At 42.8% G+C, this 66,045-nt stretch overlaps 1 protein-coding gene across 1 annotated transcript; it reads left to right on the top strand.

Annotated features, from left to right (window-relative positions):
* The first annotated feature begins 870 nt into the window (after window positions 1–870).
* Window positions 871–26,473, top strand: LOC147454879 (uncharacterized). Its single transcript, XM_086517443.1, has 4 exons — window positions 871–1,111; window positions 25,273–25,392; window positions 25,477–25,564; window positions 25,675–26,473. Exons 2-4 carry the CDS (start codon window positions 25,279–25,281, stop codon window positions 25,803–25,805), a joined length of 333 nt encoding a protein of 110 aa, XP_086373569.1. The 5' UTR covers window positions 871–1,111; window positions 25,273–25,278; the 3' UTR covers window positions 25,806–26,473.
* The last annotated feature ends 39,572 nt before the right edge of the window (window positions 26,474–66,045 follow it).

Here is a 66,045-nt window from a genome sequence, read left to right on the forward strand (position 1 = left end):
TAGGTCCTTTATTGCAAATTGTACCTCCAAAATAGGATTCATCATCTTCATAAGCTATTCCCTACCTGTGAGTCAAGGAAGTGCCTAACATATACTGTTGCATTAGAAACATATTGCAAGTATAAGTGGCTACAAGACATATGCCCAAGTGACCTTTTCATATCAATAGATGCATCCAGTGAGAAGCTCAAGTAAAACAACACCATAGCCATATACATCTTTGTCGTCAAATGCCCCGTTAGCGTATACCTTCAAAACACATAGAAGAACATCAGGAAACTCTACAAGAGACTATTGAGATCGAATGATGATAAAACTTATGGCCTTTGCTTTTGTAGCTTGTCAAAAAGTGTAGCACAAAACAACCCATGCAACTTCGACTGCATTGAACACTCACCACCTGCAGGCGGAATTGTGTAGAGAAAACTAGAGAAGTGCACATACATTTGTAGCAGAAAGGGACCTTCAGTCAAAGCTGCTGATGAGGATCTCATTGTGGCCCTGCAGATGTTGCATCCTGCACAGAATTCACGGTTGCAAACAAAAACACAAGCACATCCATGCGAACTTAATCACATTAAACACTCACCATCTGCATGCAAAAATTGTGCAGAGCACCAGTCAACAAAAGGCACATCGCACCTCATCCTCACCCTACAAACGTCGCATTGTGTAGACTTTCCGCGCAATCACAAAGGCCGACTTCAGCCACCATGGACTCTCCACTATCTACGTAGGGCTTAGGTGCGGCCCAAGTGCCAACATTACCCCATGCATTGTATATACATCCATCATTCTAAGGCTATCTATTGCACACTAAGTAATACACTCTCTTGTCGCACGGGCTCAACATTAAGGCACTGCTCATTTTTTAAAAGCGCTCACCAATCAAAATGCAACCCATCACACACCAGCGCGAGGCCATCCGTGGGCGCTGCTGAGCAGGACTCCAGCGCATGCCCATCGAGCACGGGAAGTTGGGCAGCGAGTCTTGGCTGTCCAAGGTTGGCCCATCTACGCAAGCAATCAGCCCTTTGCTCTCCTCAGCGGCTGGCTGTCCTGTGTGTTGCTTCTTCACTCATAACCTCCACCAAAGTGGTCTTTCAACGAGGTAATCTCCTTTGCTGTGTTCTCATCATAATAGAGTTGATATAAATGTTAGTTCGAGCAAAAACAGACCCAAGCATCTCTGATCCTTGTACCGCATGACTCTGGAGAGTGGTCCGAAGCCCTCCCTGAACAAGTAGTGGAAGCGGCCGCGTATCTCGTAGTAGACGGGGGCAGTGGCATGTGTAGTGCAACTCTGTCTCAGGCTCTAGGTCACACAGGGGCAAGTCCTGGTCTCTGCAGGTACTCTGCTGTATCTCCCAGTCTCGATCCTCAGTTCGTGTGAAGATGTGCGTATCTAGCCAATAGCACATCGTATCCCATGAGACAAGTGAGTGTCTATGTATCTGGGTCTCCTCACAAAACCGTCCTCCGTGTGCTGGAGAAGACGCTCTCTGTAGAAAGCCATCTTTGTGCCTAGCTCCTGTGTTGGCTGTATCCATGTCCTCCTGGTGTCTAGCTGAGTCAGGTCCTGGTGGATGAGCATGGTGATCTCGGATTGTGTGAGCGCCAGAGAGGGTGCATCCAGCAAGTACTGGAAGGGGGGCAGTCTGTCTATGTTGAACCCATGTGCCTGAAACCATGATGTCATCTCCCCATACCAGCATGCTATATCTCCCTGCATGGCTAACTGTCGAGAGGACTCAAGTGCAAGGCTGGCATATCTGTTTCTGGGAAGTTCCCACATGTGGTGTATGAAGGAGACAATCTGGTGAGCGCCTCAACCACTAGTGGGGGGGCAGCTAGCTCTGCTCGGATGATGGCACGTGGTACTGAAGCCTTGGCTCTAATGAGCAGTGAGATCATAGAGACTAGTGGCTGCTCCATGTCCCCCCATCCATCAGTGCGACCCGTCCTCCCATGATGGTCCAATGAAGGTCTCCAAATCTTAGCTCCATAGAGCAATGCAGAAGCCACCAGGGTGTCAAAGAGCCAGAGCTTCGCCGAGGGTCCTGAAACTGAACATGTGAGAGAGAGAGTGTATTACTGTTGTGTGTACAATTGTTGAGACTTCAAGGTGGGCCTTTTCATTATTGACCTCAGGTTTCTTTTCGTTGAGAGAGGGAAAGCAATATAAAGAGAGATGCATAAATTTTGTGATTTTCATGGAATAGGGAGATGGACTCCCAAACGCTTGACAAGTACTCCCAGATGTCCGAAGATAATGAATTCACTCCTCTGTTTTCTCAATATACGCAAAGCTCATATTCCCCCCATTTGGTCCATGGGAGCTTTCCTATGTCACCTTTTGGTGGGTCTCCATTTGGCTTTAGGCCAGTCCAGCCATTAAAACCTAAAACCCAGCATGTAGCTCGACGATCAACTCTTCCATCTCAACCACAAGTGGAGGTGACAGCCACACCAACGATGAAGACAGACAAGGCTACCAATATTGGCATGGACTAGCCACAACAAAGGGCGGTGACCAAACTACCAGCCAAGAGGAGGATTCAAGAGGTGGAGACAGACGTGGGAGAAAAAGGTGTAAATGGGAAGAAGAAGATGCAGCCACACAAGACAAGCCAAGAGGAGAACAACAAGGAGAATAAGGGACGGGAGAACTGGAAGGATGCGTGGGTGGTACAGCTTATATACGTTCGTGGTGCCAAGCATGATGAATTTGGGAAGACTCCGAGGACCGAAACAGAGTGTAGACCTTTGGTCTAAAGTTGCCACACACCTTGCATCTTTGTTTCCTGATTGCGACAAGGATGGTCAGGCTTGCAAGAAGAAGTGGGGACATGTCTACGACGCGTACAAGAAAGACTAAGCTCTCAACCCCATTTCAGGGAATGATCGCAAGATAACGTGCGATTGGTATGACATAGTGGATGAATACATGCCCAATAGAGCAAATGTAGTAAGTGAATCCCACGCATCTTCATTTGGAGGCTTTTGGACGAGAAGATGGTTGAGGCCGTTGTGCTTGAAGAGTCTACTGCCACAGAAGATGGGGTAGATGGCACACAACCATCAATAAATAAAGAAAAGTTGCTGGCTACGAATACTACTTGAGACACACGCAATCGAAAAGATCGAAATATTGAAGAGTCTTTGGGTGACATGACAAACATTGCAAAGCTTATGGCAGCTCAACAGAGGGAGTCAAATGCAGATCGCAAGGTTGCGGAAGTTGAACGCATTAAAGTGCTTGGTACCTTCACAAATGCGGTTGCTGGCTTGATGGATGTTGTAAAACATATCATTAACAAGCGAGCATACAGATGTGTAGCTCCCACGAAATCTTGCTGCTCATGAGTGCAGAGCACTCTCTTTGTGGTCTTTGTACACTCAACGATTGATTTCAAGTGCTCTTTGATTGTATCTCCAACTCTTTGGGCTACAATGTTGACGTTTTTGTCTGCATTGCGTTTTTGCCTATAGTGTTTAACATTAAAGAGTGTCCACAGCTCCTCTTTTGCCTATAGTGTTTAACATTAAAGAGTGTCCACAGCTCCAGATTTGAAATCCAAAGGCGGTTCAGTATTGGCTGATGATGCATTGGCATGCTTATGGTGCATTTCAATCTACTGGTTTTGTGGTTTCATTGCATGTCGTTCTGGTGAAGAACTAGGGTTATGTTTTAGTCGCGTTTTTTGGTCTGACGACTCCAATGTTTACGTTTTTTGTCTGCATTGCGGATTTTCCTATAGTGTTTGACATTAAAGAGTGTCCACAACTACTATAATTTTGCATGTATCGATTGGCTGGCTGGGTTTTCCAGATCTGAAATCCACTTATGGCTCAATACTGCTGATGATGCATTGGCATGCTTATGGTGCATTTTAGTCTACTGGTTTTGTGGTTTCATTGCAGGTTGATCTGTTGAAGAACTGGGGCTATGTTTTATTTGCGTTTTTTGGTGTGACGACTCCAATGTTCACGTTTTTGTCTGCATTGCGTTTTTGCCTATAGTGTTTTGACATTAAAGAGTGTCCATAGCTACTATAATTTTGCATGTGACGAGAGTTTCACCCGCAAGAGTCACGGCCAGGCAACCACGAGATGGTTGGGTGTCACAAACGGGAGCGCATAGCAACATAGAATATGCTTGGATAAATAGAATTTATCACTTAATACTGAAGCCAGAGGATATAGAGAGAAATAGATAGAGGGGGAGAGAGAGAGATAGAGTGAGAAGATCGACAGAGTACTGGGGACTAGAAGATGGGCTGGTCCTCCCCCGTAATAGTATCTTTAGTACTGAGGAGAAGTCTATACAAGCACTTAAACCAAACGTATTACCACGTTCGTTCTAGAATAAGACTTGATGGTTCCCGGAAGCTTCGGCTTCCTATTCCTAGGGCAAAACCCTATTCCAAGGAACTTCCGTTCCTTATTCCAAATCCTCGAGAATCAAGGTTCTCGCCTGGATCTCACCTTCTAGACTCAAGGCATGGCATCCGTGCAACTCTTTTCTGACTCTATTTCCAGAGTCCTCTTCTCGCAGAACAACTCTGCTTTCCCAGACGCAAAGTCTTACTTGGGAATCTCAACTTTTGGATCACAACTCGAGAGACTACCCCTCTCTGATCCGTGGATCTACTTCCCAAACTTGGGTACGAAACCCTTGGGCTGATCTGGCTGCCAAGCTTCCTCTAATCCTTCGGAAAAGAACTCTCAAAAAGTGAATCTAAGGGTAAAGCTAACACACCTGCTAAACCTAAGCTAAACCAGATGAAAAAGCTGCACAAGGAAAGTCATTTATTCTAAGGAAGGTCGATGTTATCAATGTCATGTCAAGGGTCATATAAAGAAGACGTGTCCTAAGAATGAATTGAAGGAATCTAAAGAACAGACATCCTCTGTTAATGCCATAAATGAGAATACTAGTGTGTCCCAAGTTTCTCATGATCCTCTCGTTGATGAGTCTCTCATCAAGTGTTATGGTCATGTAAATGGTCAACACATGGTGGTCTTGTTTGTTTTGGGCAATATGCATGATGTGATTGGTGCCTCTCTTGTAGAAAGAGCCCGCTTGGAGGTTAGCCAGACAACTCCTCTGGAGGTGTCGGGCTTCACTCCCGGTATGGTGTTGCTAAATTGACTTTATTTGACAGAAAAATAATTCTAAATGAATTATTGGATTTATAAGTGAGAGGGTTTTCTCTCTTGGAACACCAAGGAAAAATAATTCTAAATGAGTTATTGGAATTTTAAGTGAGAGGGTTTTTCTCACTGGAGACATCCGAGTACAGAGTATTCCTAGTGCGTCATTCAAAGTAATGACGGGAGCACTGTGAACGGGAATATCTGTAAGGCCACCAGGAACGTGTACTTCTGATGCGTCACATCAGATGGGTGATAGGGAGCATCGGAAAGAAGTATCTGACCATCCGGGAACGGACATCTCTGATGCGTCATAGGATGGGTGACATAGAGCATCGTGAAGGAGACTGTATCGTAAGTTCGGTAGGAAAGGACTAGGTGATGGGTATTCCTGATGCGTCACAAGGTGGGTGACGGGTGCATCGGAAAGGGGATATCCATAGTCGAGAGGAAATCCGAACTGGAAAAGAAGAATACGCGTAAAGACGCAAGCACAAGAATAAAGATGGATTCTGAGAAGCTTTTCTTAAAAAGCGGAATATTTTAACGAGTTTTCCGGGAAGAGCAGACACTTTTCCGTGAGGAATCTATGTTTGGATTGCATTTGTGCATGTAGTTGCATCTAGGGACGCTTGGAAAGTGTTGTGAAAAAGCATTGTTTTAAACTTATAAGGTTTTATTGAGTTTTTGGGCAGGTTCAGACCAATTTTAAAATATGCCGACCGCCCACTTAATAAGTGGGTAGCCACTTAGAAAATAAAGCAACAAAACTAGCCAGCGAATTCTCTCTTCCTATTTCGAGTAGAGCAGAAAAAAAAAAAAAAAGCCGCGATCTCTACGCGAGCAACTATTCGTGCCGTGGTCAAGGAGCTATAAAAGCACCGCATGCCCTCACTGAAAAGGGGTTACCAACGCCAGCAAGAGAAGACTCTGCCGCCAAAAGACGCGAAGACTCTGGCCCCAGAAGACGCGAGAGATCGCGAGACTGCAAAGCACGGAAGTCGCTTTTCCCGCGCAAGAGCGACATGTATCTATTGTGGATTCGCCATACAAATTGTTGTCGCGTGTTTGCGTGTGTGTTTGCAGGTACTTCATCGCGAAGGAGAAGCGAGAAGGCTTCGGCCTACGCTTGGGAGTTCCAGAAACGGAATTCGGAAATTGTCTGCGGAGTCTCGAGTCCGAGTACAGACGGAAAAAAAATTAAGAGCTTGTCTCTCGGATCTCCCTTGCGGGAAGGAACGACCATCGAGTCAGAGATTTAGAACGGAGGGGTTTTCTCCGGTTCTTGTGCTTGTAAAAAGATTCTCCCTAATAAAGAATTCTCTTTAAGGGGGGGGGGGACCAGCCCATCTTCTGGTCCCCAGTATTGTGTCGATCTTCTCTCTCTCTCTCTCTCTCTATCCTTTGGTTTTAGTATTAAGTGATAAATCCTATTTATCTGAATGTATTCTATATTGTTATGCGCTCCCGTTTGTGACAGTGGTATCAGAGCATGGTCTCCTCTCTTTCTCTGTAAAGGAGGACGACTCTGGGAAGATACGGAAGAAGCCATGACAAGCCAAGAGAGAAGTAAGTAGGCGGAAACCTAAGTCCTGCAGGAAAAAGCTTGGAGAGTTGGAATTTTTTTCTCCCTGCAAGAAGTCGACACAAGACTTGGGATTCTTTGAGAAGGCAACAAGAGCATGATCCTCAAGAACCTAGAGAATCCAAGGAGCGGAATGCTTGAGATCCTTCAGAATCCAAAAAATATCCATGAACATCAATCCATAACCATAGCCAAGAAATCCCGTCATTCCGGGAAGGATATGAAGAAGGTCTGTAGACCTCAGAACACTCCGGTCAAGTTTGATACTTTTGACGGATGGGAAGATGTCCCAAAAGCTAACGCTTTCATTCGACAGTTTGAAGTTGCCTTTGTAAGCGGCAATTTCTGAAAAGCGTCGAAGGTGAGGCATGTGACCAAACACCTCAAGGGGGATTGCAAGTACTTGGTGGTATACCAAAGCTTTGCAAGGAACTTACAACAAGACTTGGATTCAATTCAAGGCTGAATCTTTGGACAAATTTTTTTCCTCTACGCTTTGAGGAAGGCATCCAAGAAGATTGGGATCGGTTTGCCCAATAGAAACACGTGCGAGTCAAAGCAAGTAGTGGTTCACTCTTGCCAAGGTAGCTCCATTCTTGATCCTCTCTGAGGAAGGAAAGATGAACAAATTTAACGGAGGACTTTTGCCCGAATTTTGTAAACCCATCTGTAAGATACTTTGCAGCAGATGGTGGAGTCAGCAATAAAAGCTGAAAGTGTACACCTTGATGTACATAGAATACAATCCCTGCAGTGGGACGAGAACCATTGAACACAGAAATAACGAATTTTGTTACCTCTCCTTGAAGGATAAGTTGCTATCCGAAGAAAGTTTGGAGTAAGGGAATTCAATCTAACTCCTGAGATTTTGAACAAAAAACCCTCGAACTTTACGTGAGAGGGCAGGTCTTTGATCGAAGTTAAATCTTTGAGGAACTCATAAACTGCGTATTGCTTTTATGCACGAGGTATATAAATGTGTCACCGGGACCGATCACTCTCGAGTGTTTATGAGAGTAGGATTGAGTTGAAATATTGCTTTATGCGATGAATTGGTTTGCTCAACCATCCGGAAGGTCAACTATTGATCTCGTATCCGGTAGTTCACCAACAAATTACCTGCTATTGCGGGTAGGACGGCAGAAAGGAAGGAACCATTCCGAGCTTTCCACCAAGAAAAGCTTTCACTAAGCTTATGAACCAACACCCCCTACCCGGTCAGGGAAGACATGGTAGTGCTTTTCGCACAAGTGAATGAATACTCTCTTCACGAGGGAAGGAACAAGTGACGACTACAGCCTGTGCTCGAGGAATCCAAGGATTGAAATCCTAGTTTATTTGATGAGCGGGTTTTGCTCTAAGATCGAGCCAAGGGATCGTCAGGTTGAGTGTCTTCGCTCTAAGGATCTTACGAAGGGAAGGAAATTTCCCAGGTTCACCGAAACTCTAACACAGCTTAAGAATTATGTACACCTTTGAGTACATGGATAACACACGAAGATGCAGACCTATGCCAAGGAACTGGATGAGAGTTTGTTATACTCTCTTCAGCGCCTTTTTGCGCGCAAGGATATTCCGACGCGAGAATCTCTATTTGAGATGTGTTCGGTAGAAGGAATTTGAGTTTCTCTACGAAGAAGAGGTTTTCTTATGGTCGTTGATCATTGAGTACGCTATGTGCTTTTACCATTACAGTAGCAACTTTTGGTTGCGGTATATGTTTCTCCATGAGCAGGTCAAGTAGCATATACACATTTCTGGAATAAATTCGAACTATTCTGTTCGTAAGAATATAATTCGCCAACCGTTTCAAAATTGTAAGAATTACATATGGGAGAACATCCTTGAGAATCAAAGAGGGTTGGCTCTATCGTGAACCCGGTTTGAACGTACGTTCAGAAAATGCTATGGCTAGAATTCTATCTGCCTGAGATTTTGCAAGGAGTCATTGATGCTCGCAAGGTGAATCATTTTTGATGATTCTGAAAGGGACAGACTCTAATGGGTGTCGGGAAAACACTGTTGGTGGTAATAACTCGTAGGAGGAAAAGATTGGAAGGAAGTGCCGCCGTGCACAAGGAATCTTCGGATTGGGACCGTCCGCCTACGTTGAGTGACGGCCCGAAACAAGAACCTTCTTTAATGTTATCGCAAACTGTGTTTGTGAAAGAAAGACATCGAGCTTAATGCTCTATGACTTGGGCATTCCCTATGTGGGGAGGACACAAGAGGTTCAATACCCTCTGGACTAACAGCGCAGGATTATGTGCAAGGACATAGACCTAGATTGATTTCTAGGATGATTATTCTTCTCGGGATTGAGAAGGTGGAATTGAGTTAACAGACGAGTTCTTACATGGCTCTTAAGTTTAATGAATGGTGAAGGATATCCTCGAGGTACTAGAGGAAGGACATGATCCGGTAAGGTAAGTATTGAATTATTGAATTTTTGTTCAATCTATTTTTTAAGTTCTCTTCTGAGAAAGGACCAGCTAAACTCACCATTGAGCAAGATTTGGAATCTTTCCGGTTTCTCCCCGGCAGTTCAGTTGGACCTCTATAGTTGAGGACAACTGTTTATAAGTGAGAGGGATGTTGCTAAATTGGCTTTATCTGACAGAAAAATAATTCTAAATGAATTATTGGATTTATAAGTGAGAGGGTTTTCTCTCTTGGAACACCAAGGAAAAATAATTCTAAATGAGTTATTGGAATTTTAAGTGAGAGGGTTTTTCTCACTGGAGACATCCGAGTACAGAGTATTCCTAGTGCGTCATTCAAAGTAATGACGAGAGCACTGTGAACGGGAATATCTGTAAGGCCACCAGGAACGGGTACTTCTGATGCGTCACATCTGATGGGTGACAGGAAGCATCGGAAAGAAGTATCCGACCATCCGGGAACGGACATCTCTGATGCGTCATAGGATGGGTGACATAGAGCATCATGAAGGAGATTGTATCGTAAGTTCGGTAGGAAAGGACTAGGTGATGGGTATTCCTGATGCGTCACAAGGTGGGTGACGGGTGCATCGGAAAGGGGATATCCATAGTCGAGAGGAAATCCGAACTGGAAAAGAAGAATACGCATAAAGACGCAAGCACAAGAATAAAGATGGCTTCTGAGAAGCTTTTCTTAAAAAGCGGAATATTTAATGAGTTTTCCGGGAAGAGCAGACGCTATCCCGCGAGGAATCTATGTCTACATTGCATTTGTGCATGTAGTTGCATCCAGGGACACCTGGAAAGTGTTGTGAAAAGGCATTGTTTTAAACTTATAAGGTTTGATTGAGTTTTTGTGCAGGTTCAAACCAATTTTAAAATATGCCGACCGCCCACTTAATAAGTGGGTAGCCACTTAGAAAATAAAGCAACAGAACCAGCCAACGAATTCTCTCTCCCTATTTCGGGTAGAGCAGCAAAAAAAAAAAAGAAAAAAAAAACGGCCGCGATCTCTAGGCGAGCAGCTATTCGTGCCATGGTCAAGGAGCTATAAAAGCACCACATGCCCTCACTGAAAAGGGGTTACCAACGCCAGCAAGAGAAGACTCTGTCGCCAGAAGACGCGAAGACTCTGCAGCCAGAAGACGCGAGAGATCGCGAGACTACGAAGCACGGAAGTCGCTTTTCCCGTGCAAGAGCGACAGGTATCTATTGTGGATTCGCCATACAAATTGTTGTCACTTGTTTGTGTGTGTGTTTGCAGGTACTTCATCATGAAGGAGAAGCGAGAAGGCTTCGGCCTACGCTTGGGAGTTCCGGAAACGGAATTCAGAAATTGTTTGCGGAGTCTCGACTCCGAGTACAGACGGAAAAAGGATTGAGAGCTCGTCTCTCGGATCTCCCTTACGGGAAGGAACGACCATCGAGTCAGAGATTTAGAACGGAGGGGTTTTCTCCGGTTCTTGTGCTTGTAAAAAGATTCTCCCTAATAAAGAATTCTCTTTAAAGAGGGGGACCAGCCCATCTTCTGGTCCCCAGTACTGTGTCGATCTTCTCTCTCTCTCTCTCTGTTTATTTCTCTCTATATTCTTTGGCTTCAGTATTAAGTGATAAATCCTATTTATCCGAACGTATTCTATATTGTTATGCGCTCCCGTTTGTGACATATGGACTCTCTCATTACACTAGAGTGCCTTGGTGTGTTATCCACTGTTCAGCAAGCAACCTTCCGTATAAAATTTGTAGTATCTCCTCTTTCAGGATGTGATATGATTTTAGGCATTAGATGGTTTCGTGAGTATAACCCTCTCATTGATTGGGCCAACAATACGCTAACTCTAAATGCCAAAAGTGACTCTCTCATTATCATTCGTGGTGAGGAGGTTGTTCATTCTTTACCTCTCATTTCTAATGTGCAGGCAAAGCTTGAAAAGAAACAGGAGAAGGAGACTCTCTCAGTCCTATCTTCTTCGAAGCACGACACACATTTTTTGCATGATAGAGATGTGATTGTTCGCAAGGATGATGGTTTGAAAGATGATTTTTTAGTGAAGCTAACCTCATTGCAGATATGATCAATCACGTAGAACCGATATTGGCTCTCGAGTCAATGTCCAAGGAACCTACTCAGGAAGTATTGTTTGTTCGCATGATTAGTCAGCACGCATTGTTCGAGTGTTTTGTTCATGACGGTTTCCTGTATTTTTGTCACCATCTTTACGTGTTCCCTTTTCATAGGCATGCCGTATTGTACGATGCACATGACTCACTCACGGATGAGCACGAATGTATGAGGATCAGTCTCGAAAAGAACAAAAGTTTGCATTCAAGGAATTCACAGCGTTTCCCGATTGTCCATTTTGTCAATCACTTTTACATGTCTCTTCCTTGGCATGCCACAGTCTTAGAAAGAGCACTACAAAGATTGTCCATCAAGCATTGGCATTTCCATTGTGATTTGCCACAGTCGATAGGTTTAGGTCGAGAAGTCAAGATTCGATCTCACTTTTTTTGTGTGTTTGGTGAACGGTTTGGCACTCCGTCACTTAGTTCATCTCAATTGCATGCACAGTCATTTAGAAAGCATAGTATTTTTTGAGTCACTCTACATGGAATGGATATGTTCATGATTTTGTGTTGGAAGTGTTCAGGAATTTTCCTCCTTGGAGATTCTTGAAGAAGGTAGATGCACAACCATAGCCAAAGTTGGAGCATTGAAGCAGCCACAGATCATTTGTCGCTTTCGGGGTAGCCCAAAGAAGCAAGCATTGTAGACCTTCATGAAGTTTAAGTATCGCACGACCCACGCATCAGAGTTGGGCTGCGAAGAGTTTTTCAGAGATTATCCAGAGTTGTTGGCAGACTACAAGGAAGCCATGCCGCTCGGTACCAGTACCTCACTTTGAAAAGGAGGGGATGTCACGTGCACATCTAACCCTATGTGCATGTGGACAAGCTACTTCAGGTCTAGGGTTCAACTTAGGAAGTGTTCTGGCACCTTTGTGAGCCTGTGAGCAAGCCGTGCATGTCCAGGCACTTAGAGTAGTTGCATATCCTCTGGTTGCACACATCATGATAATCAGCAGGACATTCAGTACCCATCATGAGCATTTTACAGTGCACATAATCCGTTTTCACTATTCACTCATCTTTCACTTATTATTTAATAAGTGACTTTCGATGGAAAACTGAGTAGCGCAAATCTGCTGAGTGACTATATAAGGAACCTAGCGCTAGCACTTTCTGGCAAAAGAGGCAACAGACGTTCCAGCAACTTGCAGTGCACCTTCTCAGCAAGACCGGCAGGAGGCCTAGCGTTTGCAGCAGCAGAGCAGATAGCATTTTTGGCTACGGATCAGCCTAGCGTTTTCTGCTACAGATTCAGCCTAGCGTTTTCAGCAGTTAGCAGATCAGCCTTGGCGTTTTTGCTACAGATCAACTGGCGTTTTCAGTTTGCAGCACTTGGCCTAGCATTTGCAGATTCCGGCGTCAGATCAGCCCAAGCACATCAACGTTTTCAGTTTTGAGCACTTAGACACCGTAGATTCAGCCATTAGCCTCGCAGATCTCACCTACCCGCAGCCGATCCTTGCCGTACCATCGAGTCAGCCAGCGTTTTCAGATTCGGTCCGCTGTCCGCAGATTTTAGCATCTACGTTTTCAGCGCATCGTTGTCGCGTCGTCGCCATCGCCGTCCTCGTCGACACAGTGTCAGAATTCAGTAGAAGTCAGCATTTTGCAGATTTCAACCCCCGTCCTCGTCGTCGTCATCATTGTCGTCGCCATCGTCGGCAAGGCCATTGCATCTAGACCATTGTACCAGATTTGTGCAATCAATAGCATAGACCTCTCTCACCATAGAGAGGGGGGCCCTTGGAGGAGGGTTTGAGAACCCTCTGGTGTCGTATTCTTCTCTATCTCTCTCTCTCTCTCTCTCTCTCTCTCTCTCTCAGTCTCAGCACCTTCATTTATTGTAGCATTCACTTTGTTTGTGATCATTGCACTCTCTCACTAAAGGAACGGAAGGCTCTCCCTTTCGTAAGTAAAAGGAACCCTTAACCACAATTCGGAGCAAACATCTTGAGCAAAGTCAACATTCACTTCCGCTGCACCTTACAAGAGAGCTTCCGACAAGCTGTGCAAGATAGACTCTCCTTGTGAGAGCTTCCCACAAGACTTGATGAAGAGGGTAAGTGCTCTTAGCAGAAAGAGAGTGGAAACACTCTCTTAGTCAGTATGCAGATTGAAACACAGAAGAATAGAGGACGGGGGATGCCCCGTTCTTGTGCTTGTAAAGATTCTCCCGTAGTAATAAAGATATTCTCTTATTGGGAGGGGGGGGACTGGCCCATCTTCTTGTCCCCAATGATGTGTCAAGCTACTCTCTCTCCCTCACCAAATTCTCTTGAGTATATGAATTGCAATTTAAAAGTTAGTTTATGCTTTCGTATTTTTGTGACAGTGGTATCAGAGCCAGGTCATCTCTCTCTTTCTTAAGGGATTGACGACTCTTGGCAAACTGCAAAAATGGAAGGACGTGAGATAGAGTTCACTCTCCTCTAGCAGCATGTGGCAAAGTTGCAAAAAGCTCTCTCCTATCCAAAAGTTCAGAAGATTCTCCATACCCTTGAGAAAGGGAAGGAGAAAGTGCCGATGGGACCGGGAGAAATCCTGCAGAGCCCAAAGACGCAAGAACCAAAGAAAGATCCTTTAATCGGAACCTCCCGCATGCACGAGAGACAAAAGAAGCCTCCAGAACGTCATGTGCAGTTTAATCCAAAGGTTCAGGAGCAGGATCCTCCTAATTCTCCTCAGTTTTTTTTCATGAAGGATCTGGATGACATAGTCTCTCCAGAGGACATGTTCCTTGACGACAGGAAGTGCAGTCGAAGGATAGAGCTCCTGACTACAAGGAGTCGAAAGGCAGGAAGAAGGAGCATCATAAGAAGAAGCATCCACAAGCAGAAATCATTCAAGTCAGGTGACAAAGATGTGAAATTCGAGACCTACAACAAACAACGGGACAACGACAAAGCTTTAGCTTTCATCCGCCAGTTTGAAGTTGCATTTGCTGAAGGGAACTTTAAGGAAAGGTCCAAGCTTCGCCATATCAGTATGTACGTGAAAGGCACAGCCAGCAGTTGGTGGATGAGCCTGATCCTTGAAAAACGCAAGCGTCAGGATTGGGCTGCCTTCAAGAAGGAGTTCTATGCTCAATTCCTCCCTGAAGATTATGAGGAAGAAGTAAAGAAAGAATGGGATCGACTTTCTTAGTTAGGGAACGAAACTGTTCCACAATATGTGGACAAGTTTTGGGACGTTCTCTTGAAAGTTACCCCATTCAAGAAGATTGAAGATTCGGAGAAGATGCGGAAGTTTGAAGATGGGTTGCATGAAGCTTTGCAAAAGGCTATGAAGCTTTATCCTCGAGGCAACCTGCAAATACTTATGGAATCAACTCGCATAGCTGATGCTATACACTAGAAGGGAACTCCCAGGAAGATGGAGCAAAGCACCAACCAAGCAAAAGGCTCTCCATGAACATCCTACTTCAACTTCTTCTTCTGAAAAGAAGAAAATAACCGCCTCCGATGCAGAAGCAAAGCCAAATCAGCCCAAGAAAGGGAAATACCTCTCTCTTGCTGAATTAAGAACCTACATCAGTAAAGGAAGATGCTTTAAGTGTGGACAAATTGGACATAGGGTGATTACTCTACCAAAACCCTGCAACCATTTTCTTCCAATGCAGTCCCAAATTTACAAGGGAATACAACCAAGGATGAGAAAGAAAGATCTCTTCTCAAAGCATGGGGTAGCATCAACAATCAACGGGTCCTTATCCTGTTTGATCTAGGCAGTACGGATAATTTCATCTCTACGAAGTTAGCCGAAGATCTCAATTTACAGCCTAACCGTTTTGGTGTTTCTATTCAAGCAGCATCTGCTTTCAAAGGGCAAAACTCCAGTTCTACTCTAATAATAGGGAAGTTGAATTTAAAGGTAGATAACTACAAAGATCAAGAATCTTTCTTACTAGCTTCACTTGAAGGATGTAATGACATCTTGGGGATGCCTTGGCACTACAAGATCCAGTTCTACTCTAATAATAGGGAAGTTGAATTTAAAGGTAGATAACTACAAAGATCAAGAATCTTTCTTACTAGCTTCACTTGAAGGATGGTCATCTTGGGGATGCCTTGGCACTACAAGATACATCCCATCCCTTCTTGATTATGTTCAGAAAACCCTGTCCTTTGACCATAAAGGAAAGCAATATGTTGTAATTGCGGATGCAGGTGATTGGCAAATTCCCATCGTCAACCACATTACACTTAAGAAAATAATGAAAAAGTGTGTTTCAACGTACTTGATTTTTGCAAGAGAGAGAGAGATGTGTCTTCTTCACAACTTTCTTCCTCATCATAGCAAAAAAGAATTAAGTTATTAGAAAGTTTTGAAGACTGTTTAAGAGATGAACTTCCAAATGTCTCCACCTGAGGATCATACAATTGATTTGATCTTAGGGAACTCTCCTCCAAATCAGCCCCCTTATCGAGTTAGTCTAATGCAACAAGAGGAAATCCTCAAGCAGGTAAATGGACTTTTGGAGAAGGGTCTAATAAGGTCTAGTACTTCTCTATATTTTTCACCTATCTTGCTAGTTCAGAAAAAGGATGGCACATTCCGCCTGTGCATAGATTATAGATCTCTAAACAAGATCACAGTCAAGAATTGATTTCCAATCCCTCGGATTGATGACATTCTTGATAAGTTACAAGACGCAAGTGTCTTCAGTCGTATAGACTTGAAGAGCGGATACCATGAAATCAGCATTGCTCCTCAGGATGTGCATAAGACTTCATTTAGAACAACCTTTGGATTGTATGTACTCTTAGTGATGCCTTTTGGACTCATTAATGCACCAGCCACATCCAACAGAATAATGGATAGAATCTTCCACTCATAAAGATGATTTACAGGAGTCTTCTTCGATGATGTCCTAATCTTCTCAGAGTCAGAAGAAGAGCACAAGCATCTCGCACTAGTGTTTGAAGAATCACGCAAACACAAATTATTTGTGAATGCTAAGAAGAGTGAGTTATTTCTAAAAGAAATTCACTACTTAGGCCATATAGTATCTCACAACTAGGTAAGAATGGGCCTTGATAAGATTCAAGCAGTTGTAGAATGGCCCACACAAACTACAGTACATGACGTATAAAGTTTTCTCGGTCTTTGTTCCTGTTATCGGCGTTTTGTTCGAGCCTTTGTGACCATAGCTGGTCCTCTCCATGATTTGACGAAGAAGCGGATTCCATTCCATTGGGGACATGGACAAAAAGAAGATTTTGAAAAGCTTAAATATCTACTCAGTCATGGACCTGTTCTCACCTTTCGAGGTGTACTTCGATCCATCTGGAGATTGTGTAGGAGCATTTTTGAACCAAGAGGGTCACGGCGCACGCCATAGCCTACGAAAGTTGGTGCCTTAGAGATGCAGAGTTTGCATGCTTCTATTTATGAGAAAGAGCTAATGGCAGTAATTCATGTCTTTCCATTTGGAAACATTATCTTTTAGGAGCTGATTTCATAGTCAAGACAGATCATCAGAGTCTCCGCTACTTTCTCACACACAGAAAGTTATCAGAAAAGCAAATGAGATGGGAGAACCTCTCTTTCAATGTTTCATTTTCAGATTTTACACACTTTTGGAACAAAGAATGTGGTTGCAAACGCTCTCTTCAGGCGTCCAAAGATCAATGCAATGACAAATATTTATGATGAGGAACTATAATTTCTTACTGAGATGTATCCTCAAGATCCAGACTTCGCTACAATCTGGGCAGATCTTCAAGCTGGTCATTCAAGGTCACCTTATTCCATTAGGAATGATACACCAGATCATCAACAAGCAATATGCATAGCTCAACCCTTAAGACAGAAGATGATGGATGAAGCACATAATTCTCCCTATGCTGGGCATCGGGGAATTGCTGCTACCACTAGTGCTCTCGAAAGATATTTCTTTTGGCCAACACTCAGGGCGGACATTGAAAAATATGTACGCGAGTGTTTAGTATGCCAAAAAGTAAAATATGATTGACATAAAGTTTATGGCGAGCTTCAACCACTCCGCGTGCCTAACACACGCCATGAAAAAGTATTGCCATGGATTTTATTACGGATCTTCCTAGATCCAAGAATAGAAATGATGCAAGCTGGACTATAGTAAACAGATTGAGTAAGCAAGCACATTTCCTTCCAGTTAAGAAGACAATCAAAGCTGATCACACGGCTAGAATATTTCTAGATCAGATTTTTAAACATCATGGATTGCCAAAAACTATTGTCAACAATAGAGATCCTTGCATGGCTAGCTTATTTTGGCAAGCACTATTCGAACATTTGGGAACTAAGCTTGATTTTTCATCCTCCGACCATATGTTGGTCCTCCTCCAATGGCTTCAATCCAAGAAGATCCTCCTAAAGTCGAAGAGACTGAGGAAATCCTTCAACCGGAACAAATAATACACCACTCCGAGAGACAACTAAAGTCCGGGAGACTACATTGAAAGTATATAGTCAAGTTCAAGAATTACACTCCTTTAGATGCAAAGTGGATGACTGAGTCAGATCTCAAGAATTACCCAGATATCCTACAGAGTTATGTTGACTATCTACAGTTGAGGTCAACTAGTTAGAACCAAGAGGGATTTATTTAGTTGTGTGCACATCAGAATAGAACTAGTAGTTCTAGGGCCTCATGCGTGCCCGAATGCGACAAAGGAACACCTTAGGGGGGACCCTAGCAGAAATATACCGTGAAGCCCTAGTGATTGGGAAATCGGGCCTTTAATAAAGGGTAGATAGTAGTATCAGATTTCAGGCTCAGATAATTACGCGCATCAGTGTGAGCACATGAATGAGATGGGCTCCTTAGAACAGTGACCCTAAGGCCCATAATTATTTTTAAAGATCTTAGGATAAGTCAATTAAATTATTTGTGCCGGGCCAAATGGCCGGACAAGTGCGAACAAGTAATGTCGGAGCAGTGCTGGTACGACATTGTGCTAGGGAGTAGCTAACGTTTTCATAAACAACATTCATGTGTGCAGTTATGATTTATTAGTGGCCCACTTTCCCATGCAATCTCACTCTCTCTTGCTCTCTCACCCTCCCTCATCTCCTAGGGCCCCCTCTTCCTGCTGGAGTCTATAACAGTGCAGCCTCTCCCCCTCTTCACAGGTTAGCAATGCACTCCCCCCCCCCCGCCAATGTGAGCGTGCTCTATGGGTTGGAGCCCTCCATTGAAGCTTGAGAGCAAACCCTCGCGACATATGTGGTTGCCTCGTGCTCCCATTTTCTAGAACAAGGGCTCTCACAGTCATAGCCACCTTTTGAAGAAGATTCGTCGCGAGAAGTTGCAGCAGGTACTCTCTCCGTAGAGTGCGGTGGCTGTGAATTCTCTGTTTTCAGTCCCTAATCACCTCGATTAGGGCTGTTTTTAGTGGAGCACTCATAGAATTTCTTTCCTTCCTACGTATCCTACGTCTACGCAAGGTTTGGTGTGATTCCATCACGAAGAAGGTCTCCGTTTCAGCGCTGGAGTGCGCACAAGTAAGAATTTCTGGTTATGTGCAGAAAATTACAGCAAGCATATGTGCGTGCATTTTGCTTGTTTCTCTCTCGAGCTCGATGCATGAATGATTGCGCATGAAGGGCAACACATAGCAGAAGATAGACTCTCCGTTGAGAGAGCTGACAAGCTATGTGGAAGATAGACTCTCCTTGTGAGAGCTTCCCACAAGACTTGCAGAAGAGGGGAAGTTCTCTTAGTAGAAAGAGAGTGGAAACACTCTCTCAGTCAGTAGTCAGATTAAAACACAGAAGAATAGAGGACGGGTGACCGTTCTTGTGCTTGTAAAGATTCTCCCGTAGTAATAAAGATATTCTCTTTATGGGAACACCAACCCATCTTTTGGTTCCCAATGATGTGTCAAGCTACTCTCTCTCCCTCACCAAATTCTCTTGAGTATATGAATGCAATTTAAAAGTTAGTTTACGCTTTCGTATTTTTATGCCAGTAATGTTGACTCCACCATCGATTGCAAAGTATCTTGCAGATATATCTACATGCGTCTACGAGTTTTGGGTAAAAGTCTTGTTCACGTAATCAGTGACTTGCTTGTGCTCCTTTTGGGAAAACCGATCCCAATCTTGTATGATACCTTTCTAAAGTGTAGAGGAGAAAAAAATTTCTCAGAAAACTCAACCTTGAATGGAATCCACGTCTTTTCTTTAGTTCCTATCAGAGCTTTGGTATACCACCAAGTACTTGCAGTCCCTTTGAGGTGCTTGGTCACATGCCTCATCTTCAACTCTTTTGAGAGATTGCCGTTTGCAAAGGCAACTTCAAAGAGTCGAATGAAAGCGGTAGCTTTGAGGACATGGCTTCTTTCGTCAAAAGTATCAACTTGACTAGGGTGTTCTTAGGTCTAGAGACAATGGGATTTCTTGGCTATGGTTCTGGACTTGGTGCTCATGGGTATTCTGAAAGAGGAGTGAGGTAGAATTGTGGATGTTAGGGAAAGTTCTTTTTGATTTCTTTGAATTGCAACAAAAAAATTGGGCTCACTTCTTGGTTTTGAACGATCTTGAGCATTCTGCTCCCCGGATTCTCTAGGTTCTTGAGCATTGTGCTCGTCACCTTCTTAGAGAATTCCCTGTCTTGTCGACTTCCTGCAAATAATTTTTATTTCCGACTTTGCGAACTTTTCTTGCATGACTTAGAGTTCTGCCTACTTGCTTCTCTCTTCACTGGTCATAGCTTCTTCCCGTATCCTCCCAGAGTCATCCTTCTTTACAGAGAAAGAGAGGAGACCCTGCTCTGATACCACTGTCACAAACGGGAGCGCATAACGATATAAATTATGCTTGGATAAATAGAATGTATCACTTAATACTGAGGTCAATTTATATAGTGAGAAAATAGAGAGCAAGTAGAGAGAAAGAGTGAGAAAATAGAGAGCAAGTAGAGAGAAAGAGTGAGAAGGTCGACATAGTACTGGGGACCAGATGTTGCTAAATGGATTTTTCTGAGTAATTTCTATTTATTGAGATTAGGATATTTAAATGTGTACACTTGAATTGTAAAGGTTAGGAACTGTAGATCTATTGGAATTGATAAAAACTATCAGGAACTGAGAACTTTGATGTGTTATATGATGGGTGACATAAAGCATGGCGAATGCGTTGTACCGTTAGCTCGGTGGGAGAGATCGGGAAGTGGATATTCGTGATGCGTCACATGATGGGTGGCAGGAGCATCGAAAAGGGAATATTCCATTGGTATGGTAGGAAATCTGAACCGGAAAAAGGAATATGCGTAAACACGTAGACACAAGAATAAAGATGGGTTATGAGAACTTTTTTTCTAAAGAGCGAAATATGTTTGAGTGCTTTCCGGAAAAGCAGATGCTTTGCTGTCAGAAAAGTGTTTGCCTTGTATCTATGCTTGAGAACTACATCCAGGGATGCTTGGGAAGTGATGTTTAGCATCAATTTTCAGCTCACTGAATTTTATTGAGTTTTTTGAATAGATTCACATCAATAATTAAATAAAGCAAGGCTTATATTTAAAAAAGAGCAACGCTGCCGTACAATTGAAAAAAACAGCAGCTCTCTCTCTCTCTCTCTCTCTTGCTAGAAGCTGCCACCAGTAGATTTCCTCTCTCAAGGCCTATTTTGGCAGGTGTGCACCCCAAGGCACCTCTTCCCTCTATTCCTGCCAGCCTCAAGACCTATAAAAACAGCCAGCACTCTCTATTTGCAGACACCTACAGCCAGCGCTGATTTGAAGAGGAGGCTTCGCCGCCAAGAAACTACAAGTGCTCGTGACCGTCTTGCGGAGGAAGGTTACTTTCCGTGCCAAGAGGGACAGGTGCATTGTGTTCATGAGTTTTTCACGAGTCTTTGCTGCCATGTTTGTGTTTTGCACGTGGACCGTCTCAGAGAATTGAGCAAGGAGGCTTCAGCCTACGCTCGGGGATTCCGAAAACAGAATACGGACCGATCCGTAGAGTTTTCATTCTTTGAGTACGGATTGGAAGGAAACTGAGAAGCGAGCTTGTCTCTCGCATCCCAGAAACGAGAAGGAATTGACTATTAAGTTTAAGATTTAGAACGGAGGGGTTGCTTGTAAAAAGATTCTCCCTAATAAAGATTCTCTTTTAAGGGGGGGACCAGCCCATCTTTTCGTCCCCAATAATGTGTCGATCTCCTCCCTCGTCTCTTTTGGTTGAAAGTCTGTTTATTTTCAGCTTGTTGATTATTCGTGTGTGCTCCCGTTTGTGACATCAGAAGATGGGCTGGTTCCCGCTTGTAAGAGTATCTTTATTACTGGGGAGAATTCTCTACAAGCACTTGAATCGAACGTATTACCACGCTCGTTCTAGAATTAGACTCAATGGTACTCGGAAGCCTCGGCTTCCTATTCTCAGAGAAGAATCCCTATTCCCACGAACCTGTATTGCTCACTCAGAATCCTCAACAACCAAAGTTCTCGCCTCTGGGATCTCACCCTCCAGACTCAAGGCATGGCATCCGTGCAACTGTTTTCCGTCTCTATTGCCAGAGTCTTCCTGTCACAAACCGATGACTTGGCAGTTCCGCTCACGTGGCAGAACTGTACGGACAACAGTACGGAATCCCGCAAATTGTGCTGGCATGCTGATGTGGCAGCAGTATGGATTTCCTTGTTTTGCGCTATGCCACGTGGCAGGCTGTACCGATTTCCGCGATTCACGCTCGCTGCTTTTTCGAACCCAGTGCTTTTGAGTTTGAAGCTTTTCATGTAACTGCTTTCCAATGGCCAAGGGCCTTTAAATATGAACCCAAGGCCACTCTTTCCCTCAGTTAGCTGACGAGTTTCTGAGCAGAGAGGGCCCGCAGGAGTTGTAACTTTGCTCAAGCATTAATATAAAAATAAATACCAAAAGGAGTGCCAGATTTTGGGGCCAATACCTCTAGGCACAGAACTACGCCGGACCGTGTTGACTCTATTTTAAAAAGTGTGAGACAGTTGTGGAGTGTTTTTAAGTGATTCCCTCATGTGTCGCGCCAGATTTCCGACTTGGGGTGCCGAAGTCTATAACAGTGGTATCAGAGCTCAGCCGATTTTCCTTCCATCGGGAAATCCGATCCTTTTACTGCGACACACATGGATTTAAGTGACGGATCTCACAAGAATCAGACAAATCCACCCAACAATGAGGTGAAAGTACGGGAAATTTAAATGGGCAATCGGAACAAGAGTATGGGCCATTACGGCCTACGGAACGGCCTACGGAGTATGAACGAATGGTGATGCAGCATCAATAACAGGTTGATACTTGCGCTAAGCAGATGCTACAGTATTCGAAGGATCTCCAATACGCGAAATTTTTGACCCGGTACTCTATTGATGAGATGCATTCCCAATGGACGCCTGTCGCGCGAATGTACACTGAAGATGAACTTGATGATGTGATAGAACGACGAGTCAACCAAATATTGAAGACCACGAAGCCTCCAAAGAGACGCAAGGGAACAGATTACCTTGGTTATTTGGGGCGACAATCTTCTTTTGCAAATGCACTAAAAGCCAAGAAGTGTGTACGCTTCAAGGGTGTGTCCAGTTCGTCCTCATCCTCTTTTGACAGTTCCGACAACTCTTCCTCTTCTGATTCCAGTGATGAGGACAGAAAGTGCAAGAAACGACAGAAGAACCAAAGATATGGAAAGAACAAGAAGAAGGCCAAGAAAAGCAGATCCTACCATAGATCTCAAAAATTTTCTCACAGTTTTGAGGAGGATTCATCCTCTTCTAAGAGTTCGAACTCTGATGACCATATCTTTTATTCTAAGAGGAAGCGCTTTAAGAGAGCCAATCAATACGACTTTCTCGAAGATAAGAGCAAAGAAGACCAAAGAATTCAAGGAGGGTGGACAAGCGATATCATTTGATACCTTTTCAAGTTTTCGACATGCACACAAGGCCCTGGTTTTTAGCTTTTTTTGGAGGGTGCTATTTGGAGCACTCCAAGATTAGAAGGGTAGCATGCTATTTGAAAGGAAATGCACGAACATGGTGGTCCACTCTTTTGTTACGAAAAGAAGCACCAACAAAGTGGCTAAGATTTAAGAGACTTTTTATTTCCTCGTGGCTCACTCAAGAGTACGAACATGACGTGATTACCGCCTGGAATCATCTTGGCCAAGGCAGATATGTTGGATACGTATTGCGAGAGATTTTGCGATGTTATTCTTCCTGCCTCATCCTTTAAAAAGATCAGTTTTAAGCAGCAAATCGAGCGATTTTGCTATGGACTTCCCAAAGAGATACGAGATTACTGCTTACTACAGGAATCTGAGTCCATACATCAACTGATGGGACATGCTAAGCAAGGGTTTGCTATGCATTTAGGTAACTTGACGTACCCAACAGATCAACTCTGGACCAATGATGACAGAAACAGAAGAAAGAAAGATGCACATCCCCGACTGGTGACAGAGGAACAAAAAGACGAATACCTCAAGACGTGGAAGTGCTTTGATTGTGGGGAACAAGGACATATATCTACACGGTGCCCCAAGCAGGCACAAGAATAAGAACGACTGACAGACTGAAATAGAACTGGGCGAGAAGATACTCGCTCTAGAACAAATACTGGATAGAAAATCAAAAGAGATACTGATGTGTTGACCGTATTTTGCTTTATGAACAACTTTGATATGGGAAATTCCCGAAGATGACTTTGATTTATGTGTGAAAATAACGTTTTTGGAAGATCATCTCACTTGTATACAAATAACAAGTGAATATCGAGAATGAAATGTTGAGGAATTTGCATCTGAATGCAATCGGTAGCAATGATAGCTCCAGAATGAACCTAATCACGATAAGAATCATGAATTTTGAATGATGATGATGATTGATGATGAATGATATGACTGGATATTGTGGTCAGCGCATCAAGAGTTGCCAAGGGATGAGATGGCTACATAGCGATAAGATGACTAGATTGAATGATTGAATTAGGAGTTTGAAATTGCAGCATGCTGAAATTTACCTACTGCTTATCTAAAATGCAAGGGAATCCGTCCTAGACTTGTATTTTGACCTATAGAGATTTTGCACCGTTATGTTGCTGAAATTGGGTCAAAAACCTGCAATTTCAGCCCTTGGTTTGGACAGCTTGGTGAGAGTCTGGTCCAAGTATTCGGATTGCTTGTTTTCAATTGAATAAAAAAAATATCGAAAGGGGCACCACTCTTTGGGGCTTACAAGGTGTCAGTCTTCGTGTGCGCAATGACATTCTAGTTGCTAGATGCATTTGTGTTCTGTAAAATTAACAGGTAATTGAATTAGTACCGCGCTCTTTTGTGTATAGGCCGGTTCCATAGGAACCTTTTTTGAGTAGAAATGAACCAAGTAAAGTGGTTGTGTTTGTGTGATAGCTGATATTGTGTCATGTTTATTGACCGCTGCGAATATTGGTATAGAGCTTCTTCACTCACTTTCTCCACTAGCCAGAACTCAAGGCACAATAAAGATGGTTATTTCCACCTGCTTGCATCAAGGAAACAGGTCAATATTTACTTGTTCACCTGCAATAAAGCTGGTGGTCTGTGCTTTTGACATGGTGCAATAATTTTCAGCACTTGAGAACTGTAATCATTTGGTCCCAAATATTGCATGTCCCAAGTAGCACTCAGAAATGGCTTGTTTCTACCTCCGCCTGGGTACTCACGAGGCTCGATGTGGCCTTTCGCCCCCTAAAGCACAATGTGCATGTGTTTCAACTCTTTTGGGCCTTTCCTCAGCCAAAAGCTTGGTTTATGCATCCTTCCCACAAGATGAACTCTGTCTGGATTCTGATGCTAGTCGGCAAAGTTCATGAAATTCGTGAATTGAGCAGTGCTATTAATTCCTAGTCTCTTCAATTTTGCTCAAAAATTTACTGCTTGCAAGATCTGCATGTTACTTCATCGACAATTCTTGTCACACTCAATGCAATGTACTTTTGTTTTTAAACTCGGTTTCTGTAGATTGTAATGGACTTTTGTCCATCCTGTGGAAATCTGCTTCTGGTGGAACATGCTGCTGTAGGTAGAAGCCTTCGGTTCTTTTGTCCCACTTGCCCGTACGTTTTTCCCATTGAACGCAAGGTACTCCAGTAATTCTTGTTTGACATGTACAAAAGTCCCAATCATCTGTAGGTCTGATTTTTCATAATATTATCTTTTTTGCAGATAAGTAACAAGCTTCAACTGAAACAGAAGGAAGTTGATGATGTTCTTGGTGGAGAGGAGGCATGGAAAAATGTTGACCGCACTGAAGGTTAAAACTTTTTCAGATTCAGATTTTGTTTTAAGGAGCTTAGGGGTAGTAAAGATAGTGTATAACGAGTGCTTGCTTCTGAAATATGCCCATGCCCTTGTCTGCTGCAGCTGTTTGCCCAAAGTGTACCTTCCGACAAGCCTACTTCATGCAGATTCAGATTAGATCTGCAGATGAGCCTATGTCCACCTTCTACAAATGTTGCAATCACAACTGCCAGTTTCAGTGGCGGGAGGGATGAAAGAGGACCCGAGTTTCCTCATGAGAGCTTTTTAAAATCACTGTGGAGATCTACTTGTAGCTGTTGGCAGAAGCTCTATGTATTTACATGGTTGCAATGAAGTTAATGATGCTTCATTCAGATGCTCATTTCATGGGGTTTCTAAAACTCTTAGCATGTAAGCTTTTGGCACTAGTGAAAAGGTTTTGCAAGAGGGGCAAAGGTAAAGTGCCAAAGCTTGGGAAAAGCAAATTCAAAAAGATTGATTGGCAAAATCTCACTCAATTGAGATATCATATCGTTACCCCCCCCCCTCCCCCAACAAAAACTGTCAGTACCTTCATTCTTCGCCCATGTCACTTATAGACGAGGTTATGATACTTGAATGAGCTATTATTTTGTGCCATTGTACGAAATATGGCTTGGCACAATTAGAGGCCAATGAAGCAAGTGAGATAAGCAGACGAGGAAACCACACGGGTGATGAAAGAGGAGTGTCTCTTCCATATGTCTTCCAAATGGGATTGTTTAATTTGGTTTTGCTGCCAATCTTGCTGCTTGAACACGGTCAGGCACCGTTCATCAGTGGATGGAAAAGTTGCCAGCTTTGAAGCTGGTAGCTCAAAATTTGGTATGATTTTGGGCTCCAGATTATGGCACAGGAATTAATAATAGATTTTTATTGATGATGCAGTAGGCCGAAGTGAAGGCTAGTAGAAGAATAAAGTTTATAAGGTTGCTCATTGAAAATTGTATTTACTAAATTGAAAACTAGGAAGTACATGTGTGTGTAGCAGTTTGCGGCTTTTGTAGGCTTTATACGATTCTTCAACCTCTATCACATTTACTAGTGTATTTTTGTAGAGATTTTGTTTACAAGGTTGTACATGTATGTCCACCGTTGAAGCTATAAGTAGGAGACTTGAGCATTACTTTAGAGTTTGCATTATGATATAGTGCTATTGACTTGGCACAAAATCTAGTGTTTTATGCGAAGTTTGTGTGGAGTCTCATTTCATTTGTGATGTGCACAAACACAATGAGCTTGTTAAGAGGTACACAAATGGTGCACATTTTCTTGCAAAAAAATTTCTCTCCAATTGGTTTGCACATGAGTACCAAGGGGCTTTAAACACATACACACACACCTACTTAAAAAAAAAAAAGTAATTACACACGTAGAGAGAGCATAAGAAGGATTGAGCATCAAACATGGGCATTTCCATTGTGATTTCACACACACCTTAAACTAGGAGGTTGTTGGGATAAAAGATCCCTTTGCTTGTAGGCTTGACCTTTTCTTATGGCTGGTCGCCAACAAACTAATAGCCTTATGCTTCCCTTTATCTTTTATCACATTAAGACTTGGAGCTTTATCATTACATTGTGTAGAGCTCCACATGACTAACGTCTGCAGTGTCCTCTACAATTTCTCCCCATGTGAGGTCCTTACTATTTACATATATTCATTTATGGAATAGCCATAAATAATAAAAGCTTAATGCAAAATTGGAGCACCAATATTGCATTATGATACAACGCTATCCAATATCCTCTACCGTTGAGTTACTCTTTGTCCCCGTTTCTTTGGCGGGTTATATGGGCATGAGACTTAAGACCATGTTTGTTACCTGTCCACAACACTTTATGCGTATCACTCTAATCATGTCTCTTATATAATGATCATCTTGTAGGAATTATTTGATACCTAGTTCCAAATCCTTTATAGTTTTGTAATGTCTTTACCAAAACTTGTTTCCTTATCTCCTACGTATTGAGATGGAAATATATTTTTGGATTGTACCTTGGTTCCCATTAAAAAGATATTTTGCCGTGCCTTCAACAGCAAAGAGGCTCATTGCTTACTTGTCTGTGTGGCTCTTTTATGTATGGTTAAGTTTTTGTAGATTGGAGAAAGGATGGTTTGAAAGAGTCTTATACCCTGCCTCCAAGATATACAACATTTCTACTTCTCTCACATCATCCACGAGAGGTAATCCAAAGCCACCAAGGTTTCAAGAGTTAGTTTCTCTTTTTCCTCAAGAACTACAACAACAGACGAACAGTTATGCTTCAATGCCTTGGATGTGCAGCTTAGAGACAAGAATGTGAAAAACATAGTAGCCATAATGTAAACAAAGATAAAAATGGCTTATCATCTAAGAAGTCTCGAGCTTTTTTCCTTAAAAAAAGAGGAATTGCCCATACTGACATAAATGGTGATATTACATCAACGAATGTTCAAAATGGCTTACTAAAGAGATAATAATGGATGATAGCATGTTTAGGTGGTACCAAAGAGGAGTGTCTTGGATACTCTTTTGGGAGGAGATGAAATGGGTGGTGGGTTGTTCATTTTCATTTCATATAAAGAAAAGATAAAATCTTTTTGGCTGAAAGGTTGGAATTTAGACAGGTTGGAAATTCCATTTCACTTTAATACTAAATCTTAAAGTAGCAAACTGCCTACGCATTTAAATTCCCTCTTGCCGCCACTCCTCTGGGCTCTCTGCAGTGCAGCCTCAATGGGTCCCTCTGTCTCTTGTGCCCATTCTCTCTGTGTGTGTGTGTGTGTGTGTGTGTGTGTGTGTGTGTGTGTGTGTGTACTATGGCACTGTTTCGACTGTCTTCATTGTCGTGTCAATAGCATCCTTGCACGTTCCACATGGAATCACATAATACTCATAATGGCAGTACAAACTCCCTTTACCTTCCTCCATATTCTGCTACACAGCATATCCCAAGGGATCTTCTGTCGAATCTACGAAACTATTGGACTGCAAAGAAGAGGGAACAAAGAAACATGTAAAAAAGGATGGCACAAGCGCGAGAGAATGGTGACATTGATGAGGAGGAGGCACATGAAATCTGTAGGGCAGTTGCTAAGTGTTGGCGTAATCAAACAAACGGGCTTTTCGAGGGTCTTCAATGGAGCATTCTGCAACAACTTCTCAGTTATCCAATGTTCTCAGTGTTGCAACCCACATTGGAGACAGTTGGGAGGCTGATTTTCTCTAACATTTGTCATACATTATCTGAGGTGAAGACTCCTTATTCAAATAATGAGCTATTTTTGAAACGGGCTACTGTCATGGCATGCCTCAATGGAGTCAATGGAGCTAACAATGTAATGAGCAATAATGATGTTGCGAAAGCATTAGGACTTCATCAAAGAAATGTCGCGGGAGCCAGTTTTCGGCTGCAAACTGATATGGAGGAGGGGTCACTTCCCTTAAAACACGTGCCAACGTTAACAACATAGGACCAGTACCTTAACATTCAAAATCAGAGAAATCGTGTTTCAATTCTGGTCAATGGAAACCCACATCTTCCCAAACAAGAAAGACGTCGTTCCAAAGAGAATTGGCAGGAGGGCACATGGTGCATCCAGTGCATCTCCTCAATTTACCTCAGGTATATCAACCAGAACATCTCGAAAGTGTGTCACAATGCTTTACTTAGTAATTTTGGGTGCCTGCAAAAGCTTTGAAATGCTTTATAAGTGTCTCAAAGTGCTTCCAAATGCATCACTTAGAGCCTACAAATACTTGAAAGCGTTAGAAAAGTGCATCTCTGTGTGCATGAAAGTGCCAAAAAGTGCTTCATAGTATTTCAGAGCGCTCCCAAAGTCCACTAAAATTGCTTCATGGTGCTTGAAAGTGCCACAAAGTACTTTAGAGTGCTTCAGTGCCTTCTAAACTCTAAAGTGCTTTGGAGTGCTGCAGAGTACCATAAAGTGCCTAAGAATGCTCTTAAATAAGACTGAAGTGCTTTCAAAGAGCCCTTAAAGTGCACTTTAGAGTGCTTTCAAGTGCCCAAAAGTGCTTTTAAGTGTTGCATAGTGTTTCAAAGCGCTTCAAAGTACTTTAGAGTGCCTCAAATGTCCTTGAAAGCGTCAAAAAGTATTTTACAGTGCTTCAGCGTACTTCAAAGTCCCACACAATTCTATTTAGTGCACTAAAGTGCCCCAAAGTGCTTCACGGTGCTTTAAAAGTGCTTCATAGTGCTTGAAACTTACATAAAGCGCTTCATAGTGCTTGAAAGTGCCACAAAGTGCTTTTAAAGTGCCACCAAGTAGTTTAGAGTGCTTCTAAAGTGCACCAAAGTGCTGGTAAAGTGCTATCAAGTGCCACAAAGAGCCTCAGAGTTCTCTTAAAGTGCATTGATGTGTCCCAAAGTGCTTTACAGTGCTGCAAAGTGCTTCAAAGGGCACCAAAGTGCATGACAGGTTGCTTGAAAGTGCCACGTGGTGCTTGAAAGTGCCACAAAGTGCTTCACAATACTTTTAAGTGTCCCAAAGTGCTTAAAAGTGCCCCATAGTGCTTCAAAGTGTTCTCCAAGTGCACTGAAGTGAAAGTGCTTCACTAGTGGACACCAACTCTCATTGCTCAACCAACTCCACCTCACTTTGGTTGAAAAGGTGGAGAAATGACATACCTACATTTTGGTGGACAAAAGGTGAAGTCATACCTACTTTTGTGAAAATACACCCCGAGGTGGTAGTATGTAAGTGCTACAACTAGATTTCAGTACTTTATAGTATTTTTAAATGTCTTTTGTGTGGCACAGGGATTTATACATGCGGTTCCAAAAGGCTAATCCTAACAGTAGGATGTCCCTTAGATTCTTTGAGGGCCTGAACCCATACTTCGTACGCAAGTTGAAGGGGACCGCAACACTTGCGGTTGTGAATACTATGTTCAGCTTGTTTACTTGAAGGAAGGCTTAAATCAGATGCGTCATGGAAGATACAGGCTACATGGAATGTCATGCTTTTGCAGGTGTCTTGTGTGCAGTCCGAGTGGTGGAATAGCATGATGCATAGCATCATAAATCACTTTTTCATCCTTGACAGAACTATGGGAGTCTGTATGGTGTCCAAAGTGTAATGGAATTGGCCTATTAACTTGAGAATAGTGGAAATTAATGAGAGTACTTTTGAGAAATTACTCGTGAGCATAGCGGGTGATCATAATTGAAGATAGCAACATAAACATAGCAATTAGTTAACTTGGCATGAACAATAATTTTGCAAGAGAGAGAATTTAAAGAACATGACAACAGTTGAGGACCGGATTTATGTGGAGCCGATCCCCCCTCCAATAGGCATTTGTATTATGATTCTCCCATTAAGAGAGACTTATTACAATACAATCTTTGTGTTCCTTGTGACCTAGGTGATGCAATGAAGATGAAAAACTTCATGCATCACAAGCATAACATAAAATTTGAGGAAAGCATTAACTATCCCAAGCCTCAGTTCCAAGACCTCAAACACCTTCGAAGGTGGAGAGAGCTAGCAGGGAATGAGGGTGGGAAGAGGAAGAAGAAACATTTCCATTTCATAGGAGAAAGAATTAGTTCCTCACTTATCATCACTCTTCTTGCTAGCATACATAATAGCGTAGTAATGAAGATGGAGAAGATGGCAAGCTTAAGCATTGAAGCATGACTCTAGGTTGGATTTGTAGTCTATAGCCAAGAGTGTTGGTGTAGGCTCTCAACCTCTACTTGCTTGGAGAAGGAAAGGGAGCTCTTGCATTGCAAGCAATAAGAGTGTGTGTGAGTGTGTGTGGGAGACTATACCCCCTAAGCAAGCCCCCTACTAGCTTTGGTTGACCCCCCCTTGTAGCTCATGCTTGAAGCTCATTGGACCCCTCCAGGCCTAGCCAATCATCAGCAGGAGTCATACCAAGCAACAAGGGTAGTCTTGGGACAAGTGTCCCCCTTTCCCCTTTGAGAGAGAGGACTTGATAAATGCTAAAAAAATTGATGAAATCTTCTAAATTATCATTGGACCCCTTGGATGGTCAACCAATAGGCTTCAAGCACACCATGAGGGCAACATGAGGAGGAACTTGATAGTGTCCCTTTTGCTTTCTTTGTACTAGGCATGCCTTGTGTGAAAATGTGTGTGTGTGTGTGTGTGTGTGTGTGTGTGTGTGTGTTCTCTTCATCCCCCCTCATGTAGGGCTCGCCCCCTCCTTGTAGGGATTGGCATCGACCTTTGCACACCTCAAGTCACTCAACTTTGGGCCTAGTTCTCACCACAAGCTTGGCCCTTAAGCCCCTCAAGCTTGGGCTAGGTTCTCACCTCAAGTACAACCCTAGCATCACAAGCATGACAAGCACCTCAAGCATCTCAATCATCTCAGTCATCAAGCACCTCAAGCACCTCTTGGGCCGGGTTCCCACCTCAAGGTCAATCCTATCTTACCTAAGGTTAAAGAACGTTTACACTCATTATTGGAGGTCTTCAATGAAGCTAACCCTAAGGTCTTATTCTCCATTGGTTAGCCTTACACTTTGATAGACCATCTCTCATTTGGACCCCTTTACCATTGGCCCTGTGTTGAGATAGATCTATAAACACATGTCTATATCTTAACCCTTGGTCCCGTTTTATTCTCCCACATTAAGTGATCAATTTAATATGAGAAAATCATTTGGGTTGGTTAGATATTAGATTTTATGACATTACCTCTCTCTTAAAATCATAGTTGTCCCTACTATAAGGTAGAAGACATAAAGCCTCAGTCATTAATCAATCTTACTTAGCGGGTAGAGGATCCCTTTTTACCCTACTACATCTTTCCAAGATGGATGACCAATAAATTCTACTTGGTGTTTGAGAGACGTCGTCATCACAAACATGATTCTAAGCATGCATAATATTTAAATTTGTGCACAATTAAAAAGAGAACTAGTCTTATAAGACAAAAACATGGGTCATTTAAAAGAAATTTGTACATTTGCTTACTCTAATTAGCATTGTAAGCATTGACAAGGTTCATACTATCCTTAACATGTATTCCTTGCATCCATCTAGCATCTTCAAAGGGATAATTTTTGAACTTAATAAGATACCGTCGGATAATCTTACCATGCCGTAGTACCTTGTCTTCATGCCGAAGGATAGCTTTGGGTTGTAGCACCTGTTCTTGGTCTTCAACTTCGGGAGGGTCTTCAATAATTGGTTCACTTGGTGGCTCTCCTTTGTAGGGCTTAAGTAGGCTCACATTAAAAACATTGTGTATGATCCAATGGTTGGGCAACTTGAGTTGGTAAGACGTCTCAATGATGGGCTTCAAGGTTTGGAAAGGACCATAGTATCTTTTTGCTAACTTAGCATAATACTTTTGATGGCCCGTAGGATTTTTGCCCGTCGTTTGCCTTAATCGAGGCTTAGGAAACTTAAGTAAAACCCAATCATTTTCTTTGAATGTTAAGGCACTTTTGTGCTTGTCAGCACTAGCTTTTTTCCTTTGTTGAGAGATGGATATAACCTTCTTAATCTTTTGAAAAGATTCTTGTAGGTCTCGGCTATACTCATTGGGAGTGAAGATCTTCCCAGGTACTTTGAGTAACAAGGGACTTTTAGGTCTTCCTTCAATGATCTCAAAAGGTGCTTTTCCCGTAGAAGTATGTACAATATTATTGTAGGCATACTCTACAAGAGGTAAGTACTTTTCCCATTATGAGCGTTGATCTACATTGGTAACATAAGTCTTGAGTAGATCGAGTATCGTAAGATTGGATATCTCACTTTGGCCATCCGTTTATGAGTGATAGGTTGAAGAGAAATTCAATCTTGTTCCTAGATTTTCAAAGAGACCTTTTCAAAGATTATTGGTCATTCTAGGATCTCTATTTGACTCGATGGATGTGGGTAATCCATGGTGTTTGAAAATCTGAGATATGAAGAGAGTTGCCATTTGGTGTGTCTTAATATTCTTTTTGATAGGAATAAAGTGTGCTTGCTTGCTAAACCTGTCGACTATTGTCTATATTCCTGTATTCCCATGGATAGACTTGGGCAATCCAAAGATGAAATCCATGGATATAATCTCCTATGGTGAATTTGGAATAGGCAATGAATGGAGTAATGTAGGTTGTTTCCCTCTATCATACTTAATCTTTTGGCATACTATGCATTTTGAAACATACTCTTGTATGTCCACTTTCATGGTAGTCCAACAGAAATACGTCTCTACTCCTTGAAGAGTAGGTTGAATACCTCTATGCTCCGCATAGGGAGGAGCATGGGATTCATACATAACTTTATCACGAAGGGAATGGGTAACACATAGCCTATTTTCGTGGAGAAGATAACCATCATGCAAGGTGAATGGTTCCTCTTTCTTCCACAAAGCAAGGACTGACATTATGTCTCTAAAATCAGGGTCAATAGCATACTCATCTATCATAGAAGATAGATCATTATGAGTAGCTATAGACACCACATTGACTTTTGGTCGTCATGAAAGTGCATCGGCAACTTGATTGTGCTTACTAGCAACGTGAGCAATATGGAAATTAAATTGTGAAAGAAAATTTGCCCACCTCATTTGTTTGTCGGAAAGCTTGGTTTGCGTCATGAAATACTTGAGACTCTAGTGGTCGGTTCGTAGAATAAATGGAGTCCCCGGTAAATAGTGCTTCCATGTGTCTAGGGCATGTAGAACATCTAAAAGCTCTTTTTCATAAATGCCCCAGACTAGTTCATCGATATTGAGCCTTCGGCTCTCATATGCTATGGCATGCCCTTCTTGAAGCAAAAATGCTTTAAGGCAGTCACCACAAGCATCACATTGGACCTCAAATGGCTTTGAGAGATCCGGAAGCATGAGGACTGGCTGGAAGGTAAGCTTTTCTTTGAGATTATCAAAAGCATTTTTCTCCTTAGTAGTCCATATATACTTAACGTTCTTCATAGTCAAGTCATGTAGTTGTCCTGCTATTTGAGAAGGCCATGCTTTTATTACCTCTAACTTGGATGGATCCATACACATACCATCTTGAGAGATAATGTGGCCTAGGTATTGAATCTCTTGAAGGAAAAATTCGCTTTTCTTTTGGTTGAGAAAAAGATTGTTCTCCCTCAATGCTTGAAAAATCACTTAAAGATGTTGCTTATGTTCCTCCAAAGACTTGGAGTAGATGATGATATCATCAAAGAACACTCCAATGAATTTGCGGTAAGGTCTAAAAATTTTCTCCATTAGATGATTGAATGTAGCTGGTGCATTAGTCAAGCCAAAAGGCATGACTAGATATTTATAAAGACCAAATGTTGTGCAAAACGCGGTCTTTAGGATATCTTCATCCACTATCCTTATTTGATGATAGCCACTTTTAAGGTCAATCCTACTACAGTAGGTAGAGCCTTGTAGCTTATCAAATAGATCTTCTACCCGAGGTACGAGAAATCTATTTTTGATAGTGATATGGACTATCGAGCACTAAACCATATCACTATCAAATAGATTTTCTATCCAAGGTACGAGAAATCTATTTTTGATAGTGATATGGTTTAGTGCTCGATAGTCCACACACAAACGGTATGTACCATCTTTCTTTTGCACTAAAAGGACTGGGGAACAAAAGGGAGAGGAACTAGGCCTCACTATCCCTTTGTCTACTACCAATTCCTGTACTTGCCTCATGATCTCCTCTTGTTGATCTTAAGAGACTCGATAAAACGAGGCTTGTTAGGCGGTGAGCTTCCTAGAAGGAGCTCAATGCGATGGTCACCATCCCCTCGTTTTGGAGGTAAGTCCATAGGGATATCATCGATGAACACATCTTGGAATCTTTTTAGAAAATTAAACAAGCCTAACTCTTCTTGATTCCTACCATTTACATTTGATAAAACATTAGGATGTTTTAGAGACTCTTTGACAAAAATCATGTGCGCAAAAATTGAGCTCTTCATTGATTTATCAAAAGCAAGAGGATTTACAAGTGGAATAGTGCAACCACACTCACTAGCATCTATATACATGTTCTTTCCACTGTAGATGAAGTAGATTCTCATGGGACATGCAATCAAACCATGGCGTCCCTAGGATAGCATCCTCATGTTGGAGAGGAGAGATGAAAAAGTCTTCTTTGTCGATAAAGATTTGGACATGGAGCCTCAACTTCCCAATCAAGGGAGTAATGGAGGCTTGCGAAAGCTGTGTCAATCGTTACCATATCTCCCATCTCAAAAGCTTAAATGCCCAACTTGGTGGCCAACTTTGTCGATATGAAGTTTTGAGTAGAGCCAAGGTCAAACAAGATGAAGGCATCATACTCTCTTACCTTTCCCCAAGCATAGAAAATTGATGATCCTTTGTAAGGAACATCCTCTTTTGGAGCTTCGATGGTGGAAGCCCAAGGAGACTCATTGCGAGCATTCTTTTTGGGACAAGAACGATAGCCATGTCCTTGCTCTCCACACTTGAAACACTTATGGTCCTTACGGAAAGCTTCAAGCTCTTCCGGAGAGAGTTTGGTTTTGCCTTTGTAAATTCCCTTCTCCTTGGACCGATTGTTGTTGTTGCTGTTGGAAGTGCCTTCGAAAGAAGTTTGAGCATTGGTTTTCCCTTTGCATCATTTTTGTCTTTGTTTTCCATGGGCTTGACATTCCGTCCAACCCCTTGATGGAAATTGACGCGAGAAGCAACCATGGTGTGATGGATTACTTCAGTGATAGAACCAGGCTGTTGAGAGTTAATGTATTCGGCCATCTCTTCAGGTAATCCCACCCAGAATTGTTTCTTTTTCTCAGCAAAGTCTATCTTTTGATAGACAGTAGCCTTGAGATGTAAATCCCAAAACTTGTCTACATACTTGTGGATAGACTCATGAGAGAGAAACTTCAAGGTGCACCATCGATGAGCACTTTTTCATTTGTATCGCTTGCAAGGAATTGCTTCATGATGGAAACTCGTAGAGTTTTCCATGTCTTTGGGGCTTCACCGTTGCCACAAAGGCTAGCCCACCATTGATGAGTTGATTTTTGGAATTATATAGCTACATGGCATAGCTTGGAGGACTTTGTGAAGCCCTCGTCTCCAAAGGCCGCATCAAATTGCTGGATGAAGGCCAACACTTTGTCGATAGCACCAAAGGTGCCGTCATAGATGAGAAAAGAGATACTCTTTCCTCGCTCCTTGAACTTCTTTAGATTTTGTGACCTTCACCATGCAGGGTATGATTTATGATATCCTCCCCTCTTGTATTTCTAGGAGAATAGCCATAGCTTTCGTTGAAAGAGGAGGAAGGAGAAGAGGGTGACCTCTTTGTAGCCCTTTGTTTCCTTTTCCTTTCGAAATGCAAGGAGAAGGACTGTGTGTTGATCTTTTCTTCTTGGGAGGAGTTGGTGATCGTCTAGATCGCTGTCTTCGTGGAGCCACATCTTCAGAGGAACTTAAAGTTTCATTGCTTTCTTGCTCTTTGGATGCCTCCTCTCGTATGGGAGAGAGTCTTCTTTTGGGGTTCTCTTCAAGAGGCCTCCTAAGCTCTCTCTCTCTCTCTCTCTCTCTCTCTCTCTCTCTCTCTCTCTCTCTCTCTCTCTCCTCTTGGAGAGGGAGTGCCCTAAGCGCAAAGTTGTTGAGTAACTTCGGCTTGCAAGGTAGGGTTGCCCATAGCTTGCTGCAACCTAGTAACGACATAATCCACAAACATGGGAGCATCATCATTAGCACCTTCATGTGCAAAATCAAAGCTATCAATGTTCATTCTACTCTCTTGACATTGTCAGTCATGTTAACAAAATTTGTGTACGTACTTAGTAGGAGTCAATCATAAGCAGGAGTCATACCAAGCAACAAGGGTAGTCTTGGGAGGACAAGTGTCCCCCTTTCCCCTTTGAGAGACAAGACTTGATAAATGCTAAAACAATTAATTAAATCTTCTAAATTATCATTGGACCCCTTGGGTGGCCAACCAATAGGCTTCAGGCACACCATGAGGGCAACATGACGAGGAACTTGACAAGTGTCCCTTTTGCTTTCTTTGTACTAGGCATGTCTTGTGTGTGTGTGTGTGTGTGTGTGTGTGTTCTCTCTCATCCCCCCTCGTGTAGGGCTCACCCCCTCCTTGTAGGGATTGGCATTGACTTTTGCACACCTTAAGCCACTCAACCTTGGGCCTAGTTCTCACCACAAGCTTGGCCCTTAAGCCCCTCAAGCTTGGGTTGGGTTCTCAACTCAAGTACAACCCTAGCATCACAAGCATGACAAACACCTCAAGAATCTCAATCATCAAGCATCTCAATCATCAGGCACCTCAAGCACCTTAGTCATCAAGCACGACAAGCACCTCAAGCACCTTAAGCTTGGGCTGGGGTCCCACTTCAAGCTCACAACCCTAGCTTACCTAAGGTCAAAGGACTTTTACACTCATTATTGGAGGACTTCAATGAAGCTAACCCTAAGGTATTATTCTCCATTGGTTAGCCTTGCTCTTTGATGACCATCTCTCATTTGGGCCCCTTTACCATTGGCCCCGTGTTGAGATAGATCTATAAGCACATGTCTATATCTTAACCCTTGGTCCTGTTTTATTCTCCCACACTAAGTGATCAGTTTAATATGAGAAAATTATTTGGATTGGATTATATGACACAAAGCCAACTTATAGTGCTTTTCACCGCAAAAAATGTCTTTTGGGAACATGCAATGATTGCAGGATTGAAAGGCTCTTGTTGTGTCCCATTGAAGAGAGTGATGGTATCTCTAGAATGACTATCAAGATTTTTGACAAGGTTCCTACACAAGAAAAGGATGAAGAAGGTCTAGATAATGTCGAAAAGAACTCGTGGTTCAGCAACTCAGTCCGATGAGTTTCATTTTTGTGCTCCGAGGGAAACTAGGTCATCAAATACAACTACTTGTATAGGTGGCAAGCTCAACAGTTCGAGGAGTGTTTGGCCAATTTTCCTGACGATGTAGTAGTGTATATAGTAGATTTTTCAGAGAATTACTACTTCAAGGTGCAGAACGAGATCCAATCAATGCATTGGTATTCATCTCATATCACAATCTTTGTTCACATTTTATACTCCCATCTAGTGTGATGCATCAAGTTTTCCATATCCCCGAGGGAAGGTGAGCATAATGTAAATGATATGTCAAATGACATATTCGAGCAAATCTATAACAGCATGCCTCCAGAGGAGAACTTGTAACATTTATCTCTGTAAATTTGACTTTGGCCAGCACTTTTAACAGTAGCTAGCACTTTAAAAAAAAAAAGGAGGCAATGAACAATATTGAACAGAGTCAGGAAGGATCACATCAAAGCTGGGGGAGTGGGGGATCACCTCACTACTGCCCTCTAAAATTACAACTAATCACCCCTGTTGAAAAGCTAGCACTTTCCATAGCAGAGTGATAAAAGACGTCTTTTAAAACACTTGAAAGCACTTTTGAGCACTTGACCATTTGATCAACACTTTACTAGTCCCCCTGAACCACTTTTTCAGTTCCCAAAAACACTTAAAAAGCACTTTTGAGCACTTCACCAGCCCCCTGTACCACTTGACCAGCTCTTTGTACCACTAAGGACAAGCACTATGAACCACTTGGCCACACCCTAAACCACTTGGCTAGCACTTTATACCACTTGACAAGCACTCTGAACCACCTGACAACACTTTGAACCACTTGACCAACCCCCTCAACCACTTGGACAACAATTTCTTCCACTTAACCACCATTTACAGCCCCCTGAAAAACTTGATCAGATCGTTGGACCACTTAGGACCTCCTGACCAACACTTTTAAGCACTTTATACCACTTGACAAGCACTCTGAACCACTTGATCAACACTTTGAACCACTTGAACAAACCCGTGAACCACTTGGATATCATTTTGTACTACTTGACCACCACTTATTAACAACCACCTGAACCAGTTGACCAGCTCTTTGGACCACCTGACCACCACTTTGAAGCACTTTATACTACTTGACAAGCACTACTGACCACTTGACCACCACCCACTTTGAACCACTTGACCACTTAACCAACACTTAACACCCAATCCAGTTGACAACAGCAGTAACAATTGACTTTCAAAATTCTTCATAATATATTCAGGTTTAGATACAAGAACAGTTTTCTTTACAGGGAGTTAGCTTTTTCAAGCAGTAAAGTCAGTTAGTTAGTAGATTGCTCTGGCCATTCTTGCCGACGTGGCCGCTTATAATTGGTTGTTGGACTTGGCAATTTCGGTGCATGAATTTTATGTTGTGCCCATACTTTTTCATGTGCCAGATTCCAGTTCAATTGTGCAAGTTCATCCGTCATGTCATCAAATGGACATTCCCTAACACTCTTGGCTCTGTCAAGAGCCTCAGCCCGCTATATTATAAATGACGCAACATCTTCTTTGAGGAAATTTTCCCAGTGCCCCTCATTTTGCTTTTCTATCCCAGGAAGAATGACAAAGTTATTGGGATCATTGAAGTACATCTTATAAAGGGAATCATCCAGCAGTAAAGTGTTAGACTTATTGAACTTAGGAAAGAGGGGCCAAAATGTTTCTAGTTTTTGAAAAAACATTTACTTTGGGGGGTTTCCATATTCCCAACTGCTAACATGGCAGCAGTTTTGTGCCAGCCACCCACTCAGACAATGCTTGGCCTGAGATAGGCACTTGTCCATACCCTTCTCAAGATTGTGGCAGGCGAGCGATGACCACATAAAAGTTTGTGCTATCTGACTGAGTTCAAGCAAGAATAATTCTACATCGTTCCGTACATAGTAGGTGATGGTATCATCCCCCTTTACTTTGTCAAAGTACATCGTGTTTAAATCAGGGGGTTCCAATCCTTTGCGCTTATCTTGCACACAAGCAAGCACATTGTTGAAGTCTACAATTATTGCCGAATCTCTATGGATTGGGAAGCGAGAAATTGGTTTGTAGCAAGGAAGCTGGCAATCAATGTGCTCTACCTTATCAGTGGGCAGTGGGGATTTTGAGCCAACCACACATATTTTAACTACAGAGCACAAATGGAGAGAAACTAAGAGAGAATACTTATTACTGGGAAAAAAGATACAAAGTTGCAATCTAAAAAAGATAGAATGAGAAAAAAAGATACAAAGCTTCAAGAAGCTAAAGTTTCTTGCATGCTCTGGTTTTTGGGGGGATCTTTTTGGGATCCGGGGACAACTCGTCCTCCATCTGCTTTTTTAATCTTCTTTCGCATCTCAACCGCTACAAATTGCAGGGTTGATTCCATTTCAGGATCCTCTGCCTCAGCTACACTGTCCTCCTTACATGCATCAATACTTGGGCATCATATTGTGACCACAATGAACATGGCGACCATGATTCAGACATGGGGAGACAAATATACAAAACTGACATTACCTTGGTTGCTTGCGGACGGAGCTGTCTCCTTCAGAATGTCTCGGTCACCACCCTCAACAGTTTCCCCACCTTCAAAGTTCTTGTACTTCAACAGCACGGCGTCAAGGTCAAAGACCTCATCTACATCGTGCATGGACGATGTGGAAGATTCTTTCTCAGCCACTGGCTCAACTGAACCAACGCACACAATTAGTCTCCACAATAGATTAGCATAAGTTTTGTTGTATAAAATGACCAACCTACCTTCAAGCTCCTCATAAGAATTCCCAAGTGCCTAGCATCTTGCTATATGGGGTATCTCCCATTTACAGTATGGTACAACACACTTGGGATCAGTCATGCTGACCACTAAAAAGCAGAACGGATGGTATATGTGGGCACATGGCAACTGAAAGACACGACAGTTCTTGACCACATGCCATACAATTTCCAGAAAATAAATCAGTATCCACACTAAATTTAGACTTGGAAGGTGGAGTGGACACAAGAAGGGACTTGCCCTCTCTTTTCATGAACTTGCTAGACCCCTTCATGAAGGAGGTCTACCTTCTGAACTCACCAAGCTCCCTGTCCATTTCCTGAACTATTTTCTGTACAATTTTTTAAGAAAAGAAAGATTATTGTACAACCATCCATAATGGGGGACATGCAGGCCCTAGCAGCAGGCACTTGCAAGCACCTTGGAGCACTTGTTGGAACATTCAAGTACTCGTAGACACTTGCAAGTACTTGCAAATGCTCTATCTGTCCACATTAGGAAGAAAATGGAGTCTAGGAGGGCCTCTTTATTTGGTAGTTTAAGGGAGTCAAACCTTTAGTATTAAGAAGGCAATCAAAGGACAACTTTTGAATTCAAACACGTAAAACGGCTGTTCATTTGAATTCAAATTTTCCCCCCCAAGATGAATTTTTAAAATCTAGCGGGCAAAAGTACATCATGTAACATATCTATGGAAAGAGCTCGGCGTGTAGATTCTAGATCTAAAATCTCTACTCAAATCGGAGATCATATGTAGGAGTTATGGAAGGCCGAAAACCATAAGTTTTTCCTCCCCCTTTTTTGGGGGAAAAGTGCATCCTTTGACCACTCTTACACACCCACCATTCTTGCACACATGGCATGTATCTATTCGTCCAAATGTTAATCACCTCCATAATCTCATGGAAAATAAAGAGGCCTCCTAGACCCAATCCTCTTCCTAATAACTTGCAGCACTTTGAAATTCACTTGGAAGCTCTTTTTAGCACTTTGAAGCACTTTCACCCACTTGAAAATGCTTGCAGGGTCTTTAAAGTGGTTAAAAGTGCCTCAAAGTGATTGCAGAATAAACTTTTAAGCACTTTGAAAACATTTTGATGCAAATTTAAGCACCTTCAAGCACTTGCAGGACTTTGCAAGTGGTTGAAAGTGCTTCAAAGTGCTTTAATATCCTTACAGGTGTTCAAAGTGCTTGCAAGTGCATAAAAGTTAGGCACTTTTTAGCACTTGCTGGCATTTGTAGGTGTTTAAAAGTGCTTGGAAGTGCTTGCAGGTGCTCAATCTCTCCACTTGCAGCACGTTGAAAGGCACTTGCTAGCACTTGGAAGCTCTTTTTCGCACTTTGAAGCACTTTCAACTACCTGCAAGTGCTTGCAGGGTCTTAAAATTGCTTCAAAGTGCTTTAAAGTGGTCCAAAGTGCCTTGGAGTGATTGCAGAAAGCACTTTTATTCACTTTGAAAGCATTCTAAATCAATTTTAACCACTTTGAATCTTCTTCAAGCACTTGCAAGAGTTTGCGAGAGGTTGAAAGTGCTTCAAAGTGCATAAAAGCTAGGCACGTTTTAGCACTTGCATGCATTTTTAGGTGTTTAAAAGTGATTATAACTGCTTGCAGGTGGTTAGGGTGTTTGCAAGTGCTAAATATTCGAACATTTTTTAGCACTTGCAAGTACTTTTTACCACTTTTATGCACCTGCAAGCACTTGCAGGAATTCCCAGATGTTTGCATGTTCTTAAAAGAGCCTGTAGGTGGCTGAAAGTCCTTGCAAGTGCTTAAAAGGTGAGCACTCTCAACCACTTTTAGCACTTTCTAGCACTCTATACACTTTAAAGATAGAGAAGATTGGAGTACCTACATGGCTGACACCTCCCCCTTCATCCTTGCACCATCATTGAATCCAAAGGACCTGGAGAGTACCTCGTAAGGGCTCCGATTTCAGCCTCCATTTTGGCAATCGCAGCTGCGTTTTCTGTTGGAGAGGCTTTCAGATTCTCCACCTCCTCTCTGAGGCTCTCCACCTCTGCAATGATGGGTGCACAAGCTGAGGATGTACCTTCGTTGCACAACCATAAGGCCCGCTTTGCAGCCAGGACCGTCTTTGCAGACTTCACCTTATCTTTTGCCTTCACTCACTGCCTGCTGCTCAAGTTCATTGACAAGATTATCCATCCATGCTGTGTAGAGGGGCTGAGAGGCTGTCCACATGTGTTGTAGAGGGTGGCTGGACGCTGCAGGACCGTCCACAACATTCTCTATCAGTCCTTCAAATGTGGGGGCTTCCTTCACGCTGTAATTGGACATGAACTTCTATATTTTTTGATTGAGCCCCCCTTTCTGGCTCTTGACATTCTCTTATACTTGATCCCCAACCAAAACCCATGCAATCTTATGGCTGTCGGGGTTTGATTTGGCAGTATCGCAGTATTCATATGCAAACCCCCTCGCAAACCTAGTCATGAGCTCGCCGTTGGAGGGGGCAGCCTGGTAGACCTTCTGATACAGAAGCCTGCATACAACGTAAAGGTGGTCATGCACCTGGTGGAGGAAGATCTTAGTCTTCTTCTTCTCTGGCACCTTGAACATTGTTGACCATTGTTCAGGTGGCAGGTCCTTGTCTATTAAATCCTTGGGCAGCTTGCCCTCCATGCTTAGTCTATATTCCTTATGCAGCTGCAATGCAAAATAGCAAAACCTACAAAGTACCGGATACTTCACTGATGCTGCAAGCAAAGCCATGGAGAAAAATGATTTGCAATCAATGCTAAAAAATAGGATTTTTGGCCATGCATTGCCATGAGGCGCATAGACATGACCAAAACGCGATGTAGAATTCACCTTTTCGATCATATTTTTCAATCAATAACATGCATTTGGAGAGGGAAGTTTTAGTGGTCGTGTTTGTTGTTGGGGTCTGTAGTGCCGTGTTGGTTGCAGGGGACTGCTGTGTTGTGGTTGTTGAAGGCGTCTGTTGTGTCGCATGTGCTGGGAGGGTCTGCTGTGTGGTGGCTATTGCGGGGTCTGATGAGCTGTGGTGTTTGTTGTAGGGGACGCCTGCTGTACCAACTCTATGCTTTGAGTCGGGTTTTTACGCTTCTTGGAGGGAGTGTTCTTGTTGGGATTCATCTCTGCAGAGGGTGCTGTTGCAGCTTTTATGCTTCCATGCCGGGGGCAATGGGGGCAGAGCTCCACCAGGGCTATGGCAGAGCGTGACAGGTGCAATGGGGGGCAGAGCGCGGCGGCTACAACATGCAATGGGGGGAGTACGAGCTATGGGAGCAGAGCGAGCACACAGGTAGAGGCGGGATTTCAAGTGACAAGCTAGTTGCGTGAGAGAAAAGGAGAAAGAGGACAAAGGCCATGATGACTGTAAGTTCAAAAAAAGGAGACTCACTCCACCTCATAATGGCTCGCATGCATCTACATTATAGGTACATAAATTATATTGCATGCAAATTAGGATTTCCCTCTCCGTATTTTTTTAAATTTGAAAAACGTTGAATTTCCCTCCAACTAGCTGCTATTGGTGGTACCACCAAAAGGTGCAAAAAGTGGTACCACCTAAACATTCTATCACCCTAAAGGAAAAGTCAAAAGAGTCTAGAAACCAAGTCTTTCTTTGGATTCTTCTATGGATCACTTCAAGTGATGCAAATGTAGTCTCCCTTATGCATCATATGTACGGTCAATCCATCCTTATTATTATATGTTTGAGTGAGATGCCTCAAGCACTATGGTACTTTGACTGATTGTATTACTTAGAGTCACTATCATTGGAAAACATGTTACATGCATGAATGATGCTTCTTGTATTGTTTAAAACGTTGGTAAGATCTTGCTTCCAAGTATTTACTACTCATAAGTTAAGAATGGTGTGTGCATCTGCTGCACGTGTCGGAGGCTGGGGACTTGCCGAACACTGTGTGCGAGCCACGAATGGCTGCAAGCACACAACCAATCTATTCTGGTAAGCTCAAAGGGGGGCAATGGTGTATCACTCACCGCTCTATGCTTATCATCGTGAAGGATTCCGTGTTGCGAAGAAGAGGGAGCCGTCACCATCGTGCTCAATCGCCTTGCCGTTGCTGATGCCGTCGCAATGCTCAATCTCTCTCTCTCTCTCTCTCTCTCTCTCTCTCACTCACACACACACACACACACACACACACACACACACACACACACACACACACTTGTGAGCACACAATGGAGAAGAAGGTAGAGGTAGAGCAAGAGCACTTCTTTAGCATGCACCTCAAGAATGAGGATTTTATGTCAAAATGGACCTTTTATATGAATCTGACCCATGGGCGCCCACAGTAGCCGGTCATAGCAAAAATAATGTAAAAATGAGATAAGTGGTGTGCCTCTCATCGGCGATCACCTATGCACCTATAAGAGCGACGAGCCCGGTCCATGACTCAAATAAAGTGATAAGGCGTCCGTGAAAGGTGATAGGGTGTCCGCACTTTAGTAGGATTTAAGGACATCTTATCCTTGCGTTGTTTGATCTTGTATTGTTGGCATTCATCACACCCTTTTGCAAGAAGTGATGCATCCTTGAATAAGGTAAGCCACCAATAGCCTGATTGCAACACTTGTCTAGCAATTAGTTTCCACGAAAAATTTCCTTCGGCTATACCCATGTGGGCTTCTTGCAGTATGTATAAATACTCATCCTCACTAGCACAACGTCTAAGAATATCGCCCTTCCCTAGCTTGTAGAGAGTTCCTGCAATTAGAGAATAAGGTTCATACTCCTTTAATAGTTTCCGAGCTATATCCTTATGAAGTTGTTTGGGTGGAAAACCATTAACTAAAAAGTCCACAATCTTCTCACTCCATTCAGGCGTGCTCTCCATTAGGAACATGGAAGTATCGGGTAATTCATCATCGATTCCAGTATGGGCTTAACCATTGGATATGCGAAACAAATGATCCACCATGACATGTCTTTTATTGGGTCTCACCACAACAATAAAATCAAACTCAAGAAGAATTAACAACCATCATGTAATTCTTCCCCTCGAACAAGGTTTATTCGGACAAAACTAAGCAGTTGGACATGTATGTGTGTGTGTGTGTGTGTGTGTGTGTGAGAGAGAGAGAGAGAGAGAGAGAGAGAGAGAGAGAGAGAGAGAGAGAGAGAGATAGATTTTAACATCATAGGAAAAATCCCAAGAGACCTCAAATATCTATGCCGCAAGTGTTGAATCATGACATGACTTGTTACTCAAGGGGAAAATGAATCAATCACTTGGCAGAGAGAGAGAGAGAGAGAGAGAGAGAGAGAGAGAGAGAGAGAGAGAGAGAGAGATATTTCAACATCATAGGAAAAATCCCAAGAGACCTCTAATATCTATGCCGCAAGTGTTGAATCATGACATGACTTGTTACTCAAGGGGAAAATGAATCAATCACTTGGCGGAGAGAGAGAGAGAGAGAGAGAGAGAGAGAGAGAGAGACCCAACATGCTTATAGACCAGCACCTCATTTTTTGCAGTTTAATAAAAAGATATCATTTACATATGGTATGCTCACATGTCATGGATTCAATTTTGTACCCCCATTTAAACATAATCCTCGAAACACCTGCAATGATCAAAACCAAGTGATGTTTGTTTTGATTTTGTTGTTCTCATGTTTTAAGATGCCAAAATACACTTATAAGCTATATGCACCTTATAGTGTTAACCTTCTTATGGCTATTGTGATTTATTGATGGCGTGCATTGCTACCATATCTTGCGCACGAAACATAGGCAGAGAGCTAAGCAAGTGGGAGGTCAAGAAAGCGACATAGATGGTGGGGCTATTCACATCGCTAATCACATTCCCAATGTTTTTTGGGAGTTTGATACTCTTATTGCTACATTGGCCAATACAAGCCCTCATCTTTTCACAACCTCCTAACATAGCTACTTCATATCATTAAGATTTGTAGCATTGCGAGCCCATAGTAGACCAAGGAGAGAATAATATCTTTAATTCTTGTTGGTAAGGTGATCGTGAAGATTGTATTGTATCTTGGGAGACAAAGATGCAATGATCTCATTTTGAATGTCAAATCCAAGTCCATTCTTGTGCACTTGAAGAAGAATGATTAAACGAAGCCAACTCCACTCTTAAGTATGTAAAATTCTATGATTACATTGAACCCTCATGCTTTAACACCCCGTTAACAAGATTAGGTGATGATGTGCACTATTTTGCTCCTTTCTCACAAGAAGATGTAGAAACACAAACGAGTAGAAGAGGAGGATAAATTTCAAACTTTCCATTTGCATTCCAAATTATAAAAACCCAATTTCAAAGCCCACTCCACTCTCAAGCTTTATGATCCAACTTATATTTTGGGGCCCTCACCTCTTCACACTATGGTGACTTATCCAATTTATACTAGCAAGATTAGTAGCATTGCTAGCCGAAGGTAGATCAAAAGGAGGACTCTCTCTCTCTCTCTTCAATAGCAATACAACACTCGTAAGTCCATTGAACAAGTCGTAGCTCATTCGACTTGTGTGTGAGAAGCTCCCAAGCTTAGTACAGAGAATGATATGAGTCTCTTGCATATAAATTTTTATGATACTATCACAAGGTGTCATATATGACTCTTAGAAATGCAATACAGTCTATACATGTAGAAAAAAACCATTGATATTTTTGCACCTTGAAGGTGAGAGAGCGTTATAAAAATAGAAACCATGCTTCACCTGGCCGCAACAACGTGCGGATCACATACTAGTTATGTCTTATATTGATTGACCTGCCTTTTTTTGTGAAGCATTGAAATCTCTTTTGTTTTAGTTTTTCAAAGGGTCTCTTCATTTTACAGCCTTACATTACATTACTTTACTTCCTTTTCATTTGTGGTATTAGAAAGCCAACATGAATCTTCGCCTTGTTTTGAAAAGCTCTAGCATGCAAATGAAGTACACTCAAGAGTTGGTTTTGTACGAGTTGTTGGCAAACAATTTACATGCAAGGAATAGACCTCCTATTAATTTTGAGCATTGAGTGTTTTAATATGTATAGCATGAATAAGCGTGATTGTTTTCTTTCTTTGTGTTATCAAATCTAGGTGCAAATTTCATACTTGACTCCTCACAAATGAACAATATTTTAGTTAGGGTATTGGAGGCTTTAGATTTCTAAATATCGTCAAGTGCAATTTTTGTCCCAATGCTTGTTTGGTATAGAGCCTCTTGTAAGGCTAAACATATAGATGCCTTATCATTCCCTTGCTAGAGCTAATATTTTAGAGTTTTTAGCATCAATGATAGTAGAAAGCATTGTTGTTACAATAAAAACCTGGGGAAGTATCAAAGAGTACCACCTCATCATTTACCTTTTAGTGGATAATTGAGGATTTTTTTCAAACAAACAATTACCTTTTGAGGGTTTTTGTTGTGAGTGCTATTTTTTTTTTCATCTCTCCTCGTACCTCAATTTTTATATTCTAACATTGGGTGTAGAAGGTTTACCTCCGTTGCAGATCCCGTCCTCCCTCCGTGCCCAAAATAGGTAAAATAGCGTCTCTCTCTCCTCTCTCTTCCCTCGCGTGCTGTGAGCCCTGCTTGCACAATAGCATCTCTCTCTGCTCTCTCTTCCCTCGCGTCCTGTGAACGCTGTCTGCACAGCATCTCCTCAGCAAGATCTCTAGTGAGGCGTAGCCCCTCCCCCTGGTCCTCGGCTCTGCTTCTGGACCCCCGTCCTTGGTCGTTTGTTCCGTTCACCGCCCTCGGTCGCTGGCTCATCTGACTCGCATACGACCATTGGCCCCTCCTCGATGTTGCTTTGCAGCCCTCCCTTAAACCTTGGCATGCAACAGTGTGTCTGCGCAAAGGACGGGAAATCTCTCTCTCCCGTATGCGATGTGTTCCCGTCTCCCTCGCTGTTGCTGTCTCACGCGGCAGCTCACAGATGTCTCTCTCTCTCTCTCTCTCTCTCTCTCTCCATTTCTTTTGATGACAGGTCTTGAATTCAACTCTACTCGTCACCTAGATCTTTAAGGTCTCTTGGATAGTTTCCCACGACGTTCCTATTGTTGTTCGACCTGGCAGCCACAAAATTGCACCAGACGCCCCAAAATCGAAAAAAATACTATAAAAACATAAACAATAGACCTAATTTTTTACAATTTCCTCTTGGCAAATTCAAGAAACGGAATTGTGTATGTTTCTGCGTCGTCGCTCCAAGTGCTCCAAGTGTCAAGTACTTCGACCTGTAGCCACTTGGTGGGAGGAGGCTCGACATCGCAAAATAGAAAAAAATAGTATAAAAACCTAGACAATTGACCTAATTTCCTACAATTTCCTCTTGGCAAATTCAAGAAACGGAATTCTGTATCTTTCTGCATAGTCGCTCCAAGTGTTCCAGGTCTCAAGCGAGACCTCGACCCATCAACTTCACAGCACTTCGAGCTCCTCTAGCCACTTGGTGGGACGAGGCTCTAAAACACTTAACTTTTACTTTAGTCAGTTGAAACAAAGGCATCTCCTTGGATTCCCTCAAAACTAATGAATCCAAAATTGGGAGGAACTGTTCGATGATGGCATTTGCATTAGATTTTGTTCTCTTTCAAAGTATATACCCAAAAAAAGTGCTCAAAAGCGTCAATGCAAGTACAAGTATATGAAGTCTGACTTTGAAGATTTAGCCATTGTCCCACATACACCACAATAAATCAAAGAAGCTTACAATCCTTAGGAGCACAAAAGGATGCCATGTTTTTGCAAAACCATGAAAACCACAATAACCAAATTGCTTATTCCGAAATTGTGTAGTTGAAGTCACACAAGAATTACTTGCTTCATTGACATTAAAAAACAACAATGCCACACTAATCCAAATCATATGGTCTAGGGCAAAAGGACTTATCAATAACACAATAATACCACAATTTCGATGTTCCATGTGATGCATATATCACCCTAAAAAGATACATAGTAATCTTGAAGTGCATATAGAGTCTTGTGACACTTATTTTTTTTATGCTTAACATATAATTGTATTACCATTCTAACTTGTGAGTAGTGAACACTTGTAAGCAAGATTTTACCAACGTCTTCAACAATACAAGAAGCATTATTCATGCATGTAACATGTTTGCCAATCATAGTGACCCTAAGTAATACAATTAGTCAAAGTACCATAGTGCTCGAGGCATCTCACTCAAACATGCATAATAACCATTGTAAGAATAAGCAAGAATTGACCATACATATGGATGCATAAGGGAGACTGCATTTGCATCACCTGAAGTGATCCATAGAAGAATCCAAAGAAAGACTTGGTTGCTAGATTCTTTTGATTTTTCCTTTATTATCTCTTCAGTAATCCATTTTGAAATTCATTGATGTAATATCACCATTCATGTCAATATGGGAAAATACTCGTTTTTTTTTTTTTTGGAAAACAAGCTCAAGACTTCTTAGATGACAAGCCATTTTTATCTTTGTTTACATTATGGCTACTATGTTTTTCACATTCTTGTCTCTAAGTTGCACATCCAAGGCATTGCCATCACTAAACGTAGAAGCGTAAGTGTTCGTCTATTGTTGTACTTCTTGAGGCAAAAGAGAAACTAACTCTTGAAACCTTGGTGGCTTTGAATTACTCTCACTCTCATAGATGATGTGAGAGAAGTAGAAATGTTGTATATCTTGGAGGCACATTCGATGCTTTGAAGTTGCCTTTGCAACCGGCAATCTCTCAAAATAGTCGAAGATGAGGCATGTGACCAAGCACCTCAAAGGGACTGCGAGTACTTGGTGGTATACCAAAGCTGTGATAGGAACTCAAGAAAAGACATGGATTCGATTCAAGGTTTTCTAGAAAAAAAAAATCTCCTCTACACTTTAGAAAGGTATCATACAAGATTGGGATCGATTTTCTCAAAAGGAGCACGAGCCAATAACGGATTACGTGAACAAGACTTTTACCCGAACCTCGTAGGCGCATGCAGATATACCTGCAAGATACTTTGCAGTGGATGGTGAAGTCAGCATTAGTGTCACAAAAATACGAAAGCGTAAACTAACTTTTAAATTGCAATTCATATACTCAAGAGAATTTGGTGAGGGAGAGAGAGTAGCTTGACACATCATTGAGGACCAGAAGATTGGTTGGTTCACCCCATAAATAGAATATCTTTATTACTACGGGAGAATCTTTACAAGCACAGGAACGGGGCATTGCCCGTCCTTTATTCTTCTGTGTTTTGATTTGACTACTGACTGAGAGAGTGTTTCCACTCTCTTTCTACTAAGAGAACTTCCCCTCTTATAAGTCTTGTGAGAAGCTCTCACAAGGAGAATCTATCTTCCACACAGCTTGTCGGAAGCTCTCTCAATGGAGAGTCTATCTTCCGCTATGTGTTGCCCTTCATGCGCAATCATTCATGCATCGAACTCAAGAGAGAAACAAGCAAAATGCACGCACATATGCTTGCTGTAACCAAAAATTATTACCTGTGCGCGCTCCTACGCCGAAACGGAGACCTTCGTGATGGAATCACACCAAACCTTGCGTAGACGTAGGATAGGTAGGGAGGAGTGAAATTCTATGAGTGCTCCACTGAAAACAACCCTAATTGAGGTGATTAGGGGCTGAAAAATAGAGAAATTACAACCACCGCACTTTGCGGTGAGAGTGCCTGCTGCAACTTCTCGCGATGAATCTTCTTCAAAAGGTGGCTATGACTGTGAGAGCCCTTGTTCTAGACAATGGGAGCACGAGCCAACCACATATGTCGCAAGGGGCTGCTCTCAAGCTTCAACGGAGGGCTCCAACACGTAGAGCACGTTCACATTGGGGGGGTGAGTGCATTGCCAACTGTGAAGAGGGGGAGAGGCTGCACTTTTATAGACTCCAACAGGAAGGGGGGGTGCTAGGAGATGAGGGAGGGTGAGAGAGCAAGAGAGAGTGAGATTGCATGGGAAAGTGGGCCACTTGGCACACTTTCTCACTAATAACTCTAACCTTTCAACTTTCACATTTAAAAAATTTAAAAGTTCCTAAGCTATTAATGAAACATGCAATTTAACTCACAACTGCATACATGAATGTTGTTTATGAAAACGTTAGCTGCTCCCTAGCACAATGTCGTACCAGCACTGCTCCGACATCACCTGTTCGCACTTGTCCAGCCATTTGGCCCGACACAAATAATTTAACTGACTTATCCTAAGGTCTTTAAAAATAATTATGAGCCTTAGGGTCACTGTTCTAAGGACCCCATCTCATTCCTGTGCTCGCACTGACGCGCGTGAGCCTGAAATCTGAGACTATTGTCTATCCTTTATTGAAGGCCCAATTTCCCAATCACTAGGGCTTCAAGGTATATTTCTGCTAGGGTTTCCCCTAAGGTGTTCTATGCCGCATTCGGGCACACATGAGGCCCTAGAACTACTAGTTCTATTTTGATGTGCACACAACTAAATAAATAATTATTATCTAATAAAGAGTTCAATTATTTACAAAAACCAACATTGTTACATCCCTCTTGGTTCTAAACAGTTGACCTCAACTGTAGAGCGTCAACATAACTCTATAGGATATCTGGGTAATCCTTGAGATTTGACTCAGTCATCCACTTTGCATCTAAAGGGGTGTAATTCTTGAACTTGACTAAATACTTTCAATGTAGTCTACCTGACTTTAGTTGTCTCTCAGAGTGGTGCATTATCTGTTCCGTTTGAAGGATTTCCTCAATCTCATCGACTTTTGGAGGATCTTCTTGGACTGGAGCCACTGGAGGAGAACCAACATATGGTCGGAGGAGACTTACATGAAAAGCATTATGGATGCGCCAATGCGAAGACGAATCCAATCTGAAAGTCACTTCATTGACTTTATCTGTAATCTTGAAAGGGCTATAAAATCTATGGGAAAGTTTAACAACCTTCTCTTTACTGACCTGCTTTTTCAACCTAGCTTCTCTAGGACATATTGTCCTTTCTCAAGATTGAGATTCCTTCTGCGCTTGTCTGTTTTTCTCTTCTGCTGCTCTTGAGTACGAAGAATCGTTTGTTTCACTTGTTGATAGACAGTATCAATATCACGCACAAATTCATCTGCGGCAAAGATGTTAGATTCTTCATCTCCAGATGCTTCGCACCCTACCTACAGGCTTCACACACATCACGTGCACTGGCCCTTGGTTATGGGTTGGCCACCCGTACACTTGTTGGACAGGGATCTTCAAGCACATGTAACAAACTTGGACACTCCAAGTCAAGAATCTACTGCAACACGACAGGAGTTCACTCCAAACCAATTCACAATTAGATTCGACACGGTCTGGCGGAGTTCCGTGCACAGAGGTATTGGCCCCAAAGACTGGTTGATACACTGATGTCTCTTTTGAGTTTCAGGGATACTGTGGACTGACAATATTTTGGATAATATGATACTGATTTATACTTGACTTGTCTAAGTGCAGGCTGTGGAATCTTCAATAATCTCAAATGACGCCTTCCTCGTCAAAGAGTGAATCGTGTTATTGTAGGCAAATTCCACCAAAGACAAATACTTTTCCCATTGAGTCTTCTAATCCAAAATGTAAGACTTCAATAAATCCGGTACCACTGAATTTGCAATCTCAGATTGCCCATCTGTCTGCGAGTGGAAAGATCACGAGAACTGCAACCGTGTGCCAATATTCTCCCAAATAGCCTCCCAAAACAACCTCGTGAATCTGGCGTCTGTGTCGGAGACAATTGTCTCAGGCATGCTATGTAATCTGAAGATCTGGGCCACAAACAATCTCACTAAGTGATCCGGCTTGACTGTTTTCTTTATTGGAATGAAATGAGCTTGCTTGCTAAATCTGTCAATAACAGTCCCTCGGGAGATCAAAAATGAAATTCATTGCAATACTTTCCCAGGGGCGGGTAGGTATGGGTAAAGGCTGTAACAATCCCTGTGCTTTATGCTTGTCAAACTTGACCTTCTGTCATACCAAGCAATTGCGTAAAAAATCATCCATGTCCTTCTTGAGTCTCGGCCAAAGAAGTATCTCTCCACACCTTTCTAGGTGGTAGCTATGCCGTGGTGACCCGTAAAAGGTGGACAGTGGCATTCGGTTAGAACCTTTTCCCTCAACAGCTGTGTAACGCACAACATCGTTTTATTCATCAAGTAGCCGTCCCGAATGGAATATCCTCCCCATTCTGTATCCAAGTGAAAATATTTGCAAAATCTGTATCTGTGGCATACTGATCGACCATATCCTCAAAGCTCCTATGATGTATCACGGAAATAGCCATAACCAACGGCTTCCGGGACAAAGCATCTACTACCAAATTCTTCTATCTTTGCACATGGACAATCTGGAAGTGAAACTGTGACAAGAAGTTCGCCCACCGCATCTACATTTCGGTTAGCTGCTTCTGTGACAAGAAGTAGTGTAAACTCTGATGATGTGTGAAGATCGTAAAATCCACTCCGAGTAGGGAATGTCGCCACTGAGTAAGAGCATGGATAACCGCCAAAAGCTCTTTCTCATATATCTGTGCTGTCAATCCCGGCCTTGAAAACAATCGGCTCTCATAGGCTAGACTACGATCACAAGCATCACAATATACTTTAGATGACTTCTGCAAATCCGGCAAAGTCAAAACCGGTCCCGTAGTCAATTTCTATTTCAATGTCTGAAAGGCAGTCACCTCTGTGGATCCCCACGAGAAAGGGACTCCTTTCTGTGTCAATATGCTTCAAACAAATCATGGCTTGGCAGCTAGAGCGCTTCCAAGCAGACACTGACACCTTGTTGGCCCCAAAGACTTGTGCCCGTTTTGGTTTCTTTGTTCTTATTGCACTTGAGAAATACCTGTAAACTTCTAGTCTCCAATGATAAAATCCCAAGTAAATATGTCACGTGCATATCTAACCCTATGCGCATGTGGACAAGCTACTTCATGAAAGGGTTCAATCAGCCTAGCCTAGGAAGTGTTTTAGCACTTTTGTGAGTCAGTTCGGAGACTGTGCATGTCCAGATACTTAGGGTAGATGCATATCCTCTGGTTGCACACAACATGATCATCAGCAGTACCATCCTATTCCATCAAGAGCATTTTACAGTGCACAGAACCTATTTTTCCTATTTTAGCTATTTTTCACTTATTATCAATAAGTGACTTTGTTAGGAAACTGGATAGGGCAATTCTGGCAAGATAATATATAAGAAACCTAGCGCTAGCACTTTTTGGCAGAAGAGGTAGCTAACCACATGTGAAGTACAGCTTCTCAGCAAGACTTCCCGGCAAGACAGCTAGCATTTCTTCATCAGATCAAGCCTAGCATTTTGCTACAAGATTCCACCCTCGCATTTTGCTGTTGCAGATCAGCCCTGGCATTAGCAGATCCCAGAATTCAGCCTATCCTTTCTGCAACAAATGAGCAAATAAGCCTAGCGTTTTTGGATCAGCAGGACAACCTAGCGTTTTGCAGATTCCCGGCGACAAGCCCCTTTTCTGCATTAGCGCTTTCAGTTTTTAGCATATAGACTCCATACAGCAGCCCCCAAACCTTGCCGTAGTAGATCCTTGCCGCACGGTCAGATCAACAAGCGTTTGCAGTTTCAGCCCGCTATTCACAGATTTCAGCATTTGCATTTTCAGTGTGTCGTTGTCGCATCGTGCTCATCGCCGTTGTCATCGACATAGAGTTAGAATTCAGCAGATACAACATTTGCAGATTTCAGTCCCTTAGCGTTTTTAGTTTTAAGCCCGTCTCGTCGTCGTCCTCATCGTCGTCGACATCGTCGGCAAGTCCATTGCATTGTAGAGATTTGTGCAATCAATAGTAGACCGCTCTCGCCATAGAGAGTGGGGCCTTGGAGGGGGTTTGACAACATTCTGGTGTTGTATTCTTCTCTCTCTATCTCTCAGTCTCAGTACCTTCATGCACAGTGTTTACCCACTTTGTTTGTGATCATGTGCACTCTCTCACTAAAGGAACGGAAGGCTCTCCCTTCCATAAGTAAAAAGAACCCTTGAGCACAGTTCGGAGCACTCATCTTGAGCAAAGTTCAACATTCACTTCCGCTACACCTTACAAAACAATGACTTTCCACTCACTTTAGAGCACTTTACAAAACCTGGCGAGTAATACTGCACGCTGAATTCTCAATTTTTGGCCCACAATTTACACCAAAACACCTGGTCAATGATTCCCTAGCTTCCTCGAAACTCCTAGGACCTAAGGCATCAAAATATGGCCAAAACCTTAAACTTGCAAAAAATTACAGCAAGCTATAATTCCCTGTTTTGCGCTCTGATTAGCGTGCCGATCACTCCTGTGGGTAGCACTCAAGCTTCCGCACCTGTAGAGTCACTTGCCCTTTGAATTGAACAAGATTCCTCAGAGGAAATCTCTCAAAATTTTCATGTACAAGCACCCGAGGCTCCCCTAGATTATTTTGCAGTTTAGGTGCAAACCTGCAGAAAAACACAGCAGGTTGTACTTTTCTGTTTCGCATAATTTTGAGCGGAGCAAACACATCTACGCCTATCACGCAATGGGACAGTTCCCTTTTGAATCGGACGAGTTTTCATGCGAGAAAACTCTCCGTTTTCGCATTCCTTTGCGATGGAACTATGCGTACGTGTAGGGGGACTAGCAATTAGCCAATCCGGTTCCTATACAAAAGGTTCTTTCCTTGGCAAACGCGCATAAAACCCCCAAAATTGTAAATGGTCATCTGAGAAGCCCAACTAGAGGGGCATTACCATATGTGCAAAGGGGGGAGAGAGATGCACGAGAGCAATTCGTCACATTGCATGAGACAAGGGAGAAGGCAAGCTTTCTATTAAAGCTGTGATCACCTATACCCACTACTAACACACATTGTGTTCACAATGAAGTCCAGAAATCAGCCTTAACTCAAAAATGGGTGCCGAATGAGACATTCTGGAAGTTGAGTTGGCCTGCACGTTACTCTCCTACTGCCATGTGTCCAATTTGCGCCTTTTGGTTTAATTCCTAATACCCTCCAACTTATAAAGTCCTACCGAGGGGCCTAAACGACTTTAATTGAGCCTAGCCACTTTTTTATTCGTCGGATTTTAGGCCCAATGTTGCTAAATTGGCTTTCAATAGGAAAGGACTAGGTGATGGGTATTCTTGATGCGTCATAAGGTGGGTGACAGGTGCATTGGAAAGAGAATATCCATAGTCAGGAGGAAATTCCGAACTGTGTTGGAATTGTGCACAAGGAAAAGCACGCACTTGAATGAAGATGGGTTCAGAGGAAACTTTGAGGAAAAATGGATGCTTTCTGAGAAAGCGGGTTGCTTTTTGGAAAAGCAGATGCTTTCCTGCGAGGAAGTCTATGTCTGCATTGAAACTGTGCATGTGATTGCATCCAGGGACGCCTGGGAAGTGCTGTGAAAGCATTGTTTTTAACTTATAAGGTTTTATTGAGTTTTTGGACAGATTCAGATCATTTTTAAAGGTGACCGGCCGCCCACTTAATAAATGGGCAGCCTATGATTAAATAAAGTAGTATAAACCAGCCAGCGATTTTTCTCTCTTTTTCTGGCAGAACAGCGCTAACAAAAAAAAAAAAAACGGCCACGATCTCTACACGAGCAGCCTGCGCTCAGCTATTCGTGCCATGGCTAGGAGCTATAAAAGCATCATATGCCCTCACTTAGAGGAGAAGATCAGTATTTTGCAAGAAGAAGATGCTGGTCCAGATTTCATCCGGAAAGAAGAGGTTGCCAATGATGCCCATCTCTGCCCCAAGTGTACCAGATGTCGTAAAGACCCAGTGCGCGAGTTCTCTCGCAAAGAAGTGCCTACAGAGCGTGTTTCCATCGCGACAAGTTGCTGTTTTCCTCTCTTTTCAGCCCATAAACGTTGTAGACGGGGCTGATTTACGAGAAGGAACCCGAGAACACACCTCTTTTGTGTGTAGGATTGGAAGAGAGGATTTTCTATGTAGAGATCTCTTCCGGGGAATTGCTTTTCGAGAATCAAGTTGCGATTTGAGCGCCGAGACTTTGAAGGTAACGATTTTCATGTTATGATCTCTAAGTATTTGTTTGCATGTGTACTTCCTCTTAGTGAGGGAGTAGGAGTAGAGGAAGGCATGAGCCTTTGCAGAAGAAAGCGCTCTGAGGAAGAGTTACAATTCTTACCGTTCTGTGGGTTCTGAGGAGTTTGAGAGATACTGTGTGAAAACTTGTTCTCCTTAGGCTTTCCTTTGTTGTGCTTCATCTCCTGTGTGAGAGCAATCACTACCGCCTTGTTGAGATCTACGGGGTCGAAGACTGGATATCAAACTTGATATACTCGTCCAACCCGAAAATAAAAGCCTCTTTGCGCTTCACATCCGATTTGCGTAATTGGGTGCCAAGCTGTAAAACACGGTTAGAAAAGGACAACTAGGGTACCATTTTGCTTGAGATTGCGCCAATCTTCCTTTAACCATAGTGGCAAGAACCACGTCTTGAGCTTGTCTTGGAAGTCGGCCCAATTGAAAGAAAAAGGCACGCCTTCCTCGGCTTCCTCCAGGTGCACGGCCAACTGTGCCTCTTGCCACGCTTAATACCAATTAATGGCATCACCGGCAAGATACATGGCTGCCGTCAAAACTTTGCTATTTCTTGTCTTCTTAGTTTTCGCAAAATAAGCATTAAATTTATGCAACCAAGAATGAATAACATTAGCATCCATGTTACCGCCATACTTACTGAACGTCACCTTCTCGGTGACAGGGTTGTTGGAATCCGCTTCTCGACTTGTGCTACCTGATGATTCGCCCACGTCCTTGAGTGGCTCTGACTTCGAGGTGAATACTTGTAGGACCAACGCTTGCATGCGTTGGTCTCTCTACGCCTCATGTTCTAATTCCAAGACCGCTCGTCTTTCTTCGGCCGCCATGCGCGCTTGTTCACGCACATGCTCCAAGGCTATCCTTCTTTCTTCGGCCGCCAAGCGTGCTTGCTCACGCTCACACTCCAAGGCTAACCATCTTTCTTCGATCTCGCAATCCAAGTCTGCCTTTTTTTCTTCGCGCTTGCGATCCAATCTGGCGCGTTGCGCCTCTTGTTGTAACATCAGGTCCATCATCCACTTGACCAAAGCCTCCATAGGATTTGGTACAACCCATGGCATAGATGGGGAAGGGGGAGGGTCGGAAAATCCTCATGGTAGGGAGAGTTCTTCTTCTCCACCTCCATGCTCATGACCTTCACGCAAAGTATGCATTCTGCTTTGGGTGATGACCATACACTGAGATCTTGGGTACTGCGTTCTTGAGGTTCTTGGATTCTTGAGGTTCTTGGGTTCTTGAGGTTCTTGAGTTCTTTAGCTTGAAATCAGTGTTTGAGAAGGCTTTTCTCTTACCTGAGCTCGACTCTTCCCTACGGGCGCACTCCTTGGCGGCCTTGCGCTCACGCCAAAGTTACTTTTTCCCACCTCAAGTCGATTGGCCGGCCGCTAAGTGCACGGTCCGCTCTCAAAAGAGAGGAATTAGGGGAGGCCAGACAAGCCCTCCTTTCTTGGGTTACCTATCACTCTTCAAAAACACGATTAGGAATCGACACGCCCAAGTGGACTTCGATTACGTGCGACCGCAACTAGCAAATAAAATTTGGTGGTTCTTTTCTTGAGTGATACAGAACACTGCAAAAGCTTTGATACCAATGTAAGGTGCAACGGAAGTGAATGTTGACTTTGCTCAAGATGAGTGCTCCGAACTGTGCTCAAGGGTTCCTTTTACTTACAGAAGGGAGAGCCTTCCGTTCCTTTAGTGAGAGAGTGCAATGATCACAAAGGAAGTGAATGCTACTGTGAATGAAGGTGCTGAGACTGAGAGAGAGAGAGAGAGAGAGAGAGAGAGAGAGAGAGAGAGAGAGAGGGAGAGAGAGAGAGAGAGAGAGAGAGAGAGAGAGAGAGAGAGAGAGAGAGAGAGAGAGAGAGAGAGAGAGAGAGATACGACACCATACGGTTCTCAAATGCTCCTCCAAGGGCCCCCCTCTCTATGACGAGAGAGGTCTATGCTATTGATTTCACAAATCTGGTACAATGGTCTAGATGCAATGGACTTGTCGACGACAATGACGACGAGGTCAAGGACGGGCTGAATTTTGAAAACGCTCAGGCTGAAATCTGCAAAACGCTGACTTCTGACACTGTGTCGGTGAGGACATCGATGGCGACGATGGGACAACGAGGCGCTGAAAATGTAGATGCTGAAATCTGCAGACAGTGGGATGAATCTGAAAACATTGGCTGACTGGACGGTATAATGAGGATCTGCTGCAGGTAGGTGAGATCTGCAAGGCTAATGGATGAATCTGCGGTGTTAAGTGCTGAAAACTGAAAACGTTGGTGTGCTTGGGCTGATCTGACGTCAGAATCTGCAAACGCTAGGCCAAGTGCTCCAAATTGAAAACGCCAGTTAATCTGTAGCAAAAACACCAAGTCTAGTCTGCTAACTGTTGAAAACGCTAGGCTGATCTGTAGCCAAAAAACGTTATCTGCTCTGCTAGCTGGAAATGCTAGGCCTCCTGCCGGTCTTGCTGAGAAGGTGCACTGCAAGTTGCCTTTTCTGCCAGAAAGTGCTAGCGCTAGGTTTCTTATATAGTCACTTAGCAAATTTTCCCTACTCAGTTTTCCAACAAAAGTCACTTATTAAATAATAAGTGAAAAATGAGTGAATAGGGAAAATGGGTTCTGTGCACTGTAAAATGCTCATGATGGGTACTGAATGTCCTTCTGATGATCATGCTGTGTGCAACCAGAGGATATGCAACTAGTCTAAGTGCTTGGGCATGCATGGCCTGCTCACAGGCTCACAAAAGTGCCAAAACACTTCTTACGCTGACATGAACCCTAGACTTGAAGTAGCTTGTCCACATGCACATAGGGTTAGATGTGCACGTGACATCTCTCAATGGAGAGTCTATCTTCCGCTATGTGTTGCCCTTTATGCGAAATCATTCATGCATCGAACTCGAGAGAGAAACAAGCAAACTGCATGCACATATGCTTGCTGTAATTTTTGCACATAACCTGAAACTCTTACCTGTGCACGCTCCTACGCTGAAACGGAGACCACCTTCGCGATCGAATCGCACCAAACCTTGCGCAGACGTAGGATAGGTAGGGAGGAGTGAAATTCTATGAGTGCTCCACTGAAAACAGTCCAAATCGAGGTGATTAGGGGCTGAAAACAGAGAATTTACAGACACCGCACTCTACGGAGAGAGTGTAACAAACTACTGACGTGTCAAAGCCTAAAGAATGGAGCCAACTTACAGATGATGTGGCTGCCCTAATTTCTGCCAGAAACCCTAACTGCTGAAATCCTAATTCTGGAAACCCTAACCCTAAAACCTACAAACCCTAATTCTAGAAACCCTAACCCTAAAACCTGCAAACCCTAATTCTAGAAACCCTAAGAAGAACAAGCAACAGAAGAAGAAGTCCTACCAACTTATGGGGACCCCGTCCGATGGGGCCCCAAGTGACATAAAGGCATTAAAAATAAAGCGGAACACACTCAAAAGACTTTGCACATCAAAATATGATGATGTGGCACCTGTACGTACGTCCCGGAATTCACGACGGATTTTTAGGAAAATCCTGAAATTTTAGGAAAGTGATTTTTTGGAGTCAGCTTTTCATATTTGATGCTTTTAGGCCTTGGGCCTTTAAATATAAGCCTTGGGGGCCCTCTCTAGCACTTTTTAGCTTGCAGAATGCAGAGCAGGTGCTCCTCGGCTGTTGTACTTTGTGAATCGAAAGTAATATAAAGAAATACCGAAAGGGGCGCCAAGGTTTGGGGCCAATACTCTCTGGGGTGGAATTCCGCCACTCTGTGTCGCGTGTTGTCTCTCTCTTTCAGTTGAGTTGTTATTGAAGTGCTAAAAGTCTGTTCAGTCTGTTCTTTTCTATTGGCACATGGTGCCCGCCTTATGACAGTGGTATCAGAGCATCAGGAGTGTGCTTTTCTGAAATCATACCTGTCCTACAAAAGAGCAGACAAAGCTATTGATGGAATTTTATTGGAGAGATTTTTGTCCTCCAACCCGGACTTATTAGCCACTCCCACCCTTACTTCATCGCGCATCGGGTGCACTCCCATCTTCACCGCTCATGTCTTACATGGCATAAGTCATTAAGATCACTTGCAAAGAAGGATCCGATATTTGTTTCGAGTCACTGTTTTTCTCAAAAACAGTGCCATGCAGATGTTGATGTTTACAACTACCAAGCAACACACTTCCAAGGACTTGGCAAGCTTTCAAGAAGAAGAAAAAATTGTCCGAAGTTATATGGTTTCTGACATCCTCCTTCGGAGTGCAACTTCTGGCAGAGTGGGGTATCCTGAAATGCTTGCCATGGAAACCCTAGCAGATTATAACTTGAAATTTCTCGACATCTCTCAGTAGATGTCTCTTCACGAGCAGATGACCTTGGAGATTCGGTGTGATTGCCATCTGTTGGGACTACCATCGCCGCCAAAGAAACACTATCTGTCCAAGAGCTGATGAACCATGCTGTGCTCGGCTATGACCTCATGGAAGGAACCTAACCCTAATTTTTGGTGCAGGTTTCAAGATGGAAAGTCACTTGACTTTTCGAGCTCGACCAATGTTGAGATTTCTTTTTAAGTTTGAGTTCTGTTTGACCTTGTTTGGTGATCCTGTTTGGAATTTGTTTGAAATGGATGGTATCTGTTTTGAACCTGTTTTAGTGCCGATTTGAATTGTTTGACTCTGGTTTGATATTGGTTTCAATGATTGGTGATTTTACTCCCGGGTGGAGAAGTGAGAAATAATGTTTGAGAATGCTTGTTCATACTCATGGCCCGGACCCTTGTGGTTATTTGCGGGGGGAGTGTTGAATGATTGAAAAGTGTTGTTCTTTTTACTCATGGCCCGGACCCTTGTGGTTATTTACGGGGGGAGTATTGTTGTTGTTTCTCATGGCCCGGACCTGGATGGTTATGCGGGAGGAGTATCAAGAAGTCTGAGCAGTGGTTACTCTCAGCACCTCCAAACGACGCAGGCTGTGGTCTGGGGGGCGTTTGGTTGTAAAAGGCCTCTATATCTCATGGCCCGGACCTTTTTAGGTTATTTACGGGAGGAGTGATGATGGAGTCATTGAACAGCTCATGGCCAGGACGTGGATGGTTATTTGCGGGGGGAGTGTTCATCGGCGGCTTTATGTTTCTATGTCTTGTAACATGCATATGTGAGCATTTGTGTTGCATTGTGATGTGCCAACCACTGAATATTCCTAATTGGATGAGATTGCCTGGGTATGTAATTTCTAGTGCATCATGACACCCGTGGAAGATCAGTACGGTCTAGGTGTGATGGCTAATTTTACTACGCCGGAATATCAAGAGTTCCGATCTGGACAAAAGGAGAAGCTAACTCCTTGAACAAAACAGCTGATACGAGCAGCTAACTCCTTGATCAAAAGAGCAGAAAGGAGAAGCTAACTCCTTAATAAAAAAGAGCAAACTGATTGTCCCTCGGAATGTCCCTCGGAAATTTTTGAGCTAACTTGAGTTGTTTTGCAGATATGCTGTAATCGCGGACGATTACTCTCTTTCAAGAAGGGGAGATGTAACAAACTGCTGACGTGTCAAAGCCTAAAGAATGGAGCCAACTTACAGATGATGTGGTTGCCATAATTTCTGCAAGAAACCCTAACTGCTGAAATCCTAATTCTAGAAACCCTAACCCTAAAACCTGCAAACCCTAATTCTAAAAACCCTAAGAAGAACAAGCAACAGAAGAAGAAGTCCTACCAACTTATGGGGACCCTGTTCGATGGGGCCCCAAGTGACATAAAGGCATTTAAAATAAAACAGAACACACTCAAAAGACTTTGCACATCAAAATATGATGATGTGGCACCTGTACAGACGTCCCAGAATTCGCGGTGGATTTTTAGGAAAATCCCGAAATTTTAGGAAAGTGATTTTTTGGGGTCAACTTTTCATATTTGATGCTTTTAGGCTTTGGGCCTTTAAATATGAGCCTTGGGGGCCCTCTCTAGCACTTTTTAGTGCGCAGAATACAGAGTAGGTGCTCCTCGACTGTTGTACTTTGTGAATCGGTAGTAATAGAAAGAAATACCGAAAGGGGCGCCAAGGTTTGGGGCCAATACTCTCTAGGGTGGAATTCCACCACTCCGTGTCGCGTGTTGTCTCTCTCTTTCAGTTAAGTTGTTATTGAAGTGCTAAAAGTCTGCTCAGTCTGTTCTTTTCTATTAGCATGTGGTGCCCGCCTTGTGACAGAGAGTGCCTACTACAACTTCTTGCAAACAAGGACTGTGAGAGCCCTTGTTCTAGACAATGGGAGTACGAGGCAACCACATATGTCGCAAGGGACTGATCACTTCAATGGAGGGCTCCAACGCGTAGAGAACGCTCACATTGGGGGGGGGGGGGGGGGAGTGCACTGCCAACCTGTGAAGAGGGGGAGAGGTTGCACTTTTATAGACTCCAACAAGAAGGGGGGGTGCTAGGAGATGAGGGAGGGTGAGAGAGCAAGAGAGAGTGAGATTGCATGAGAAAGTGGGCCACTTGGCACACCTTCTCATTAATAACTCTAACCCTTCAACTTTCACATTTAAAAACTTTAAAAGTTCCTAAACCATTTACGAAATGTGCAATTTAACTCACAATTGCACACATGAATGTTGTTTATGAAAACATTAGCTGCTCCCCAGCACAATGCAGTACCAACACTGCTCCGACATTACCTGTTCGAACTTGTCCGGTGCGTTTTGCTTTTTCGCATGAGGTATGGTTGTGTCTCCAAAGACCTTTTACACTTAAGTGCTTATGAGAGTTGGTTTGAATTGGACAATTGTGATGAACTGGTTTGCTTGACCATCCGGAAGATCACTAAATGATATAGTATCCAGTAGTTCTCAAACGGATTACTTTCTACTGCGGGTAGAACATTGTGAAGGAACCATTTAAATATTTCAAGCAAAGAAAGCTTTTACTAAGCTTGAGTACCCTATGAGCCCACCCGGTAAGGGAATATATGGTAGTACTTTTTGCACAAGTGAATGAACAATCTATGAGAGGAGCAAAAGCCGGCTACGGCCTATGCTTGAGGAATTCCAAGATTGAATCCTAGTTTACTTGTTGAGCGGGTTTTCTCTAGGATTGAGTCGAGGGATCATTTGGTTGAGCGTGTTCGCTCTAAGAATCTTAACAAGGGAGGGAAATCTCTTGAGTTCACCAAAGCTCTAGCACAACATGAGTATTATGTACACCTTTGGATACATGGATAACACATGAAGATACAGAGACTCTATTGTCAAGGTGAGTCAACTACCAATCAAATTTTTTATGCTAAATAGAATGAGATAAGCCAACTTCCTTTTCAAGAAGTGGAAGGGTAATCTCTTGAGCGCCTTTTTGCGTGCGATAATATTTCAACACGAGAATCTCAATTTGAGATGTGTTCGGTAGCTCCAAGTTTCTCTATTGAAAAGGGGTTTTCTGATGGTCGTTGATCATCGAGTACCCTATGTAGAGTGACTGATAAAGAAGGAAGTTATGGTTGCAGCATACACTTCTCCATAGGCAAGTCAAGTACTATTTGCATACTGCTAGTATGACTATGAACTCTTATGCTCGTGAGTGGATAATCAGCCAACCGTTCCAAGACGAAAACCACTACCTTACCTATATGGGAGAACATCCCTAAGAACTAAAGCGGGTTTGCTCTTGTGTGAACCGAGTTTGTTCAGAGAATGCTATAGCCTATGGCTAGAAAGTTTATCTGCCTAAGATTTTGGAAGTCGTCATTGATGCATGCCAAATGAAGAATTCTTGATGATATTCGCAAGGAACAGATGC

This window comes from Adiantum capillus-veneris, chromosome 7 (assembly GCF_014529385.1).
Source record: "Adiantum capillus-veneris isolate H3 chromosome 7, ASM1452938v2, whole genome shotgun sequence".
NCBI lineage: Eukaryota > Viridiplantae > Streptophyta > Polypodiopsida > Polypodiales > Pteridaceae > Adiantum > Adiantum capillus-veneris.

Excerpts from the sequence above, each read along its gene's own strand:
- LOC147454879 (XM_086517443.1), top strand. The coding sequence starts at position 25,279 with ATGGACTTTTGTCCATCCTGTGGAAATCTGCTTCTGGTGGAACATGCT. Across the intron at positions 25,393-25,476 it reads TTTTTCCCATTGAACGCAAG|ATAAGTAACAAGCTTCAACT; the intron begins GTACTCCAGTAA and ends TCTTTTTTGCAG. Across the intron at positions 25,565-25,674 it reads AAATGTTGACCGCACTGAAG|CTGTTTGCCCAAAGTGTACC; the intron begins GTTAAAACTTTT and ends TGTCTGCTGCAG.